This window comes from Gossypium arboreum, chromosome 6 (assembly GCF_025698485.1).
Source record: "Gossypium arboreum isolate Shixiya-1 chromosome 6, ASM2569848v2, whole genome shotgun sequence".
NCBI lineage: Eukaryota > Viridiplantae > Streptophyta > Magnoliopsida > Malvales > Malvaceae > Gossypium > Gossypium arboreum.
The window spans coordinates 107,866,701-107,938,789 of NC_069075.1; the positions used below are offsets into that span (position 1 = coordinate 107,866,701).

The window sequence follows — 72,089 nt, forward strand, 5'->3', positions numbered from 1 at the left end:
ACATTTCATATTCTACACAACAAGATATTTGAGGCATTTTCACACACTAACTCATTTCCACCACAATCATACAATTTCAATCATCACATAGATTTAAGGCTTACCAAATTCAACCCCGAGCATGAACATATTTTCTATTCGTCATGAGCTCGAGGTACTTACCCGATCCGCTGTCCGGATTAGCTCGATAATGTCACACACTCGGTGCCAATTGTAATGCAAGAGCATATAGTGAATCCGCACACTTAGTGCTATATGTATTCAACTCGCACACTTAGTGCTATATAATCAAACTCGCACACTTAGTGCTGTACAATTTTAAACCCGCACACTTAGTGCCAATCTTGTCACCGTGTCCATTTATACCCGCACACTTAGTGCCGAGACCAATACCTTATGTATTTTGCTGCCTTTATACATTCAACAATGACATCATTCCATACACATACATTTCCATTTACACACCAACTCATTTAAACACATTTGCATATATATATTGATCATTTAAATCAACACCAAATATACGCTTAATGACTTACCTTGTGTTGGGTAAAACAGTCCAAGTCGGCTACTCGATGACCTTCGTCTTTCCCTTGCTTGATTCTCCTTCTTTAACTCCTTGAGCTTAATCAATAAATCAACTAGTTTAACCCTCTTGCTAAACATTCATAATTCAATTACACATGCATATGTATGTTTGTATATTCGCAACCGTCCTCACTTATTACCCATTTGGTCAACAATCTAAGCCAAGATAAGGCTTCAATATGGTTGCCTCTAACCGAATACATGCACACCAATCTACTTCCTTTGGCCGAATATGCATGTCTATGTGGAGGCCAATTTTACACTTAATACTACACAAAAAACAGCATACATTTTCCTAATTAACGCATTACATATTGTAGTTCTATACACATCTCTCATTTATTTCATAACCAAACAACATCACAAGCAAATAGACACCTTAAAATAGTATGCATGTCATACCAATTCATCATGTGCAAACATATATTCATGTAGGTGCAATGGTCGAATTCTCAAGTGGCTTATATCCAAATATACACACATATCCAAAGCTTAAATCTTACTTACCATGCAACATGCATGAATCATACTTATGGATATAACATGGCGAATACCACAACACCATACCGCTTCAATTTGGTCATGGTTAAACAAAGAACTTAGTATCTCATTCAAAAATGCTAAAAGAAAATCTAAGAATCCCCAATCCACCATCACATGAATCATTATCAAGCTTGATATTTAGCATGCAATGGCATTAACACCATATTCACTTTGGCCGAATTTCATTCCCATGACATAACAAAGATTTGAACCATGGGCTAACAAGAACATCAAGCTAGCAACTAAAATATACATGAATCTCATGGCAAAACATTAAACTTACCTTAATCTAGGTACAAGTATGGCCAAACCTCCTCCTAAACCTCTTCCAAACCAACATGAAACAAGAATTCCTTCCTTCTTCCTTAGAATTTTCAGCCCAAAGGAAATGAAAATGATGAACAAAAATTCTTCTTTCTTTCTCCACACTCACGGCAATGGGCATGCATGAGACCATTTTTTTTTTTTTTTTTTTGTTCCCTTTCATTATTAAATTCCCATGCTCACTATTTTATTTTTTTCTTACATACACCATTGTCCCAACATGTTTTATGACATGTTTTTACCCATAATCTCTTGTCATGGCCGGCCACTAACTATTAGGGGGGGAAATTTGACATACAAGTCCTCCCCTTTGACTACATGCACTATTAGGTCCTTATAGATTAGCCTATCACTTTTCAAAAGTGTCACACAAGTCCTACTAACTGAATTCACATGCTATCGGCTAAATCGAAGCTTGAAATTTTCACACATTCATAATTACATATTCTAGACAATAAATATTACGTTCAAACATTTCGGTGACTCGGTTTAGCGGTCCCGAAACCACTTCCCGACTAGGGTCAATTTTGGGCTGTCACAACTCTCCCCCACTTAAGAAATTTTCGTCCCCGAAAATCTTACCGGTAAATAGGTTTGGGTAACGCTCTTTCATAGAGTTCTCGGGTTCCCAAGTAGCTTCTTCCATCCCGTGTTTGAGCCATAACACTTTTACTAATGGAACTCTTTTGTTTCGCAACTCCTTCACTTCACGAGCTAGGATACGAATCGGTTCTTCTTCATAACTCATATCGGCTTGAATTTCAACCTCTGATGGACTAATTACGTGACGGTCGATCTATAACGTCAAGCATCAAACATGGAAGACGCTAGAATCCTTTCAAGTTCGGGGCAAAATCAAACGATACGCGATCGACCTCAGATATTTCATATGGCCCGATGAACCTCGGGCTCAATTTTCCTTACGGCCAAATCTAAGCACCTTCTTCCAAGGTGAAACTTTGAGAAAGACCTTGTCTCCACTCGATATTCAATATCTTTTCTTTTCAAACCGATACGACTTTTGGCGATCCAAGCAGCTTTTCAAACTTTCACGAATTACTCGAACTCTTTGCTCGGCATCCTTAACCAAATCAACCTCAAGAATTTACCTTCACTAAGTTCACCCGAATAATGGGGTACGGCATTTACGATCAGTATAAAGCCTCGTAAGGCGCCATCTTAATACTTGATTGAAAGCTATTGTTGTGTTTAATTCAATCAAAGGCGATACTGCTCCCATGAACCACTAAACTCAAGGATACAACATCTCAACATATCCTCGAGTATTTGAATTATCCGCTCGGATTGACCATCGATTTGGGGGTGAAAGGCGGTCTTGAAATGCAACTTGGTACCCAAAGCTTCTTGAAATTTCTTCCAAAATCGCGAGGTAAATCTCGGATCTCTATCCGACACAATAGAAATCGGACCCGTGTAATCTCACAATCGAGAAACGCATAATTCGGCTAGTTTATCCAATGAAAATCCAGACGACGGGATAAAGTGAGCCGACTTAGTCACCTATCAACAACAACCCAAATCGCATCCTTCTTACTAGTCGACAATGGTAGCCCGGACACAAAGTCCATTGTGACTCGATCCCATTTCCACTCGGTATCGTGATCGGTGAAGCAACTCAAGGCACTTGATGTTCCGCTTTCACTTGTTGACATATTAAACATCTCAAAACAAAGTCTGAGATGTCCCGCTTCATACCATGCCACCAAAACCGACGCTTCAAATCGTTGTACATCTTCGTACTCCCGGTGGATTGCCATTCGCTACAATGGGCTTCGCTCAAAATTATTGGAATAAGTTCAATTCTTTGGGACACACAGATGACTTCAACCTCAAACAATCGTCATCATCGATTTGAAATTCGAGTCCTTGTTCGAACACACTCATCCCGCTTTGCAACCAACTCATCGTCGACTTTTCGAGCTTCACGAATTTGACGATCAATAATGGTTTGGCTTTCAATTCAGCTACTAACACATTGTCGGGTAGGATAGACAAGTGTACATTCATCGTCATAAAGCAAATAGTGATTTCCGCTTAAGGCATCCGCAACCACATTAGCCCTTCCCGGTGATAATCAATGACGAGCTCATAATCTTTTAACAACTCGAGCCACCGCCTTTGTCGCAGATTTAAGTCTCTTTGGGTCATCAAATATTTGAGACTTTTGTGATCCGAATACACATGGCACTTCTCACCAAATAAGTAATGTCGCCATATCTTTAAGGCGAATACGATGGCGACCAATTCGAGATCATGGGTCGGATAATTTTTCTCATGTGGCTTTAATTGCCTCGACGATAGGCCACAACTCGCCCTTCTTGCATCAATACGCAACCCAACCCAAGTAGGGATGCGTCACTATAAATGACAAACTCTTTGCCCGATTCGGTTGCACTAGAATTGGGGCTTCACCAAATAAGCTTTCATTGATCGAAACTTTTCGACATTTCTCCGTCCATTCAACTTAACATCCTTTTGGAGTAGCCGTCATTGGCGTGGCTATCGTCGAGAAACCTTTACAAATCGTCGGTAATAACCGCAAGCCCCAAAAGCTCCTAACGGTAACATTCCTTGGTGGTTTCCAATCGACTATGGCTGAATTTTGTTCGGGTCCACCTCGACACCGATGCGGACACCACGTGCCCCAAAAAGCTAACCTCTTTCAACCAAAATTCACATTTATGAACTTTATGATAATCGCTTATCTCGTAAGATTTGCAACACTAGCCTCGTGTGTTCAAGATGCTCGGTTTCATCTCTCGAATAGACCAAAATGTCATCGATAAATACAACTACGAACCGATCCAAGTATGGCCTGAAAATTCTATTCATTAAATCCATAAACACCGTAGGGCATTAGTGAGCCCAAACGGCATCACCAAGAATTCAGTAGTGACCGCACTCGCTCTAAAAGCGGTTTTGGTATGTCCGATTCTGACCTCAACCGATAGTACCCGACCTCAAATCTATCTTTGAAAACACCGAGGCTCCCTTTAATTGATCAAACAAATCGTCAATTCGTGGCAATGGATATTTATTCTTTATCGTCACTTTATTGAGTTGACGATAGTCGATGCACAACCTCATGGTTCCGTCCTTCTTCTTCACAAACAATACAAAGCGCCCATGGAGAAAAACTCGGTCGAGCGAAACCTCTATCCGTCAATTCTTGCAATTGAACCTTCAATTCCTTTAATTCCGTTAATGCCATACGACACGGGCTATTGAAATCGCGTAGTACCCGATACAACTTCGATGTCAATTCCACTTCTCGAACCGGTGGCAATCCCGCAACTCCTCGGGAAAAACATCCAATACTCACAAACCACTGGTACCGATTCGAGTTTCCTTTCCGTCTCTTTACTTCCAAACACATACGCAAGGTATGTTTCACACCCTTTTCACATACCTCCGAGCGGTCATAGAAGATATTATCGTCATGCCTTTTAAATCAAGAGACTCGACTCGGACTACCTCATTATTTGCACTCCTCAAATCAATGGTTTTCCTTTTGCATCCACCATCGCATCATGTACGGTCACCAATCCATACCAAGAATAACATCAATTCATTAAACGGTAGAAGCATCGATCGGCGGAAAACAGATTCTCGAATTATTAGGGGCATCTCTTGCACACTTTATCAACGAAAGCACGTATTGACCCAAAGGGTTTGACACTGAATTACGAACTCAAGAGACTCAACAGTAGAGTCTTATCGATGCTAAGGTTTCACATACATATGAGTGAGTAGAGCGGGTCAATCAATGCAATCACAATAGTATCAAAGAGAGTAAAAGTACCGGTGATAACGTCGGGGAGGATGCCTCCTCTCGTCATGCGGATGGCATATGCTCTAGCAGAGTACGGGTCTCGGATCGGACAGCCAGATTAGAGGCTCCTCTCGATTACCACCCCTACCTCCAGAGATTCTCGGGGCCTACCTCCACCGTCGCTCCACTAGGTCTTGCACCTTGCGCCTTATTCCTCTCATCTAGCTCCGTGCAATCTCTAATGAAGTGGTCCTTCGAACCGCATCCATAACAGCCCTATTAATGACTTACCCCAACATTCACCTAGGTGTCGTCTTCCACATTGGGGCATTCAGTCTCTCTTGACGATTATTGCCCACACTAGCTATCAAGTAGCTCGGAGTCCGTCAATGGTGGGGCTCTAATGGAAATTCCCGCAATCGTCCTCGACTTCATGGTGTCCTCCCCGAACCTCTTTACAGCCGAGAACGGAGCTTTACTCGTCGATCTTTTACGGTAATCTCTTGCTTCAAATTCAGCCTTCTTCTTCTCCTTCCCAAGTTCTTCCGCCTTGCGTGCTCGTTCGACTAGTGTCACGAACTCCTTTATCTCCAAAATTCCCACTAGTAACTTTAACTCTTCATTCAATCCTTCTTCAAATCTTTTGCACATCGCAACCTCATCAGCCACACACTCCCGAGCATACCGACTAAGTCTTACGAACTCATGTTCAGATTCAGACACTGATCATCCGCCTTGCTTGAGTTCCAAGAATTCCTTACGCTTCGATCGATGAACCGTTGACTATTGTATTTCTTTCAAATTGGATTGGAAGAAATCCCAAGTAACTCGCTCATTTGGGACTATGGAAATTAAAGTCCTCCACCAATAGTAAGTCGAGTCTCGAACAAGGATATAGCACACTTAAGACATTCATCGGTGTGCATGACAGTTCATCTAACACTCTAATGGTGTTATCGAGCGTAACTCGGCCTTTTCAAGCATCATCAAGAACTATGGCCTTGAACTCCTCGCCCCACGCTTCCTAATCAAGTCCACAGGTGGTTTACTCACCTCACAGATCAAGAATCGGAGGCATTGCGGGCTCTTGGGTGGAGTATTTAAATTCGGAATGGTTGGACAGCCGGGTTGGTTCGGGCATATTGCGCGACCCACTCATTCATCATGGTGAAGAAGGCTTGTTTCGCCCTTCATTTTGATTATTCGCGGATGATCGAGGCTCAACAGGCGGTGTCCCTTGCGCAGAGCAGCCGCTACACTTTCAACGTCATCCGCCAAGGGTCTCTCTACCCGGTTCCATTGCTAATCAAAACAAAATTCCAACCGTCAAGTCATCACATTATTAAGCGCTAACAATTTGGCATGTATAGCTAGACTCACACGCGCTATGGTAGTCCTAGAACCGACCAAACCATAGCTCTGATACCAATAAAATTGTAACACCCCAAACTCGAGACCGGCGCGGTGTCGGACACGAGGGTTAACGGCCAAACCTCTCAAGATACCAACCAGTTTGACATTACCAGTCAGGCTGGAAAACTGCGTCACCGTCGCCTTAAAATCATATCTCGAGTTTCAAAACTCGGAAACTGGTTTCGTAAATTTTCCCTGAATTTAGACTCATATACCCATCCATGGATTTATTTTTAGAATTTTTTGTTGGGCCAATTGGTACAGTTTATTAGTTAAAGTCACCCATGTTACAGGGACCGACTGCTCTGACCTTCGCACGTTACAACTTGAATATCTCCCTGTACAGGGCTTTAATACTGGTACCGTTTGTTTCTAATGAAACTAGACTCAAAATGGAATCTTTACATATAAGGCATGACTCCTAGTTCTTTCTGGATAATTTATGGTAAATTTTCAAAGTCGCGACAGGGGACCCAGAAACCGTTCTGGCCCTGTCTCACGAGAACCTTAATATTTCTCAGTATACCGCTCATATGGTCGTTTCGTTTCGTCCATATAAAAATAGATTCATCAAGGTTCAGTTCCATAATTTACTCACTATTTAATTCTACTTCTACTATTTTTAGTGATTTTTCAATCTCATCTCACTGCTGCTGTCCGCAACAGTTACTGCAGTAGACTATGCCAATTTCATGAATTTTTCCTTGGCCTTAATCATCCATCATACACGACACAAATTATGGCCACCTTATCAAAATTTGAGTTTCTAAGACTCGTGGCTATAGGTTCTAGCATCCCACTCGACGACCACATAGGCCATTTTCACATGGCTTAAAGTTTACAACCCACAATTCGACAAAATATAATAGCCTATACATGCCAAATGTTCTTCAACAACAAAAACAATACCACAAGATTTCAGCCGGTGTGATGACTTCAACGACGGTCCCGATCACGCAAACAATACGAGTCCGAGAGACCTAAAATGGGTGACAAGAAAACACCGAGTGAGTTTACAACTCAGTAAGTCATAAGCATTCATCAATCCACCGATAAAGTTACTACAACATGAAACAATAAACGAGGCTAGGTACTCATCCATATCGAATCTATACCAAGTCATACATCCACATTTCATATTCTACACAACAAGATATTTGAGGCATTTTCACACACTAACTCATTTCCACCACAATCATACAATTTCAATCATCACATAGATTTAAGGCTTACCAAATTCAACCCCGAGCATGAACATATTTTCTATTCGTCATGAGCTCGAGGTACTTACCCGATCCGCTGTCCGGATTAGCTCGATAATGTCGCACACTCAGTGCCAATTGTAATGCAAGAGCATATAGTGAATCCGCACACTTAGTGCTATATGTATTCAACTCGCACACTTAGTGCTATATAATCAAACTCGCACACTTAGTGCTGTACAATTTTAAACCCGCACACTTAGTGCCAATCTTGTCACCGTGTCCATTTATACCCGCACACTTAGTGCCGAGACCAATACCTTATGTATTTTGCTGCCTTTATACATTCAACAATGGCATCATTCCATACACATACATTTCCATTTACACACCAACTCATTTAAACACATTTGCATATATATATTGATCATTTAAATCAACACCAAATATACGCTTAATGACTTACCTTGTGTTGGGTAAAACAGTCCAAGTCGGCTACTCGATGACCTTCGTCTTTCCCTTGCTTGATTCTCCTTCTTTAACTCCTTGAGCTTAATCAATAAATCAACTAGTTTAACCCTCTTGCTAAACATTCATAATTCAATTACACATGCATATGTATGTTTGTATATTCGCAACCGTCCTCACTTATTACCCATTTGGTCAACAATCTAAGCCAAGATAAGGCTTCAATATGGTTGCCTCTAACCGAATACATGCACACCAATCTACTTCCTTTGGCCGAATATGCATGTCTATGTGGAGGCCAATTTTACACTTAATACTACACAAAAAACAGCATACATTTTCCTAATTAACGATTACATATTGTAGTTCTATACACATCTCTCATTTATTTCATAACCAAACAACATCACAAGCAAATAGACACCTTAAAATAGTATGCATGTCATACCAATTCATCATGTGCAAACATATATTCATGTAGGTGCAATGGTCGAATTCTCAAGTGGCTTATATCCAAATATACACACATATCCAAAGCTTAAATCTTACTTACCATGCAACATGCATGAATCATACTTATGGATATAACATGGCGAATACCACAACACCATACCGCTTCAATTTGGTCATGGTTAAACAAAGAACTTAGTATCTCATTCAAAATGCTAAAAGAAAATCTAAGAATCCCCAATCCACCATCACATGAATCATTATCAAGCTTGATATTTAGCATGCAATGGCATTAACACCATATTCACTTTGGCGAATTTCATTCCCATGACATAACAAAGATTTGAACCATGGGCTAACAAGAACATCAAGCTAGCAACTAAAATATACATGAATCTCATGGCAAAACATCAAACTTACCTTAATCTAGGTACAAGTATGGCCAAACCTCCTCCTAAACCTCTTCCAAACCAACATGAAACAAGAATTCCTTCCTTCTTCCTTAGAATTTTCAGCCCAAAGGAAATGAAAATGATGAACAAAAATTCTTCTTTCTTTCTCCACACTCACGGCAATGGGCATGCATGAGACCATTTTTTTTTTTTTTTTTGTTCCTTTCATTATTAAATTCCCATGCTCACTATTTTATTTTTTCTTACATACACCATTGTCCCAACATGTTTTATGACATGTTTTTACCCATAATCTCTTGTCATGGCCGGCCACTAACTATTAGGGGGAAATTTGACATGCAAGTCCTCCCTTGACTACATGCACTATTAGGTCCTTATAGATTAGCCTATCACTTTTCAAAAGTGTCACACAAGTCCTACTAACTGAATTCACATGCTATCGGCTAAATCGAAGCTTGAAATTTTCACACATTCATAATTACATATTCTAGACAATAAATATTACGTTCAAACATTTCGGTGACTCGGTTTAGCGGTCCCGAAACCACTTCCCGACTAGGGTCAATTTTGGGCTGTCACATCAATATTTGGTTTTAATTGAGTTCAGATTCAAGTGAAGTGAATTTGCTAAATATGCATTATGTTCATGGATACTTGGCCGAAATGGCAATTACCTAGGAATGATTTCTTGAAAATTTGAAATAATCGATCTATAAGTAAATTAATTGTTTGCATTGCTTAAAACTTACTAAGCATTGAAGCTTACTCCGTGTTCTCTTTTGCTTTCCTTATAGGTTTATCCTTTAGTTCGAGTTGGAAGAGCCGGAGATATCATCACACTATCGAGTCATTATATGAGTTGAGAAGATGGTATATCATCATGATTTAAGGCATGTATAGGATAGACTATAGGTAGAATGATATTTTGACTTTGTATACATTATAGCCATGCGAAGATGGCTCGCTTATTTTGTCTAGAGAAGCCTTATAATTGAACTAATGTGTTGAAATGTTTTAGTTATAACTTGATAGTAGTTAATTTGTTATTAGATATTCGGTTATGTTTTGATAGTTAGTCATTTTGGAAATTTATAAGAGCTCTTATGAAAAATCAATGAGACAAAGTTACATTGTTGATAATTTATGTCCGTAAATATCTTTGACCTTATAGAAGTTTTGTTCAGTCAAGTAATACCTTATAACCTTATTCCGGCAACGGATACGGGTTAGGAGTGTTACATGAGTCATTGGGTCTTCGATTCTGACAAGTTGAGGGTGGTGATACGGTGGATTTTGAACTGAATAGCGAAGGGGTGCTCTATTTTCGTAGGAGAATTTATGTTCCAAAGACACTGATTTGAGGTAGTCCATATTGCAAGAGGCGCATAGTAGCTCTTATGCTATGCATCCTAGTGGAAATAAGATGTACCACGACCATCGTGAGTTATACTGGTGGCTAGGTCTTAAACGAGAGGTTATCGAATTTGTGGCTAAGTGTTTGACATGCCAGCAAGTTAAGGCTGAGCATCAATTACCTTTGGGATTGTTGCAGCCAGTTAAGATTCCACTTTGGAAGTGGAAACGACTGTATGGACTTCTGTTTGGGTCATCGTGGATCGATTGACCAAGTCCGCCCACTTCATACCTGTTCGCACTTACTACTCTCTGCAAAAGTTGGCTATGTTGTATGTGTCTGAGATAGTGAGACTATATGGGGTATCAGTTTCAATAATATCTATTAGGGATCCTCGCTTCACGTCTCAATTCTAGAAGAAGCTACAGGAAGCTCTAGGAACAAGGTTGGACTTCAGTACTGTGTTCCATCCTCAAACAGATGGATAGCCTGAGAGGGTGATTTAGATACTAAAAGACATGTTGAGGAGTTGTGTGATTGACTTCCGAGGCAGTTGGGAGGACTATCTGCTGTTAGCCAAGTTCGCCTATAATAACAGTTTCCAGTCGAGTATACAGATGGCACCTTACGAGGCTCTGTATAGTCGTAAGTGTCGTACTCCTTTGTGTTGGATAGAACTGGGTGAGCGATGAGTGTTGGGTCCTGAGTTGATTTCTGAGATTTAGGATAAGGTTCAACTGATTAGGGACCGTCTGATGGCAGCTTCTGATAGGCAGAAGTCTTAAGCTGATCTAAAGAGGTGAAAGATTAAGTATTCTGTGGGGGACTTTGTGTTTCTGAAGGTCTCGCCTTAGACGAAGGTTCTGAGGTTTGGTCGCAAGGGTAAGCTGAGCACGAGATTTATTGGGCCTTACCGTATTCTGGGACGAGTGGGACCAGTTTCCTATCAGTTGGAGCTATCTCTAGAGTTGGATTGGATTAATGACGTATTCCACGTCTCTATGTTAAGGCGCTATCGCTCTAATCCCACAAATGTTGTTCCTCTTGAGGAGATCGAGGTTAGGCCAAATCTGACCTTTGAGGAGAAGCCAGTACAGGTATTGGACCGTGATGTTAAAGTTCTGAGAAGAAACTCCATCCCGCTGGTTAAGGTTCTTTGGCGTAATCATAGTTCTGATGAAGCCACGTGGGAGCCCGAGGATGCAATGCGACAGTAATATTCTCATCTGTTCTGATCAGGTAAAATTTCAATGCTGAAATTTTCTTTAAAGGGGTAGAGTTGTAACGCCCTAAAATCCTTTATAATTATTTTCATATGTTGTTGTTACACAAGTGTATGTCTGCTTCAATGGTTAAGTGTTCTGGGTATGTCTGAGAGGTCCCAAGTTCAAGCCTTAGCTTGGGCAATTTTTTTCTTTTAAATGAATAAACTCCTATCTCTAGTCAGTAGGCTTATATATAATGTTGATAAAATATAACAAAATGGGGCTGCTGGTCTGGTGGTTAAATAGAGTGCAGATGAGCAGGAGGTCTGGAGTTCGAGTATTTTTACTGTTGGTGTCGTGGGATTGTTGTAGTTTGACCGAAACACAAAAAAGTTTGAGTGGAATTTGAATTTGGTGGCTAAGGGAGGGGTGGATAGTTTTGGGGAGAAGATTAAGGGATTTTGGTGAGGAAATTAAGGAGTGAGAAGTTTGAGCACATTCAAACTGTATTTGCAAGTTCGGCTATCCCTCTCCCTCTTTCTTTTCTAACGTTGCTCCCTCCTCTACCATATTTATTTTCTTTGTTTTTTTTACTCTCTGCCTCTATAACAGAATTCTATCCCTTTTTCCCCCACCTCTTTTTGTTTTTTCCTTTGACTTTAATCTCCCTGTGTTGCTGCAGTACTTTCGAGTGCTTTCCCCTCTACCTACTGATTTGTTCCCTCTCCATCCTTTTCTTTTCTTTTTGTTTTAGCCGAAATTCCCCACTGCTGTTGTCTTTCTATCCAATTCTCTCTTCTAGTTGCCGAAACTTCAGGTGTTCCCCTTACCTTGCATTTTCGGTCTATCCTGCTCTTTGTCGATTTAGTGTTCCATTTCTATTCTAAGCGTTCCGCTTTTAGTCAGTGGTACTCGTTCTGGCTTAGACTGTTCTTGTAAATATTCTTTTAATAAGATTTTGGACTGGAATCGCAGGAATTAATCGAGGAGCTTGTAATCATTCTTCTGCAATGGTTTAAGTGAGTAGGGCTTTGGCTGTTCAGACAAGGTAAGTGGTTGTCGATCAACTGTATAAGTGTTGGAATAGGGACCGTTTTAAATTTGTTTGAGGTGCGATTAATTGTTTGATCATGGTTGAATGCAAGTTTCGGAGTGCTCGAGGATTTGTGTGCATATTTTTCGTAATCAGGTGTGTAAACTCTACTCTGGAATAGAAATCGGTGAAAGCCAGAAAATGTGAAAGTCAACGCCACATGGGAGTGCAGCCGCCCGTGTGGTAGGCTGTGAGATTGGACATAGGCGTGTGGTCGATGAGGCAAGCCATGTACGATTCATGGGTCAGACCGAATTGGGCCGTGTGGGCCCCACGGTTATGTGGGCCCTATATGAGCGTTTAGGATTATTGGGCCAGGCTGTGTGATCCACACGGCCAAGGCCATTTTCAGCTGTGTGGGCCACACGGGCGTGTGGACCCACATGGGCATGCAACGTGGGCCTGTGGGCCCATTTTCACTAAGTGACTGCTAAGTTTGCACGGGTCACCCAAGTCTACTGTAGACTACTGTAGGGTCGGTAAGCATACCTAGACCTCTAATTGACTGAAATGACTGTATGTTATATATGAACAAGCACGATAATGTTCCACTGATTTAACATTGTATGTCCTGATTACATGTATGATTTTCTGTTGTAGCATGCCATTTATGTATATTGCATTGTATTGGGTTGGGGGTTTAATTTATTGGAGGAAGTGTACTGATAGGCCTCGAGCCTAATTTATTGGCAGCTCAGCTGCAAACTACGGTCTAGTGCCGCATTCGATACTTGCTGGAGTGTAGGGATGGGTGGGTTGATTATATCCCCACAGGGAGTGTAGGGTTGGACGGAGATGGAGTGTAGAGGCTGGCTGTGTAACAGCCCGATTTAGACCCTATTAGGAATGGTGGTTTTAGGACCACGAATTCGAGTCAGAAATATATTTAAAAATTATTTTCTGTGTTTGTTATGTGTGAATTAATATCCGTGAAATTTTCGTGTTTTAATTTTATAGTTTGAGTGCCGATTTAATAAAAGGGCATAATCGCGTAAAATGAAAATTTGATGGTTTAATTTGTAAGGGTCAAATTGTGAATGTCTTTGTAAATTGATGTGTTTAACATGCAATTTTCCCATGATAACATTTAATGGACAGTAGTGACCTTATAATATAATGGTTTTATATTTTATTATAAAGGTTAAACTTGTAAAATGATAAATTATATATGTTATAATAGAACATAAACTAAAAGGCCATGTTAATATGTTCATACTTTTGACCGAAATAACAAAAGAAAGAAATAAAATAAAGCTTAGGGCATCCCGCATTGTTGAAGCTTGATTAAGTTATGTAACGAGCTTGGTTTTTGATAATTTTTACGTTTTTGATATCATTGCAGTGTAATGTACAAAGCCCATGCTTGAATTTCTGATTTTGATAAATATTTTGAGTTTTTCCATTGATGAATAATTGAGATTTGTGATGTTAGTTGATGAAATATGAAAGATATGTTTTGGATTAACATGTTTTGTATTGAAATTTGATGATTTTGAGTAATTAGGACTAAATTACAAAAATAATATATTGAGGGACTAAAAAGTGAAATAAATGAAACATATGGACTTGTATAAACATAAGGAAGATTCAGCCTAAGCATGGTGCGTGCAAATTTTGCATGTTTTTTGTTTTCTGCAATTTGGACTAAATTGTAAAAGTATAAAATGTTAGGGGTAAAATGGTAATTTGTCCATTTATGTGTTTTTGGAATAAATTGAGTGAAATTATGTTTGAATGAGTTTATTTGAATATCTTTAGATCAAGAACCAAAGAAACCGGATTTGGATCGGGGGGAAACCAAAGTTGTCGATTAGTCGTCCCATTTCGATTATCATTGTCTGAGGTAAGTTTATAAGAAAATAGATGTTATTTATTTAATTAAATACGAACTATATATGCTGAAATGAATAATGTGATATTATATATGTGGAAGCCGAATATGTATAAGCTTAAAATCTATGTGTACTAGTTTGATTTGATCGAGTTACGACGTCCGAAAGCCCTGTACGAACCTTAGGAATAGCTAGGATACATATGTCATGACATAGGATTTCTGATATATGTTCTCGTGTAAGACCACATCTGGGACGTTGGCATCGATATGTGATTACATGTAAGACCATGTCTGGGACATTGGCATCGTATTTGGTTCGTGTAAGACCCTGTCTAGGACAATGGCATCAATATATGATGGCACGTAAGACCACGTTTGGGACGTTGGCATTGTATGATATGTGTGATTATCCGAGTATCCTATTCAGTTTCGAATGGTTCAACGGCAATTATAAGTTATGATCGAATGAGTAAATCGAGCTAAGTGATCAGGTATGTGATAATTGGTTACCTATTTAAAAATAAGGTAAGTTGGTTATTTGGTATGTGACAAAAAATATACATGATGCTAATATGAATATATGTGTACATGTGAAGTATATTCGGCCACATGCTATGTATAAGAATGTGATATTAAAATTTGATTCATAATTATATGCATACAAGTGTTTTAATATTCGGTTATATATATATTGATAATATCACTTTGAAAGTGTATGATATTTTGATAATAGATATATGTATATTCGACCAAGGTAAAGTTCATCTATGAAATTATATGTTGTTTATGAAACTTTAAGCTTGAGATTAAATGTGATTGTGTTATTGTAAACTGGTTTAATTAAATTGAGTTGATTATTTGCTTATGACTTACTAAGCTATGATAGCTTACTATGTGTATATGTTTGCCTCTGTTTTATAGATTTGGGATCAAGTTACAAGCTCGGGGATCGTCGGCAAAGTCTATCACACTATCAACTATTTTCGGTATTCTATAAGTTTGAAACTTTGAACATATGGCATGTATAGGCTTGATATATTAGTATGTTTGGTTTTGAATTTGTATATATCTTAGCCATGCAAAAATGGCTTAATCTTGATATTAATGCTTATATGTGTATTCGGTTATGGCATAGGCTTGTTATTAAAGTATATTTCATGGCATATATATGTGTGGTATTTGACTATATGGTTCGGCTTGATTATTAGGTTAGTTGATGATTTATTAATTTGACAAGGGATAAATATATTATGGTAAGTATATTCCATGACATGTTTGAATGGTGTTTTGGTTATATGATTTAGTCGAGAATTGATATGTATGACTTATAAATTAGTCATGTTAATAAATTTAATATATGGCATGTATGTGGTAGTGTTTGATCATATGATTCGACAATGAGAAATTCTCAATATGATGCATATATATATATATATATATATATTGGCTTATTAAGTGACGTTCTGGCTTATTACAAAGTATATAAAATTTGTATGATTTTTTTGGTTAACTTTACTACCCAAATTGATAAGAAGTAAGTTGGCTTTGTGTTAAATTTTGGTATAATGCATAGTATGTGTAATTAACATGATTGGATTCGGCATTTGTACATATAAATTAGGGTGAATTGATTTGATTTCATGATTATATTATAAACATGTTGTATTGGTTATGTGACTAGTTATTAAGTGAACTAAATGATGATTATATTTGGGTGGTAATAAGTTTAGTTAATAAATTATGCCTATGAAGTCATTGGTTGTGAAATGATCAACTTTGTTTGATTAGAAAATGTTTATTTAAGCTTGTGGTTGAATGGCATATTTTGTTTTATATATATATATGATTAATCTTGGTAGCCGAATAGGTGAGAAAATGAATTGATCATGTATCTGTAATTTTGTCATGATGTTGGCATATATATTTTGGTATGTTTGATTTGATAATTATATTTTGAAATGGTTCGTAGTTTGTTTGAAAATATGTTGATTGACATAATGGTTTGATTACAAGAATTGTTAAACTGAAGTTACAAATGTATACCTTCGAATATGATTTGAGTGACTATGTGAATGTATGAATGTTGTATCTTTTTCGGTAATGCCTCTTAACCCCATTGCTACGATGGATACGAGTTAAGGATGTTACAGGCGGGGTAGGACTTGTATGCTGTATTATTTGTTACTGATACTGTAATGGGCCAAGGCCCAAATACGTGACTGTCTCTATACTAAAATGGGCTTTACTGTCACTGTTATTGAAAAGGGCTTAGGCCCAGACTGTATTTGCCTTCTATCTGTTTGATTTATAAGGGATTACACACTGAGTTTTCGTAAACTCACCCTTCTGATTTGACCATACAGTAATCCCCAGGCATAGGTAGGTCGGTGCGGCGGAGGACTCGACAGTGGCCACACAACATACTTCGTTCTATTTTAGTACTTAAATGAATTTTAATTTTATTTTGGGGTATTTTTCTGTAATAATGGCCTCTTTGGATATTTATTTTAAATTTGGGATTTTTTTTACTGGTCTGTTTTATAATTGCTAGAAGTAAGGGTAATCGAGTGTTCAAAACAATCAGGCGTTTTAACAAATTTCACATGAATACTCAAATTGATTTAAAAGCTTCCGAGACAAGTGATGTTTTGGAAATTAATAACATTTTGGAAATTTAATATCATTCTGGAAGTAAATAACTCTTGATAATGATTCATGTTGGGAAATGAACAACATGTCTTCGAAAGATAATAAAAAGAGGTTGAATAGAAAGGAGAGTTTTTAAACGACAGCTTGTTTTATGAAAAACACTTCAATGTGACATCCCCAGATTCGGCCATAACGTCCAGGCCGGGTTTTGGGTGTTACAATGTTTGATTACAAAATTTGTTATATTTAAGTAGTTGTATGTTCGGCTATGGTATTTGACTATTTAGGATTGGTTTAGAATAGCAAAGAATGTGTATAATTTAAATCTTATATGGATGTTAAATTTGATGACCAATTATAAAATAAATTGATTGGTTGTGTATACACATTTTAGGCATGACAATTAGTATGTTAATTGAGTGCACTCTAAGTTGTTACTTGTGCTCAAAATGGTCAATTTTATATTGATAAATTGATATATATATATATATATATATATATATTTATAGGTTAACTTGCTAGCTAAATAGAGGATAGGATAAATGGCAATGTGTGCACATGTTTTATGCCTGAATGGTTGGATATTTAGGTTCGGATTTTTAATGGCTTATTAGATGGTTTAAAAGGGGGATGTTTAAACAAAATTTTTAGTATGTGAACTAGGCATGATTTGTTTTATTATTAGTGTTCGAAAATGGTCTAAATTTGATGTGGTTAAATGTGCAGAAGGTTTTAATGTTTAATGAAATATATTTGATCATTTTGTGAAGTTGTTAATGCCGCATATGCTAATGGACAAACAGCCTTGTATATGATTTATTTGGTTTAATATGCGCATGTATAGAATTATGAAGTAAAATGTTTGATTTTTTTTTATTTAGTATTTGAAATACCATTAAAGTGATGAGCATATAATTCATGTTATGTATTTATAAAGCATATATTGTATGGCTTTGAGGCATGTTTATTGCTTTGAAAATATGATTATATGCATGGTATGGGTTCGGCTGAATTTTGAGTTATGATTTGTATATTCAATATGATTAACAATGTATGTTTAATATTTAATTAGCCATGTGCTTTATATATACGAATATGACTTGTGTGAATACGCGAATGTTTGAAACTATGCTTTTGTTCAGTAATGCCTCATGAGCCTAATCCGGCGATGGATACAGGTTTGGGGTGTTACACAGTATCTCCACATGTAAATAAATATCCCATTTGAGATCGACCTTTATATGGATTCGATAAATATCCAACATCAGCATAACCAACTAATAAGGATTTTGAATCATTTGAATAAAATAACCCCATATCATTGGTCCCTCTGAGATATCTAAATACATGTTTAACTCTATTCCAATGTCTACGTGTTAGAGAATAACTAAATCTTGCTAACAAGTTTACAGCAAAAGCTATATGAGGTATTGTGTTGTTTGCAAGATACATCAATGCTCCTATGGCACTTATGTAACACCCCAAACCCAGCCTATACGTTATGGCCGAATCTGACGTGCCACATTGGAGTTGAAAACCCACGTTCCATTTTAGTGTTTTAAAACCATATATTTTGTTGAGTTAACAAAGTGTATAGAAGCTGGGCACCAGGTAGGTATCCGAGACAGAGGAGGTGAGCCATGAAGGCTGCTCAAGTACCAAGCTCTTTGATTGGATCCAATCCTAGACATGCTCACAACCATAGCCACACTTTGTTATATCGAGTTTAAATTTGTTTAAGTGAATGACTTTGATAAATCGATTAATCGTGGTATTGAACTCTTTTGAAAACAAGTATCGTTTTGAAAACACGTCCTAAGTCTAGCCCATTTGAATAATTATTAACCAATTTTTAAAGTTATTAAAATTAAAATAATTCCGAAAAGAAATAAAAGGAAAGTTAAAATTGGCCTTATTACAACCCAAAAATAAATAATAATTAAAGGAAATTAAATGAAAACCAACACTTATTTAAAAGCCCGAAGATGATCACCGTGGCCACTCTGAATCCTCTCTGGCCCAAGTTCCCACATCAAGGCTCACCTGCAAGGTTAAGGAAAGTGGGGTGAGTTTGGAAACTCAGTGTGCAACAAGCCCCTTTCAGAGCCCAAAACAATAACGGCCTGTTAGGTCTAAGCCCAAATCCAATCTCAATCATGCACTGGGCCGTAGCCCTTTTCATATTTCATATTTCATAATACTGGGCCGAAGCCTTTTCATATTTCATATTACTGGGCCGATGCCTTTTCATATTTCATATATCGGGTCAAGCCTTTATCAGAAAGCAGTATGGCCCTTAGGCCCATTTCAATGTCACATATAATTTCAATGAAAGAATGCAACCCATTTGGGAGACTACTCAACCCACCATCCACTACTCTCCACCCGCACCAACCAACACACCATGTGGGATTAACTCAACCCACCCCGCCAAACTCTCCATTGGCAAAGATAGTGCTTTATCATATAACCGAGGCCTAGCCTCTTTTAATAATCGGGCAAAAGCCCTTTCAATAATCGGGGCATAAGCCCTTTTATAATCGGGCATAAGCCCTTTTGATAATCGGGCATAAGCCCTTTTGATAACTGGGGCATAAGCCCTTTTGATAATCGGGCATAAGCCCTTTTTCACTTCCTCCATCCATATAAAACCCAACCCAATGCGTTATGATTACATCATGTGCATATCATACATATCATGTGCATATCATACATGTCATGTGCATCTCATACATGCCATATTTATCAAAATCCCATGTATTAAAATCATACATAAACCCTAGGGGTATAATGGTCATTTTTACCTAGGGGCAAACGGTCATTTTCATGGTATAAGGGTAATCTCGTAATTTTACCAAAATTACGGTTTCCATGTTCATTAACGATTACTAACAATCCATGGGTGCAAACCGTGATTCGGCCCATTTTAGCGAAATCGAGTTATTGGGCCTAAAACCCCTAATGGGCCCTACTTAGCCAATTTCGTCATCTAGGCCCATTTAGCCTATATTCCATAACGGTTTTAATAGTCTTATCATGCCATATAACAGATTTCCATTTTCTACCAATTTTTACCCAAATGGGCCCAAAAGCCCAATGGGCCCCACTTCGGCCCCTCGAGGCCCAACTTACCAAGAACGCCAAAAATCACATTCTTACCGTTTCCATCGTTCTCGATCACTGTCTCTTCGATTCTAACTAACTAGTGAGCGTTCGCTTGCTCACAAGTCCTTAAAATGCCAGAATTTCGGCATTTCGGCTTTTCGGCATCTTATCGCTTTAAGCTATGAAAGGGTTCATTACACACCTGATTTGCGATATTCCTTGACGAGATCTCCTATGCGATTTCTCCTATAATCAACCACTTATAGATTAGACCAAGTTAATATTAAACCAAATCGAAAACTACCTATTATCATCACTTACACATTCGCCACCATCCCCAATGGCCCTTGGGTTCATACCTTTGCAAGTTGATGACTAGATTTAGTCACTCCGATGATCCAAGCTTTTCACACACCTCGATCGTGACCTTTAATCCTCACTAGCACCAATAAACCAAATAACACCAAAAACCCTTTTAGCCTTAGTCGATAGAGGGTTTTCGGTTTTCTTAAACCACAAGATACAAATGGAAAGAAGGTTCAATACTTACCAAGAGATCTACTCATTGAAGAACGTTCCAAATACCTTCCTACCCCATATCCGCTAGAATCCAACTTAAACGTCGAGAAAATAGATCTAAATATTAATTCCGAATCACTAAAATATGAAGCTTTGACTTTTCAAAGAAATATTAAACTAAGCTATTTAGAGGTTAGTACACACTGTTATGGGTTGAAGTTGAAACGCTTCCAAAATCAATCGCCACGATAACCACCACCATCACTCAAACTTAACTAATCCAATATCAATATATGTAAATCCTAAGCACATCAGTCATACGGAACATAAGGGCATATTCGTCATTTTACCATACAGGGGTATTACGGTCACTTTACCCTACAAGGGCTTTACGGTCACTTTACCCTACAGGGGCTTTACGGTCTTTTTACCTAATAAGGGTATTTTAGTCATTTCATCCTATAAGGGTGTTTTGGTAAATCTACAAACCAAAAGTATTTCAGTAATTTTGTAAACCAATGGTATTTCTATAATTTTTAGAAAGTCAAGGGTATTTCTGTAACTTTGTAAATCAGGGGTATTTTGGTAATTTTACAAATTGAGGGTATTTCGGTAATTTCACAAGCCAAGGGTATTTTGGTAATTTTACAAACTAGGGGTATTTTGGTAATTTTACAAACCAAGGGTATTTTAGTAATTTTGTAAATCGAGGGTAAAATAGTAATTCTGTAAATCAAGGGTAAAATAGTAATTTTATAAATCGACGGTAAAACGATAATTTTGTAAATCGAGGGTAAAAAAAGTAATTCTGTAAATCAAGGGTAAAACAGTAATTCTATAAATCAAGGGTAAAACAGTAATTTAGTAAATCGAGGGTAAAACGGTAATTCTGTAAGTCGAGGGTAAAACGATAATTATGTAAATCAGGTAAAAGCGGTAATTATGTAAATTAGGGTAAAACGGTAATTTCAGAATTGAGGGTACTTTGGTAATTTTACAAGTCGAAGGTATTTGGTAAATTTACAAATCGAGGGTATTTCAAAGATTTTTACAAACTAAGGGTATTTGGTAATTTTAGTAAACTAAAGTATTCTAAACAGGATAACAATACGAATGGGCCTAAAGCCTATTCTCTGCCCAAATGGGCCCACACGCTCGTGTGGCCCTTTTAGCCCAAATCTAGCCACAAATATGAGATTCACCTAGCCTAGCCCAATATTTACTACACAATCAAATAACTATCCAATTGGGCTCAGAGGCCCATTAGGCCCACATGACCCCTTTCGCCCATCATACCAAGTAGCCATCCTACACTAGAGTAGTAAGAAATACACACCGATAGGAGACTGGAGTTAATCCACACTCGAGCACCCTTAGCCGACGCCCAACCCAAACGAGCACGCCATACAATGAAAGGGATCACCAAGAAAGGTACATTTACTCTCTTCATGGTTCCTCTATTTAAAGCCAGCTTCACAACCACTCTTATATTAGCTTCCTGATGTGGGATCCCTCCAACATTAGAGTTTAAATTCAACACCAACTCTTGCCGCCCCCTGTTAGCAAAATAAATGCTCCTTGCTTGCCATGGGATTCGAACACATGCCTCCCCTTAAATGCTCCACAAGCTACTTGCCACTAAGCCACAAGGCTTTTGGTGTCATATTTTATCCCCAATTAATTATAAGGTCTAAAGGCCAAAGTCCAGGTTCCCTTTAAAAGACCCAAAATAAATTGCATGAGCCAAGGCTTGAACCCAGGCTCCCATACAACCTTAATGACGCCACAACCACTAGACTACAAGCTTCATTGTGTCATTTATTTACCACAATAATTTAAAAACCCTCATCCAAGCATCCAGGTTTTTTTCACTTAATACCAAAATTTTTGCTAAAGCCCAAGTTTGAACCCAAGATTTCTCTAACACTTCTCAGGGCCATTAACCACCAAAACGGACATTTAATTGTGTCATTTCATTACACAATTAAATACCTATATAAAACCTCCTTACGGACCCACACTCAAGGCCCAATACTTCTAGGCCCAAATTCGGGGTGTTACAACTTAGATATGGTACTTTAGGACCAAGAAACTCTTCATCATTCTCGTAAGGACGAAATTGATCTTTATTCACATCTAACTATCATACAACCATTAGGGTACTCAATGGATATGCTTTATCCATATAAAATTTCTTTAAGATTTTTTCGTATAAGTTGACTGATGGACATAAATTCCATCTTTTAAATTCTCAATCTGCAAGCTAAGACAAAACTTTGTTTTTCCAAGATCTTTCATCTCAAATTCTTTCTTTAAATAATTTACTGCATTTTGAAACTCTTCAAGAGTTCCAATAATATTTAGATCATCAACAAAAATAACAATTATCACAAAGTTTGATCCATACCTTTTTATAAAAATGCATGGGCAGATTGGATCATTTTTATAACCTTCTTTTAACAAATATTCATTAAGACAATTGTACCACAAACGTCTAAATTGTTTTAATCCATATAATTTTTTATTTAATCTCATTGAGCAATTTTCCCGAGAAACTCTGTATCCTTCAGGGATTTTAAATCCTTTTGGGATTTTCATATAAATTTCACTATCAAGTGTACCATACAGATAGGCTATAAAAACATTCATTAGACGCATGTCAAGTTTTTCACGGGATGTCAGACTAATAAGGTATCTAAATGTGATTGCATCCACCATAGGAGAATATGTCTCTTCATAATCAATGTTGGGCCTTTTCGAAAATCCTTATGCTACAAGTCGTGCTTTATATATTACGACTTCATTTTTCTCATTTCATTTTCATACAAATATCCATTTATATCCTACTGGCTTTACATATTTAAGTGTTTGGACTATAGGTCAAAATCCTCACGTTTAGAAAGTGAATTTAATTCTATTTAAATTGCATCTTTCCGTTTGGCCAATCTTTTCTATTTCTACATTCCTCAATAGATTTAGGCTCAGGATCCTCATTTTCTTTTGCTATTTCAATCGCAACATTATAAGCAAAATTGTTGTCGACAACTATATTTTTTCGGTTCCATCTTTTTCCTGAAGTAACATAACTTATTAAGATTTCTTCATTATCACCATTTTCAGGTACTTGAACCTCTTTTGGGGGTTTTCAATTATCTATATATTTGGCCTCTTCTTGGCACTTGCCTCCACAATATTACCATCTTAAATAATTGCTCATTTCCTTTTACGATGATTTTTATCTTTGGAGCTGATTGGCCTTCCACAATTCAAGCGTGGATTACTTTCTTTTGCACTAACAATTTGCCCTATTAGGATATCATTTTGTATTAGAGCATTTTTCGCTGGTATGTGATATTTTGTTATTCTGTAACACTCCTTACCTGAGACCGTCGCCAGATTCAAGCACGAGGCGTTACCAGACTTATCTTACCTGTTCGGGGCATAAAAAAAATTTACTTTTAAAAAAAATATTAATTCTCTTACATTCATCCAATAAAACCCTAAAAAGGGCCTTCGAGGCCCTAAAACGTGCAATTGGAATAGTTTGGGACCAAACCGGGAACATTAAAAATTTTCCGATTACTTACACAAATCAAAACAATTTATTTCACTATTCATAATAAAACTGTCCATCTGCATAATAGTCACTAAATTAATTATAACTCGAGTTACGAAACTCAAAAATTAAATTAGTAAATTTTCCCTAAAACTAGACTCATATATCTTATTACTATAATTTTTTTCATATTTTTTGGTTTGGCCAATTAGTATATTTTATTCATTAAATGTTCCCCTATTTCGCAGTTCAGCGGACCTGACCTCTCTTCACTAAAAATCAATTATCTCATTATACAGAAATTGGATAATGTTTCTGTTTGTTTCTAATGAAAATAAACTCACTAAGGAATATATAAATATAAACTTTGACTAATAATTATTTTTTAAAAATTTCTAATGATTTTCCAAAGTTGGAACAGGGGATCTCAAAGTCACTCTAAACCAGTCTCATAGAAATTTAAATATCTCAGAATATAGACTTCCTTTGCTTGCTCTGTTTCTTTCCTATGAAAATAGACTCAATAAGCTTTAATTATTTATCTCATTTACCATTTAATTCCATTTCTAAAATTTTTAGTGATTTTTCAAATCCACGTCACTGCTGCTGTTTCCTAACTGTTCCATGGCCAACTCTTACTCTTTCATAGTTTCTTTGCATCAAACCTCATTTAGGCATACATAATACCAAAACATGTTCTTATTTAGCTATATCATAAGCTAATCATTACCAAGTATTCACTGTAGACACTCAATTTTGCCCAGCCCATTTCAGTATTTAAAAAACCCAAAAAAAAACGAAGTCCAAGTTCAGTCCAGAATTACAAATATAATTTGGCCCGATCGGAATGGCCCATTACTTGAAAAGATTTAAGGTCCATCTACAAGCTTGACTCATATGGAAATATAATCTTCAATGATATGCAATCTTAGATATGATACAATCTTAGATAAGATTGCAATCTTAGATATGATATACAATCTTAGAAGATATGATTTTGTAATCTTGGATATTTAATTTGTAGATATCCTTTAATCTTAACCGTTGATGTAATTGATCTGTACCGTTGGATTTGGGGAGGCTCAACTATAAATAGAGGCCTCTCCCTTCATTGTAAAGGGGACTTGAGTTTTGGGAAGCAATAAGAATTCTTGAGAGCATTCACTCAAATTTCTCTCCCTCTTGCGTTCTTAATCTCTCTGGTTTGTTCTTATTTTATTCTTCGTCTATCTTAGTTTTTCAACCTTTTTAATTTCACCCTTTTTATATACTTTTAAACTTATTTTTAATTTATTATATATATTATTTATTATATTATTTATATTTTCAAAATTTGTAAATTATTATTATATATTATATTTTAACTTATATATCTTATATATTTATTTATTTATATTATACATTATTTTAAAACTTACATTTTTATATTATATATTATAAATTATTTCATTTATTATTATTTTTATATTCTATCATATATTATCTATTTTAAAATTTACTATTAAATATTATATTTTTATGTATTATTAAATGTTTATATTATTTGATATAATACAATATCATATTTTTTATTATTTTATCTTAAAATTAAAGTTTATCTATAATATATTATTATCACCCATTTCTAAATTGTATTTTAATTATATACACATATATCCAAATTACTCACTTTATTTTATTAAACCTTTTTATATTTTTATATTATAAATTGTCCATGTATTAAATGCTATTTTCATGATTTTATAAAGTGGTGATTGCTTGATAACATATGTTACTATATTATTATTATTATTATTTTATATATTATTGTATTTGTTTGTCTTGTTTTGTTTTTATACAATCATACATCATGCATCATTTTCTCGTTTATTAATATGTTTAAATATATGTTGAATTACATGTTTATATATTTTATCTATTCTTCTTTAATATATGTTGTTTTTTATGTATATTTTACTCATTTAAAATTTGTCATATTTTATATTTCTTATATATATATATATATATATATATTAATTAATGTATGACATTTATGTTATTGTTATTATGCTTTTATTTACCTATTTCTATAATATGTTATCTTGTATGTTATGTTTTATTACGTTAATGTGCTCCTTCATGCATCGCTTTTAAAAACGAGACTTCAAAGTTTTCAAAAATAAAAAGGCAATGCTAGGTGTTTGGAAGCTTCGAAAAAGTAGTGCCCTAACTTATTGGGTTGCAACTTTTCTCGTTGAGTTCGAATAGTCAAGTACCCTTCTAATTTTTTTTTAAGGTTTTCAAAATACGAGCAACTGTCTTGGAATTTCAAAGAGTTGTGTCCTAACTTATTGGATGTGGCATTTTGTCGTTTCTAGATAGGGATTTCAAAAAGGGGGGCTAACTTAGTGTCAATATTTTGATACGAGTGAATCTCAATTTTCAAAATCAAAATATTCTAAAGAGGATTGCATCTTAAAATTTTTGAATTTCCGACATTAAAGACACTTGATAATCAATTAGGTACCAATTTTTGGGTGTTACGAGGGTGCTAACCCTTCCTCGTACGTAACCGGCTCCCAAACCCATTTTCTGATTTCATAGACCAAAACTAATGATTTTAAAACAAAACATTTTATAAGGTGATCCAATCACACCTAAAAAGATTGGTGGCGACTCCCGTTTTCATTTTTCTTAAAGTCGATTCCCATTTTCCAAAACTCGATTTGAAAATGGTTTCGACATTCACATGCCATTCTTTAATCATATCATAAGGATATACACACAAAATAGCCAAGTCCTTATACATGCCATAACTTAAAGTATTTCTAGTCACAAAATACCGAGATAACTCGTTGATAGTCTGAGGCGATCTCCGACGTCCTTACGATTTTCCGAATTGGCTTTGCTATACTATAAAAAAGGGAGAAAAGAAAGGGAGTAAGTATAAAGCTTAGTAAGTTTGCATGTAAATGAATAACAACATTCTAAATGAGTTATCAAGATAACCTGAAACTTTCGAACATGGACTTATCTTACCTTCCCTTTGGCACACTCTTTGAATTTTTCCGTTGAACCATTTGGAATACTAAGGATACACGGGTACCTTTGCTTTTTAAACTTACCATTGTCATGTCTTGACATGGTCTTACGTGGTATCATTGCCTTATGAACTCACCATTGCCATGCCTTGGCATGGTCTTACATGGGATCTTTGCCTTATAGTAGTTTATCAATGCCATGTCTTGACATGGTCTTACATGATTTCCTTGCCTTGTAGAACTTACCAATGCCATGCCTTGGCATGGTCTTACTTGGTATCATTAAACCCTAATGTCATGACATTTGTATCCTACACATTCCTAAGGTTCAACCGGGACTTTTAAGTATCATTTCTCCGTCAATTCTTGCTTGAATCATCTAGGAATAAATTTACAAAATAAATATATAGATGCTGAAAAATAACATCATTAATTATAAATAATAAAACATTGCATTTATTTACCGCAAACTTACCTCGATACAAAATACGATCAAATATTTTGATTTAGTCCTCAACCTTTTTCTTTCCTCGGTCTAACCCCGAATTTCATTCTTCTTGATCTATAATAGCAAATTTAACTTATTTAATATTCAAATTTATCAAAACAGTCCTTAACTCTAACTTTGGAAAATTTATGATTTTGTCCCTAAACTTTTGCATATTTACACTTTTGCCCTAAGGCTAGGAAATAAAACTTTATCCCTAATTCTTATTTTTTATGACATGCTGATCATTTATCTACCTACGGCAACATCAAATTCCCACTCTAATATGTACTTATGACCATTAGGTATTTTTACCGATTATGTTGTTTTACTCGTTTTCGCTTAAAATCGCTTAGCTCAAGTCGTTTAACATAATTCCAAGCTTCATATTCTATCATAAAACATCAGAATAAACACATTTCCCCTACGGGTATTTTTCCAAATATGACCCCTAGGTTAAATTATTGCTAGGATAAGCTAAATCAAGTTACCGAGACTTGAAAAACATAAAGAACATTAAAAACGGGGCTTGGAATCACTTACTGTGAAGCTTGAAAGCTTGAAAAAACCGTAGCTATGAAGAACCCTTGAAATTTGGGCCTAATGGAGAAGATGGGCACATTTTGCCATCTTTTTCCCTTTTTTAATCTTTTAATTACCAAATGACTAAAATACCCTACATTAAAACTTTAGTTATTTTTATTTATGTATGTCCATTTTTGTCCATGAAAACTTAATGGTCTAATTACCATTTAAGGAGCTCTACTTCAATTATACTCTTCACTTTAATCCTTTAGCATCTAAAACTCATATTTATCAACTTTTTCAATTAAGCCCTAGTAGGCAAATTAAGCATGCTATCTATAAAATTTTCCATCGATACTCTAACACATTCATCTAATCACTCGGTAAATTATAAAAATTAATCGGAATAAACTTTTATATCTCGAATTCATGGTTTCGCAACCACTGTTCTGTTTAGCCCCTATTTTGGGATGTTACAAATTCTCTTTAGGTCAGTAAATGAATCTGGCAGTTGATTGGTGCTGTTTTGCAAATGTATGATCCTTTGAACTTCTTGTTCACATTGACTTATGCAAAGATATCATTGAGACAATGATGATCCATTCGATGTAATTTCTTTTACTAGTTGCATTTTCTTTCCCCCCTAATGTTGGGAATATTGTTTCATCAAAATGACAATCAATAAATCGTGCAGTAAATAAATCTCCAATTAATGTTTCAACATATTTAATTATAGAAGGAGATTCATAACCAACATAAATTCCCAACATAAAATGGTTTCGACAGCTTGGCGACTCCACTAGGGACTAATAAGAGAGTCAAGCCGTGTAATTGATTATCTCTTGCCTTAATGTCGAAAATTAAAAATTTTAAAATTTAATCTTCTTTGCATTACATGTGTTTGTGTTATTGCATGTGTTGCTATATTCTAATACGCATTGCATTTGCATGACCGTTGTGGTCACACCCTTAAGTGGGAGTGAGAAGCTACATCTTCGTGAGGTTTTCGCCTCCGTGCAGGGTAGTGGATCACTTTCAGGATACATCCGTACCTATGGTTTCGTGAGATTTTCATCTCCGTGTAGCCATAGGGAAATGTGTCCCCCTAAACTGAACTCGATTCAAATGAGCCTATAATGGTTGAGGATCGAGGAATCTGCTGGTTCAGGTACCTCAACTTTAGAACTAAACCACATATAGAAGGACCGTAAGAGCTCAACCTAGATAGAATTATACCATAATTATTACCCTTGCAGGTTATCTTTGAGTTTATTGTTATCATGTGATACTAACTATCTCCTTTCTTTTGTTGCATATCATTTCGCATTTAAAAGGTATCGATTTTCGATCGGTTTCTAAGTTAGAGAGTTTTATTATGGAGACAGACTTCTTGATAGAGTGGAAGACAACGCTAACGTCCATATATGGTCGAGCAAACTCGCTTAGTAAAAGAAAATAGTCTAGCCATGGGATATGTGTCGAGTGTCGGACTACATTCAGATCACAGGATAATCAGCATGAGTTAAAGGAAATATGGAATCAATGGGGTAGTGAAGCCAAGCAGTTGTTCTACAACAACCATGGGGACTTGTAGTACTTGCTTGACTTGGGAATAGACGAGAATTTGTTTCGGGCCATCACTCAGTATTGGAATCTTGTATACAGTTGCTTTACATTTGGAAAAGCCTATATGGTACCCGTGGTGGAGGAATATTCAATTTTGTGGCGTTGTCCTATGACTCAAGTTGATAAAGTTTACTCAAGGGCTAACTGTATTCCAACTTTTGTGAGGAAGCTGATGAATGTCATAGGGAGAGGGAGTGAGCTAAAATGGAAAGAACAGAAGGAAAATGGGCGATCTTGGAATTCTCGCTCTTCCGCCACTAGTGCGTCTTAATGTTGTTTCCAATCAAAGCGAATTGGATCGAAGAAGATTGTTCGACACTCTATGGCAAGGCGTCTGCAGGGCAAAAGGTAATGTACTCACCAATCATTTTAAGGTGAACAAGAAGAGTATGGATGGACATTTCCACCATTACAACATTTCTCTTTCATAGGAAGATGGTCTATGGTAAGAGTGTTGGAAGAAAAGTGATTGACAGAATGCATGGACCTACAAAGGTGAGTTGGATGGAAAGAATTGTGCCTATGATGGTAAAAGGCTTATTTATTATAGGACCAAACAACAAGCATGAGTTCACTATGTTGCACTTATCAGAGATAATGGAAATGCAAGCCCTGATGATCTGTCAAAATGGACGCAAAAGAATGAGATTAAAGAAGTCCATATCATTTAAAAGACCTTTAAAGTAGAGATTAACTATACTGGAAAGATACCCATCTAAGCATTTCAAAACGCTTTGCGTGGACAAGAATCTGAAAGCTCTCAAGAAACCCTAAAGGTGTTGGATATCATTTTAAGGTAGCATGTTAAGCAGGAATGCCCACTTGTTTGCCAATCTTTCTTTCAAGATAATCAGAACAACTTCACAAACATTGGAAGAGGTATCCATAGATGTAGGGATTATCTTATGGGTGAAGTCATAGCTCAAATTCGGGATGGTAGTAGATCATTTACGGACCATGAAGGTACAACCTGATACATTGAGCACAGTCAGATCATTGTCAAGAGTTAGCTTTGTTAAGTTAAAACTTTGGGCCATGGGATATTTGTAATCCATTCATATGTAAAGATATTCTTTTTCTAAATAAAGTTTTCTAAATGAAATTAAGTCGAGATCGATACCTTTTTGCATTCATGCATTTGTATTACATCACATCGTATTATATGCATTTAAATTATAAAAAGACCATAATTAGTTAAAGTTATTAAAAAAGAAAGAAAAAGAGAGAGAGAGAGAAGAGGGTCACGGCTAAGTGAAAAAGAGACGTTCCCTTACATATCCCTGACTTTTGTGTCAAGAGGGATAGCTTACCCGAAGAAGGGGGTGTTTGGAAATGAAAATAATCCCATCAATGTCATACATGAGGAAGGGACTGAACAAAGAAACCTTGAGGGCATTCGCCTTTACGAACCAGGAAGTTCTTTAAACAATTGGACTGCAGAAGAACTTCCTGTAATCTTTAGGAATTTTACGGAGTAATATTCAGAACACTCTTGTTGCTCTAAAGCCTAGGAGTAATGAGATTTCTTTTGAGAAGTGGGCTCATGTTCAGACATTTTTATTTTCAATAAAACATACTTTTATTATTTATCCGAGTAAATATTCTTTCATTTTGATTCTTTTGACCTTTGACATTCTTTATAAATTTTCATTTCATGTAAATAGTCATTTTTGAATTCATTTATTCCTTTTATATTCTTTTGTGTGCCTATCATAGATCCCTAGATATCAATGACACGGGCAACGATACTACAGATTCAGAGTTCCTTTTGAGTGCGATATGTGTTTAGAGGAATCTCAGTACTTTGAAGGTGACAGAAATTGTGACTTGTTTCTGAATTTGTTGAAAATGGTTTTACCCCATGAAGTGGTGGTAAGAAATATGGCCTTAGAGGAAGGAAAGATTGCAAAATTGGAATTAGCTGAGGAGACAAAACAAGACCTTGTTGAGACTATTATGGGAATTCAAAAATATGGTCCAAAGACGCATGCAGGAGGATTTACAATTGCCAGGATAAACATGAGGTTTTGGGGCACTATTGGTCCACCATGGAAAGGGATCGCATCAGTTGTACAATGAATGCCAAATTTAAAGGAGTAAAGACTTATGGGGCATGTATGTTATGGGCCCGAGCTCATCAAAAGTTTCAAGCTGACAATGACTCATCTTTGTAGACGTCAACTACTCCATTAAGAGGGGGAGATAGCTTCATATGCCAATATTACAAAGTCAAAAGTCATCTATTTCAAAAAAAAAAGATTATATATAACCGCACAATGCCAAAAGTTTGCGGTCTTTTCAAAGATAATGCGCCATACCACAAGACAACAAAGGTTGCCAAAAGAAAAGAAAAGAAGAAAAAACAAATTACAAAAGATGACCGAGACGGTAAAATTGGCATAAGAAACAACCGCCTACTCTCTATGCTTACTGGGCAAACACCTTCAACTCCAGTTGTTTCAAAGGTTCCAACCATCATCCTTGGAATTGGTGCATTGTTTGGCTTTCCGAAAGCGATCGATGTGCCGTCAATAATCTGCGATGGTTAGCTCAGCGGTGGCCATTGATTTTCACTATGGGGCATCAGCCGCATACGATCTCTGAAGCTTAAAATGATAGATTCTTTCTTCAAAACCAGTTTCGACAAAGTTGATGGCGGTATCATGAAGAAAGCTCTCTTAGACTTCTATACAAGTTCGAGAAGAGAAACCTGATCAAATCATTATTTTCAGGGAGAGGGTTAGCGAGTCTCAATTCAATCAAGTTTTGATCAAGTTATTGAGGCTTGCAAGTTCCTTGGCGAGAAGTGGAACCCTAAAGATTGTGGTTATTATTGTACGAAAAACCATCATACCAAATTTTTTTTTCAGCAGGGATCTCCTGACAATGTGCTACATGGTACTGTCATTGACAACAAATTATGCCATCCAAAGAACAACTATTTTTACCTTGGTACCCATGCTGGAATGATTGGAATCACGAGGCAGACCCACTATCATGTTCTCTTAGACCAGGCTGGGTTTTCGGCTGATGATCTGCAAGAGTTTGTTCATTCTCTATCCTACATGTATCAAATGAGCACTACAGCCATATTTGTTGTGCCTCCTATTTGCTACGCTCATTTGGCAGCTTCACAGTTGGGGGCAATTTATAAAGATTAGGGATGCTTTAGAAACATCATCAAGTCATGGTGGGATGTATGCTCCAGGAGTAATCTCTGTACCTCAGCTTTCCAGGTTGAAGGATAAAGTTAGCAATTTCATTCTTGTCTGTTGAGAATCATTGAACCATCTTTTTGTAGGGTTTGACAAACAACAGCTAGGACGGTTGCTGGGGTAATCCCTTTCTCATGGGTTTATGAATCAAGATTTTTCCTCCAAGCTTTGATGGAGTCAAGAATTGAATACCTCTAGTAAACTTAACTTGAAAGTATTCATCCTAAGCAAATGTACCAAGAATGGATGACACAGACTTATGACAAAGAAGGTTCATCTAAAAGAATCTCATAAAGGAAACCTTGCAAAAGGATGCCGAATTGGGAAGGGCCATATGTTATGAAGAGGGCTTTCTGTAGAGGTGCATTGATTTTGACAAGAAATGGATAGGAAGAATTTATCTGATCCAGTGAATTCGGACTCAGTCAAAGAGTACTTTGTCTGAAGGAGAAGGGAAGCCAAGGTGAAAACCCGCAAAGGGCACTTTGGGACTTCTATTTCAAAAAAAAAAAGAGAAAAAAAGAAAAGAAAAAGAGAAAAAAATAAAGAGAAAAAAGAAAAAAATGGAGAGGCCAAGGTGAAAACTCGCAAAGGGTGCCTTGAGACCAAAGGGGTTTTGAGTTGAAAACCCGAAAGGGCAGCTCAAATTTGGAAAGTCATGCAGTGACCTTGCTATACCGGATTCGACGAGAAGTGAAGTATGTTACATATCGAGGCATCAACGAATTACTTTGGATCTTTTAAACACGTGTTGAACTCAAGAAAGTCTTCATGGAGCTGGTGTATAGACACTCAAGCGGTGATATCTGGGGCATCTGATTTTTTGTCATGTTTACTATCTTTGGATTCTTTTTCTTCTCAAAGATAGATTCTTAAATTAACCTCCTTTGTCTTTTTGATAAATCATTATCCTCAAGATCAATTTATTCGTCCCATTATTCATAAAGTGTGTTGCATAGAAATAATGATTGATGAACTAAATGTCTTTACAAACGAAGTTTTGCATATTACTCTGGAAATTTCTAGATAATACAAGAAACTGAAACAAGACAATTGTTTAAAGAATTTCCATATTTGAGGGTCGGATGTACTCGGGGAAATTTCTTCTTCAGTCCAAAATGTGGTTGGACATTTTAAATTGATCTTAAGAAAGGATCATTTCATAAACATCTCCAGCAGGTCACAACATTTGGAGAATGGCACAATAGGACTAAGTAGATTCAAAGCATACAAGTAGAGTATGATTGATACATCAAGAAGTATAAAGTTAAAACTTCAATGAGGGAATGAGTGATGACGCCCGAAATAAGGGTCATATTCATAACATTTTGCATTATAACATGTCTAATTAGGAGAATTTGACTCACTTGATCATAGGCATGAACTCATACGCATTCTCTGAGTTATGTCTTTTATGGGACAATGTAGATCAAAGAAACAAGATTTGGCATCCCTATGTTTATAGGGAACAGATCGAAGATAGTAGATCTAACACTCCTGTGCTCTCTGCGAAGCAGATTGAAGATTTTAGCATGGCATCCCTGTGTTTTTAGGGAACAAGTTGAAGATAGTAGATTTGGCATCCCTGTGTTTATAGGGAATAGATCAAAGATAGCAGATCTAACCTTCAGATGTTTATACTGAAGCAGATCCAAGATGATTTGGCATTCTTGTGTTTACAAGGAACAAATCGAGGACATAGCAGATTTGACTCTCAGACGTTCTCAAAGATAGCAGATCTAACCTTCAGATGTTTATACTGAAGCAAATCCAAGATGATTTGGCATTCTTGTGTTTACAAGGAACAAATCGAGGACATAGCAGATTTGACTCTTAGACGTTCTCAAATATAGCAGATCTAACCTTCAGATGTTTATACTGAAGCAGAACAAAATGATTTGCTATTCTTGTGTTTACAAGGAACAAATCGAGGACATAGCAGATTTGACTCTCAGACGTTCTCAAATATAACAGATCTAACCTTCAGATGTTTATACTGAAGCAGATCCAAGATGATTTGGTATTCTTGTGTTTACAAGAAACAAATCGAGGACATAGCAGATTTGACTCTCAGACGTTCTCAAATATAGCAGATCTAACCTTCAGATGTTTATACTGAAGCAGATCCAAGATGGTTTGGCATCCTTGTGCTTACAAGGAATAAATCGAGGACATTGTAGATATGACTCTCAAATGTTCTCAAACAGACTCAAGATGGTTTGGCATCCTTGTGCTTACAAGGAACAAATCGAGGACATTGCAGATATGACTCTCAAATGTTCTCAAACAGATTCAAGATGGTTTGGCATCCTTGTGCTTACAAGGAACAAATCGAGGACATTGCAGATATGACTCTCAAATGTTCTCAAACAGACTCGGGATGGTTTTGCATCCTTGTGCTTACAAGGAACAAATCGAGGACCTTGCAGACATGATTCTCAAATGTTCTCAAACTGACTCAAGATGGTTTAGGCATCCTTGTGCTTACAAGGAACAAGTCGAGGACCTTGCAGATATGATTCTCAAATGTTCTCAAACAGACTCAAGATGATTTGACATCCTTACAAATCGAAGAAGCAGACTCAGTGTCTCTGTGTTCGGCAGAAAATAGATCAAAGATATAAACATAGCATTCTTGAGGTCGTAGGGAGCAGGTAGAAGACCATTCGAGGAAAAGATCGCAAAGATTGGGCTACGCCGGGCAAATTTGGTCCTTTAGGGTCTTTGCTCAAATCCTATTACATAGCAGTGAGCAAAGAGGGGCAGCTGTAGACACTCAATTTTTCCCGGCCCATTTCAGTATTTAAAAAAACCCCAAAAAAAACGAAGTCCAAGTTCAGTCCAGAATTACAAATATAATTTGGCCCGATCGGAATGGCCCATTACTTGAAAAGATTTAAGGTCCATCTACAAGCTTGACTCATATGGAAATATAATCTTCAATGATATGCAATCTTAGATATGATATACAATCTTAGAAGATATGATTTTGTAATCTTGGATATTTAATTTGTAGATATCCTTTAATCTTAACCGTTGATGTAATTGATCTGCATCTGTTGGATTTGGGGAGGCTCAACTATAAATAGAGGCCTCTCCCTTCATTGTAAAGGGGACTTGAGTTTTGGGAAGCAATAAGAATTCTTGAGAGCATTCACTCAAATTTCTCTCCCTCTTGCGTTCTTAATCTCTCCGGTTTGTTCTTATTTTATTCTTCGTCTATCTTAGTTTTCAACCTTTTTAATTTCACCCTTTTTATATACTTTTAAACTTATTTTTAATTTATTATATATATTATTTATTATATTATTTATATTTTCAAAATTTGTAAATTATTATTATATATTATATTTTAACTTATATATCTTATATATTTATTTATTTATATTATACATTATTTTAAAACTTACATTTTTATATTATATATTATAAATTATTTCATTTATTATTATTTTATATTCTATCATATATTATCTATTTTAAAATTCACTATTAAATATTATATTTTTATGTATTATTAAATGTTTATATTATTTGATATAATACAATATCATATTTTTTATTATTTTATCTTAAAATTAAAGTTTATCTATAATATATTATTATCACCCATTTCTAAATTGTATTTTAATTATATACACATATATCCAAATTACTCACTTTATTTTATTAAACCTTTTATATTTTTTATATTATAAATTGTCCATGTATTAAATGCTATTTTCATGATTTTATAAAGTGTTGATTGCTTGATAACATATGTTGCTATATTATTATTATTATTATTTTATATATTATTGTATTTGTTTGTCTTGTTTTGTTTTTATACAATCATACATCATGCATCATTTTCTCGTTTATTAATATGTTTAAATATATGTTGAATTACATGTTTATATATTTTATCTATTCTTCTTTAATATATGTTGTTTTTTATGTATATTTTACTCATTTAAAATTTGTCATATTTTATATTTCTTATATATATATATATATATATATATATATATTAATTAATGTATGACATTTATGTTATTGTTATTATGCTTTTATTTACCTATTTCTATAATATGTTATCTTGTATGTTATGTTTTATCATGTTAATGTGCTCCTTCATGCATCAGTTTTAAAAACGAGACTTCAAAGTTTTCAAAAATAAAAAGGCAATGCTAAGTGTTTGGAAGCTTCGAAAAAGTAGTGCCCTAACTTATTGGGTTGCAACTTTTCTCGTTGAGTTCGAATAGTCAAGTACCCTTCTAATTTTTTTTTAAGGTTTTCAAAATACGAGCAACTGTCTTGGAATTTCAAAGCGTTGTGTCCTAACTTATTGGATGTGGCATTTTGTCGTTTCTAGATAAGGATTTCAAAAAGGGGGGCTAACTTAGTGTCAATATTTTGATACGAGTGAATCTCAATTTTCAAAATCAAAATATTCTAAAGAGGATTGCATCTTAAAATTTTTGAATTTCCGACATTAAAGACACTTGATAATCAATTAGGCACCAATTTTTGGGCGTTACGAGGTGCTAACCCTTCCTCAGACGTCTTAGGCTCCGAACCCATTTTCTCGATTTAGTAGACCAAGACTAATGATTTTAAAACAAAACATTTTATAAGGTGATCCAATCACACCTAAAAAGATTGGTGGCGACTCCCGTTTTCATTTTTCTTAAAGTCGATTCCCATTTTCCAAAACTCGATTTGAAAATGGTTTCGACATTCACATGCCATTCTTTAATCATATCATAAGGATATACACACAAAATAGCCAAGTCCCTATACATGCCATAACTTAAAGTATTTCTAGTCACAAAATACCGAGATAACTCGTTGATAGTCTCGAGGCGATCTCCAGCGTCCTTACGATTTTCGAATTGGCTTTGCTATACTATAAAAAGGGAGAAAAGAAAGGAGTAAGTATAAAGCTTAGTAAGTTTGCATGTAAATGAATAACAACATTCTAAATGAGTTATCAAGATAACCTGAAACTTTCGAACATGGACTTATCTTACCTTCCCTTTGGCACACTCTCTGAATTTTTCCGTTGAACCATTTGGAATACTAAGGATACACGGGTACCTTTGCTTTTTAAACTTACCATTGCCATGTCTTGACATGGTCTTACGTGGTATCATTGCCTTATGAACTCACCATTGCCATGCCTTGGCATGGTCTTACATGGGATCTTTGCCTTATAGTAGTTTATCAATGCCATGTCTTGACATGGTCTTACATGATTTCCTTGCCTTGTAGAACTTACCAATGCCATGCCTTGGCATGGTTTTACTTGGTATCATTAAACCCTAATGTCATGACATTTGTATCCTACACATTCCTAAGTTTCAACCGGGACTTTTAAGTATCATTTCTCCGTCAATTCTTGCTTGAATCATCTAGGAATAAATTTACAAAATAAATATATAGATGCTGAAAAATAACATCATTAATTATAAATAATAAAACATTGCATTTATTTACCATAAACTTACCTCGATACAAAATACGATCAAATATTTTGATTTAGTCCTCAACCTTTTCTTTCCTCGGTCTAACCCGAATTTCATTCTTCTTGATCTATAATAGCAAATTTAACTTATTTAATATTCAAATTTATCAAAACAGTCCTTAACTCTAACTTTGGAAAATTTATGATTTTGTCCCTAAACTTTTGCATATTTACACTTTTTCCCTAAGGCTAGGAAATAAAACTTTATCCCTAATTCTTATGTTTTATGACATGCTGATCATTTATCTACCTACGGCAACATCAAATTCCCACTCTAATATGTACTTATGACCATTAGGTATTTTTACCGATTATGTTGTTTTACTCGTTTTCGCTTAAAATCGCTTAGCTCAAGTCGTTTAACATAATTCCAAGCTTCATATTCTATCATAAAACATCAGAATAAACACATTTCTCTTACGGGTATTTTTCCAAATATGAACCCTAGGTTAAATTATTGCTAGGATAAGCTAAATCAAGTTACCGAGACTTAAAAAACGTAAAGAACATTAAAAACGGGGCTTGGAATCACTTACTGTGAAGCTTGAAAGCTTGAAAAAACCGTAGCTATGAAGAACCCTTGAAATTTGGGCCTAATGGAGAAGATGGGCACATTTTGCCATCTTTTTCCCTTTTTTAATCTTTTAATTACCAAATGACTAAAATACCCTACATTAAAACCTTAGTTATTTTTATTTATGTATGTCCATTTTTGTCCATGAAAACTTAATGGTCTAATTACCATTTAAGGAGCTCTACTTCAATTATACTCTTCACTTTAATCCTTTAGCATCTAAAACTCATATTTATCAACTTTTCAATTAAGCCCTAGTAGGCAAATTAAGCATGCTATCTATAAAATTTTCCATCGATACTCTAACACATTCATCTAATCACTCGGTAAATTATAAAAATTAATCGGAATAAACTTTTATATCTCGAATTCATGGTTTCGCAACCACTGTTCCGTTTAGCCCCTATTTTGGGATGTTACAAATTCTCTTTAGGTCAGTAAATGAATCTGGCAGTTGATTGGTGCTGTTTTGCAAATGTATGATCCTTTGAACTTCTTGTTCACATTGACTTGTGCAAAGATCTCATTGAGACAATGATGATCCATTCCATGTAATTTCTTTTACCAGTTGCATTTCCTTTCCCCCCTAATGTTGGGAATATTGTTTCATCAAAATGACAATCAATAAATCGTGCAGTAAATAAATCTCCAATTAATGTTTCAACATATTTAATTATAGAAGGAGATTCATAACCAACATAAATTCCCAACCTCTTTTGTGGACCTATAACGCCCCTAACCCGTATCCGTCGCCTGAGTAGGGTTAAAAGGTATTACTAATTAATACACATCATTTAACATACATAATTCATACATTTATGCATTCATAATCAAATACCATTTAATCACAAACACATTGTCCCTTATAAGGGCCAACGAGGCCTTAAATATGCTTTAGACGTGGTTCAGAACAAAACCAATATCATATGAAAATTTTTAGAAACTTAAAAAAAATTTCAACCATAAAGGGGTCACACGCCCGTGTGAACAGGCCGTGTGCCTCACACGGCTCCAGACATGCCCTTGTCTCAAGTCGTATGAAAACAAGGCATACATACTGACTTGTATCACATGGCCGAGGACATACCCGTGTGCCAGGCTATGAGAAAACTGAAGGGTATACTGACTTGGCCACACGACCAACTACAAGCCCGTGTGTCCAAGCCGTGTAACTCACTGACTTGATTTCTAAGCATCATCAGGGGACACAGGACCTTATACCATGACTGTGTATCACACTCGGCTGAGCCACACGCCCGTGTCTTTGCCCGTGTGGATAAAAATAGGCCATTTGTAAGGCCAATTTGCCAACCCAATTTCAATGTACCTACACAAGGCAAAATGTACAATTTCCATACACAAAGGGAAACCAAAATCAATCCCAATTCATGCATAATTCATGCTATAAATACAACCATCTCACTTACTCAAATATATTCCAAAACAACATGATCTTTACCCGTAATTCATACAATATGTATATATATACCAACTTAATATTCACAACCGAAAACCATACTCAACTCAATCAATTCATTCACTATATTACATACTCTTTAACTACCAATTTGACATATAAATTCATGCCACAATAAGACCTTTCTCAAGCTTTCATCCACCATAATTGAAATAACCATTTTAACTTTCATAATGTCTTGGTTACAACCAAGCCAAAACAAACCATCTCACAAGGCATTATAAACATCTTACAAAAATCATTAGCAACCATTAGCCAAACACACATCAATATTAACATCATTTACAAGCCAAATCTCTTGGCTATAATCACAACCAAAATACCATATCTAGCCTATACATGTCATATACCATAAATGTATAATTCAAAAGTACCAACTTAGATGTTTGATAGTGCGATGATGTTCCCGATGACTCCCGGATTCGAGCTAGCCTTGATTCATTATAAAACATAGAAAAATAACACGAAGTAAGCTTCATAGCTTATTAAGCTCGTATGTGAATAAGTTAATTCATCGAATAAATGAAAATCAACCAATTACACATGATAAAACTATATACATGTTAACTACAAACCTTTGTCATGTCTCAAAACATGATCAAATACAAATTCATCGAACTTTCACTATTTAATACTCAAATAGGCTCTATACATACCTGTATCGCCTCATACTAAGCTCTTTCTCAACCAGATCATTCATTTACCCATTGAACCATTCGGAATATAATTCGAATACTCAGGAGTCTCGTATGATAAGTACCTATACCATGGCCCATAGCCAAATCAAGGTAACTTATCCGAAAAACTATTATCATGGCTCAAAGCCAAATCATCCGATATGCATGGCTCGAAGCCAAATCGGTTTAATATACACCCGAAATGCTAATATCATGGCCCGAAGCCAACTCAACGTATCACTTACTAACATGTCAATAGTATCCAAAACTATTCTTAAGGTTCAACCGGGCTTTCACACTTTTCGTTTCTATCATCGAATGCATTCGTAGAGTCGTTTTCACAATTCATACATTATCCTTCATCCCGTTTTAACAATTTATGTAATATTAAAGCATTTTAATATACATTTATAATGTAATCATCACATATAACTTACCTCATATTCGAAATTTACGGATCGGGTCGACTACTCGATAACCTTATTTTTTCCCGATCTAAATTTGAATTCTCTGTTTCTTGATCTATATGAATTCAAAATTAACTTATTTATTCATCTACTCATTCAATTAATCCAAAAACACACATTTGGGAATTTTTACACATTATTCCCTAAACTTTCGCATTTAATCAATTTAGTCCCTATTTCACAAATACACAAAATTCACACAATTCAACAAAACTCATGCTTTGCCGAATTATATATATGTCCCCAGAAACCCAAAACTTTCATTTATTTCACATTTCAACTACACAATTTGCACATTTCACAATTAAATCTCTATTATGCATTTTCATCAAAAATCACTTAACAAAACATGTAAAACTATCATCAAGCTTTCATATTTCAACATTAAGCATCAAAGAACACATAGATTCAACAATGGCAACTCTCAAAATCTTTAACAATTTCAAAATTAAAGGTACGGGCTTGCTAGATTGAGCTGCAACCATTACAAAAACATAGAAATCATTAAAAACTGAGCTAAAATAGTACCTTAATCAAGCTACGAGTGTACTGAACCTTAGAAAGCTTCAAAACCTTTTCTTTTTTTCTATTTTTGGTTGCTAAAAAGATTAATGAAGTGAATCTTGGCTTTGTTTTATTAAATTATAACTTAATTACTAATTTACCATAATAACCTTTGTTATAAACATATAAAAACATATAATGGATGGCCATAATTGTCCACTTACACTAATCATGGACTAATAACATTATAAGGACCTTTGATTTATTAAATCATAGTAATTAAACACCTTTAACAAGTAGAATGCAACTTTACGCTATTTAATCCTTTTTATCAAATTAACCAACCAATCGATAAAATTAGCTCATGAAATTTTCACACATATCAAAAACATGCTGTAAATACCCAAAATAATATTAAAATAATTTTTCGACATCAGATTTGTAGTTTCAAAACCACTCTTCTGATTTAGCTCAAATCGGGCTCTTACAACTCTCCTCCCTATAGGGATTTTCGTCCCCGAAAATCTTACCAATGAATAGGTTTGGGTATTGTTTTCTCATAGCATCTTCGGGATCCCATGTAGCTTCTTCAACCCCGTGTCAATGCCATAATACTTTCACTAATGCGATTCTCTTATTTCTTAGCTCTTTGAACTCACGAGCTAATATTCGAATCGGATCTTTAGCATATGACATATTAGACTGAATTTCAACCTTGGTCGGGGAAATGACATGTGAAGGGTCAGATCGGTATCGTCGAAGCATCGACACATGAAACACATTATGTATTTTCTCTAACTCAGAAGGTAAAGATAGTTGATATGCCACTGGCATAACTCACTCAGTAATCTCATATGGTCTAATGAATCGCGGACTCAATTTCCCTTTGCGTGCGGCTTCACCTGTCTCGAGGCATAAGCTACAACTTTGCCTTCATGCATCAAACACAACCCAGACCATTTAACAATACATCACTGAAAACTACGAATTCTTTACCCGACTCAGGTTGAACTAACACCGGTGTCTCTGTCAACAATGCTTTCAACTGCTCGAAGCTCTGCTGACACTTTTTTGACCACTCAAATTTAAAACGGAGCCGCAATCATTAAGAAGCCTTTAACAAATTGTCTATAATAACCGGCTAGTCCTGAAAACTACAGACTTCGGATACATTTCTCGGAGGCTTCCAATCTATAATCACAGAAATTTTGCTCAGGTCAACTCGGATACCCGCGGCTGAAACTATATGTCCCAGAAAACTAATCTCTAGTAACCAAAACTCACATTTGCTGAACTTTACAAACAACTGTTTATCTCTCAAAGTTAGTAACACGATTCTCAAATGCTCAACATGCTTAGATTCATCACGAGGGTAAATGAAAATGTCATCAATAAACACAACTACGAATCGGTCTAAGTATGGCCTAAAAATCCAGTTCATCAAGTCCATAAAAATAGCAGGTGCATTTGTTAGTTGAAAGGCATAACAAGAAACTCGTAGTGTTTGTACGTTGTTCTAAATGCAGTCTTTGGCACATCTGAGTCTTTAACTAACAACTGGTAATAATCCAATCTCAAATCAATTTTTGAAAACACTATTGTCCCTTTTGACTGATCAAACAAATCATCTATTCGTGGCAAAGGGTATTTATTCTTGATCATCACTTTGTTGAGCTTTCGATAGTCTATACACATTCTCATCGTGCCATCTTTCTTTTTCACAAATAACACTGGTGCACCCCAGGGAGAGAAACTCGGTCTAGCAAAACCTCTATCTGTCAACTCTTGCAACTGAACTTTCAATTCTTTTAACTCAGTCGGGGCCATTCTGTACGGAGCTATTGATAATGGCATTTTTCCCGGTACTAATTCAATACCAAACTCAACCTCTCTGATAGGTGGTAAACCTGGTAACTTTCAAAAAATACATCTAGATACTCGCACACAACTAGTACTAATTCAATCTTTGTTTGTAACTTTCGTATCAATTACAAAAGTAAGATAAGCTTCACACCCCTTTTTCACAAATCTCTGAGCTAACATAGACGAGATCACAACTGGCAAACTATTCAGATCATCAGATTCAATTCTAATAGTCTCATTATTCTGACATTTTAGTTCAATTGTCTTTCGTCTACAATTCATTATAGCATCATGCATCGTTATCCAATCTATACCCAAAATCACATCAAATTCATCGAATGGAAACAACATCAGATTAGTTAAAAAATAGAAATCTCGATTCATTAACGGACAACTCTTGCAGACTTTGTCAACCAAAACACATTTGCTTAAGGGGTTCAATACTCTAATCACAAATTCAATAGACTCTACAAGCAAAGTCTTACTAGATACTAAATTCATACATATATAAGAATGAGTTGATCCTAAATCTATCAATGCAATCAAATTAGTATCATAGAGAGTGAAAGTACTGGTGATAACATCTGGAGATAAAGCTTCTTCAGAGCGCGAATAGCATAGGCTCTACCAGGTGCTCTGGCCTCGGATCTCACAGTTGCATCCTTTGTCGCCCCTCTACTACCACTTACATTTCCAAAAATTCTAGGTGGTCTACCTCTGTTTGACATGTTTCTTAGTCTCACATTCTAAACTTTATCTTTCTCATCCAGCTCAGGGCAATCTCGGATAAAGTGATCTAGTGAACCACATTTGTAACAAGCTTTGTTACTTTTATTCCAGCATTCTCCAAAATGTCGTCTCCCTCAATGCTGACACTCGGGTTTGTTATCTCTCACACTGCCAACACTCAATATTGATGTAGCTTGAGCTTTAGAACCTAAGTATTGTTTTCTACGATCTCTAATCGAATATTCGTTTGAAGCATTTGGGTGAGCGTACGAATCTCTAGATTTCTTTGATGAAGATTGATACGGCTTACTCATCGATCTTTTTCTCGAGTCTCTAGCTTCTAAATCTGTTTTTCTCCTTTCTTACAAGCCCTTTCAACCAGAATGACAAATTATTTCAATTCTAGAATTCTGACTAGTAGTTTTATATCTTCATTCAACCCGTCGACGAACCGCTTACACATAATCTCTTTGGTAGAAACATATTCCCTGCCATACTTACTCAACCGTACAAATTCTCTTTCATACTCGGTTACAGTCATTCGACCTTGTTTTAATTCTAGAAACTCTTTGTGCTTTTGATCGAGAAATCTTTGACTGATGTATTTCTTTCAGAATTTGGATTGAAGGAACTCCCAAGTAACCCGTTGTTTTGGAACCACAAATATCAACGTGTTCCACCATTGATACACAGTGTCTCTCAGCAAAGATACAGCATATTTAATACATTCATCAGGAGTACAAGACAATTCATTAAATACTCGAATCATATTTTCAAGCCAGAACCTTCCCTCAGCATCATCATCAGTAGTAGCCTGGAACTCTTCAACCCCATATTTATGAATCTCATCTACTAGCGGCTTGTTCAACCGTATCGGATCTATAACTTAAGGAACAACAAGGATTTGTTGAAGAATAGGTGGGATGAAGGTTGTTGAACAGCCGGATTTGCTCGAATGAACTCCATGAACCACCCATTCATTATTTGGAAAAGGCTTGTTTAGCCTCTCCCTCGTGGCTACTCGTTACAGGCCTAGAATCAGATGGCATAACTCTCTACATCATCAACTACAGCTCGTTCGGGATCCATTATAATACGAAAAAACAATTTAAGTTGTCAGGAATCATCACACTATCACAGAGTATATATGGCATGTATAGCTAGACTCTCACACACACTATGTTAGTCCTAGAATCGACTAAATTGTAGCTCTGATACCAATAAAATGTAATGCCCCTAACCCGTATCCATCACCGAAGTAGGGTTACGAGGTATTACCAATCAATACACATCATTTAACATACATAACTCATACATTTATGCATTCATACTCAAATACCATTTAATCACAAACATATTGTCCCTTATAAGGGCCTACGAAGCCTTAAATATGCTTTAGAAGTGGTTCGGGACTAAACCGATAACATATAAAAAATTTTGAAAACTTGAAAAAAATTCAACCATACAAGGGTCACACGCCTGTGTGAACAGGCCATGTGCCGACACGGCTTCAAACACGCCCGTGTCACAGGCCGTGTGGAAACAGGGCATACATACTGACTTGAATCACAAGGCCGAGAACACACCTGTGTGCCAGGCCGTGTGAAAACTGAAGGGTGTACTGACTTGGCCACACGGCCGACTACATGCCCGTGTGTCTAAGTTGTGTAACTCATTGACTTGATTTCTATGCATCATCAAGGAGCACACGTCTGTATACCATGACCGTGTGTCGCACACAACTGAGACACACACCCGTGTCTTTGCTTTTGTGGACAAAAAAAGGTCATTTGCAAGGCCAATTTTCTACCCCAACTTTAATGTACCTACACAAGGAAAAATGTACAATTTCCATACACAAAGGGCAGCCAAAATAAATCCCAATTCATGCACAATTCATGCTATACAAATACAACCATTTCACTTACTCAAATATATACCAAAACAACATGATTTTTAACCATAATTCATACAATATGTATATATATACCAACTTAATATTCACAATCAAAAACCATCCTCAACTCAATCAATTCATTCGCTATATTACATACTCTTTAACTACCAATTTGACATATAAATTCATGCCACAATAAGACCTTTCTCAAGCTTTCATCCACTATAATTCAAATAACCATTTTAACTTCCATAATGTCTTGGTTACAACTATGCCAAAACAAATCATCTCACAAGGCAATATAAACATCTTACAAAAGTCATTAACAACCATTTCTAATAGCCAAACACACATTAATATTAACATCATTTACAAGCCAAATCTCATGGCTATAATCACAATCAAAATACCATATCTAGCCTATACATGCCATATACCATAAATGTGTAATTCAAAAGTACCAACTTAAATGTTTGATAGTGCGATGATGTTCCCGATGACTCCTGGATCTGAGCTAGCCTTGAGTCACTATAAAACATAGAAAAATAGCACGAAGTAAGCTTCATAGCTGAGTAAGCTCGTATGTGAATAACTTAATTCATCGAATAAATGAAAATCAACCAATTACACATGACAAAACCTTATACACATTAACTACAAACCTTTCTCATGTCTCAAAACATGATCAAATACAAACTCATCGAACTTTCACTATTTAATACTTAAATAGGTTCTACACATATCTGTATCACCTCGTACTAACCTTTTTCTCAACCATATCATTCATTTACCCGTTGAACCATTCAGAATAGAAATTGGATACCCAGGAGTCTCGTACGATAAGTACATATACCATGACCCATAGCCAAATCAAGGTAACTTATCCGAAGAACTATTATCATGGCCCGAAGCCAACTTAACATATCACTTACTGACATGTTAATAGTATTCAAAACTATTCTTAAGGTTCAACTGGGCTTTCACACTTTTCATTTCTATCATCGAATGCATTCGTAGAGTCGTTTTCACAATTCATACATTATCCTTCATCCCGTTTTAACAATTTATGTAATATTAAAGCATTTTAATATACATTTATAATGTAATCATCACATACGAACTTACCTCATATTCAGAATTAACGGATCGGGTCGAGTACTTGATAACCTTGTTTTTTCCCCAATCTAAATTCGAATTCTCTCTTTCTTGATCTATATGAATTCAAAATTAACTTATTTATTTGTAACACCCCGAATTTGGGCCTAGAAGTATTGGGCCTTGAGTGTGGGTCCGTAAGGAGGTTTTATATAGGTATTTAATTGTGTAATGAAATGAGACAATTAAATGTCCGCTTTGGTGGTTAATGGCCCGAGAAGTGTTAGAGAAATCTTGGGTTCAAACTTGGGCTTTAGCAAAATTTTGGTATTAAGTGAAAAAAACGGATGCTTGGATGAGGGTTTTAAATTATTGTGGTAAATAAATGACACAATGAAGCTTGTAGTCTAGTGGTTGTGGCATCATTAAGGTTGTATGGGAGCCTGGGTTCAAGCCTTGGCTCTTGCAATTTATTTTGTTTTTTTTTAAAGGAAACCTGGACTTTGGCCTTTAGACCTTATAATTAATTGGGGATAAAATATAACACAAAAAGCCTTGTGGCTTAGTGGCAAGTAGCGTGTGGAGCATCTGAGGGGAGGCATGGGTTCAAATCCCATGGCAAGCAAAGAGCATTTATTTTGCTAAAAGGGGGCGGCAAGAGTTGGTGTTGAATTTAAACTCTGATGTTGGAGGGATCCCACATCGGAAGCTAACATAAGAGTGGATACAAAGTCGCCTTTAAATAGAGGAACCATGAGTAGAGTAAAGGCACCTTTCTTGGTCGATCCTTCATTTGTATGGCGTGCTCGTTTGGGTTGGGCGTCGGCTAAGAGTGCTCGGAGCGTGGATTAACTCCAGTCTCCTATCAGGTGTGTATTTCTTACTATTCTAGCTGTAGGATGGCTACTCCGGGCCGCGATGGGCCGAAAAGGGTCATGTGGGCCTAATGGGCCTACAGGCCCAATTGGATAAGTTGTTTGATTGTGTAGTAAATATTGGGCTAGGCTAGGTGAATCTAATATTTGTGGCTAGATTTGGGCTAAACGGGCCACACGAGCGTGTGGGCCCATTTGGACCGAGAATGGGCTTTAGAGCCATTAGTATTGTTATCCATGTTTAGAATACTTTAGTTTACAAAAATTACCGAAATACCCTTAGTTTGTAAAAATACTGAAATACCCTCGATTTGTAAAATTACTGAAACACCTTCGACTTGTAAAATTACCAAAGTACCCTTGATTTACAGAATTACCATTTTACCCCCAATTTACATAATTACCGTTTTACCCCTGATTTACATAATTATCGTTTTACCCTCGACTTACATAATTACCGTTTTACCTCGATTCTGTAATTACCGTTTTACCCTCGATTTATAGAATTACTATTTTACCCTTGATTTCTGAATTCTTTGTTTTACCTCGATTTACAAAATTACTAAAATACCCTTAGTTTGTAAAATTACCAAAATACCCTAGTTTGTAAAATTATCAAAATACCCTTGGTTTGTGAAATTACCAAAATACCCTCAATTTGTAAAATTACCAAAATACCCCGATTTACAAAGTTACAAAATACCCTTGACTTTCTAAAATTATAGAAATACCATTGGTTTACAAAATTCTTGAAATACCCTTGGTTTGTAGATTTACCAAAACACCCTTGTAGGATGAAATGACTAAAATACCCTATTAGGTAAAAACCGTAAAGCCCTGTAGGGTAAAGTGACCGTAAAGCCCTGAAGGTAAAGTGACCGTAATACCCTCGTATGGTAAAATGACAAATATGCCCTTATGTTCAGTATGGTGATGTGCTTAGGATTTACATATATTGATATTGGAATAGTTGAGTTTGAGTGGCGGTGGTGGTTATTGTAGGTGATTGATTATGGAAAAGTTTCAACTTCAACCCGTAATGTGTGTACTAACCCTCGTAATAGCTTAGATTAATATTTCTTTGAAAAGCCAAAGCTTCATATTTTAGTGATTCGGAATTAATATTTAGATCTATTTTCACGCACGTTTAAGTTGGATTCAGCGGATATGGGGTAGGAAGGTATTTGGAACGTTCTTCAACGAGTAGATCTCTTGGTAAGTATTGAACCTTCTTTCCATTTGTATCTTGTGGTGTAAAAAAGCTAAAAACCCTCTCATCGACTAAGGCTAAAAGGGTTTTAGTGTTATTTGGTTTGTTGGTGCTAGTGAGGATTAAAGGCTACCGATCGAGGAGTGTGAAAAGCTTGGATCATCGGAGTGACTAAATCTAGTCATCAACTTGGCAAAGGTATGAACCCAAGGGCCATTGGGGATGGTGGCGAATGTGTAAGTGATGATAATAGGTAGTTTTCGATTTGGTTTAATATTAACATGGTCTAATCTATAAGTGGTTGATTATAGGAGAAATCGCATAGGAGATCTCGTCAAGGAATATCGCAAATCGTGTGTAACGAACCCTTTTCATAGCTTAAAGTGATAAATGCGAAATGCCGAAATTCGGCATTTCGAGGACTTGTGAGCAGCGAATGCTCACTAGTTAGTTAGAATCGATGAGATGATGATCGGGAACAATGGAAAGCAGTAAGGACGTGTTTTTGGCGTTCACGGTAAGTTGGGCCTCGAGGGTGAAATAGGGCCCAATAGGCTTTCGAGCCCATTTGGGTAAAATTGGTAGAAAAGCGAAATCTGTTAAATTGCTGTTAAGACTATTAATACTATTATGGATATAGGCTAAATGGGCCTAGATGACAAAATCGGCTAAGTAGGGCCCATTAGGGTTTTAGGCCCAATAACTCGGTTTAGTTAAAGTGGGCTAGAAACGCGGTTTAAACAAATGAATAGTTAGTAACTGATGATGGACATGGAAAAATCCCTAATTTTTGGTAAAATTACGATATTACCCTTATAATATGAAAATGACCATTATACCCCTAGGGTTTATATATGAACTTAATGCATGGGATTTTGATAAACATGATATGTATGATATGCACATGACATGTATGATATGCACATGATATGTATGATATGCACATGAGATGTTCATAAATGCATTGGGTTGGGTTTTTATATGGATGGAGGAAGTGCAAAAGGGCTTATGCCCCAGTTATTAAAGGGCTTATGCCCCAGTTATTAAAGGGCTTATACCCCAGTTATGATAAAGGGCTTATGCCCCAGTTATGATAAAGGGCTTATGCCCCAGTTATTAAAGGGCTTATGCCCCAGTTATGATAAAGGGCTTATGCCTTAGTTATGATGAAGGGCTTATGCCCCAGTTGTGATAAAGGGCTTATGCCCCAGTTATAAAAAGGGCTTTTGCCCCAGTTACTAAAAGAGGCTAGGCCTCCAGTTATATGATAAAGCAGCTATGCTGCCAATGGAGAGTTATGGCGGGGTGGGTCGAGTTAATCCCCACATGGTGTGTTGGTTGGTACGGGTGGAGAGTAGCGGATGGTGGGTTGAGTAGTCTCCCCAATTGGGCTTGCATTCTTTCATTGACATTATATGTGATATTGAAATGGGCCTATGGGCCATCTGATTTACCATAAAGGCTTGACCCGATAATATGAAATTTGAAAAGGCTTGCCCCGGTGTTATGAAATATGAAATATGAAAAGGGCTATGGCCCAATACATGTTTGAGATTGGATTTGGGCTTAGACCCAACAGTCATTATTGTTTTGGGCTCGAAAAGGGCTTGTTGCACATGAGTTTCCAAACTCACCCCTTTCCTTAACCTTCTGGTGAGCCTTGATGTGGGGACTTGGGTAGGAGGGATTTGAGTGGCCACGGTGATTGTCTTTGGACTTTTAAATAAGCGTAGGTTTTCTTTAAATTTCCTTTAAATATTATTTATTTTTGGGTTGTAATAAGGCCATTTTAACTTTCCTTTTATTTCTTTTCGGGATTACTTTAATTTTAATAACTTTAAACACGGTTGATAATTATTCAAATGGGCTAGACTTAGGACGTGTTTTCAAAATGATAATTATTTTCAAAATATCTCAACACCACGATTAATCGATTTATCAAAGACGTCCACTTAAACAAATTTAAACTCGATATGACAAAGTGTGGCTATGGTTGTGGGCATGTCTAGGATTGGATCCAATTAAAGAGCTTGGTACTTAAGCAGCCTTCATGGCTCACCTCCTCTATCTCGGATACCTACCTGGTGCCCAGCTTCCATACACTTTGTTAACTCAACAAAATATATGGTTTTAAAACACTAAAAACGGAACGTGGGTTTTCAACTCTAATGTGGCACGTCAGATTCGGCCATAACGTCTGGGCCGGGTTTGGGGTGTTACATTATTCATCTACTCATTCAATTAATCCAAAAACACACATTTGCAAATTTTTACACATTATCCCTTAAACTTTCGCATTTAATCAATTTAGTCCCTATTTCACAAATACACAAAATTTACACAATTCAACAAAACTCATGCTTGGCTGAATTATATATGTCCCCAGAAACCCAAAACTTTCATTTATTTCACATTTCAACTACACAATTTGCACATTTCACAATTAAATCTCTATTATGCATTTTCATCAAAAATCACTTAACAAAACATGTAAAACTATCATCAAGCTTTCATATTTCAACATTAAGCATCAAAGATCACATAGATTCAACAATGGCAACTTTCAAAATCTTTAACAATTTCAAAATTAAAGGTACGAGCTAGCTAGATTGAGCTGCAACGATTACAAAAACGTAGAAATCATTAAAAACTGAGCTAAAACCCTACCTTAATCAAGCTAGGAGTGTACCGAACCTTAGAAAGCTTCAAACCCTTTGTTTTTCTTTTTTTGGTTGCTAAAAAGATTAATGAAATGAATTTTGGCTTTGTTTTATTCAATTATAACTTAATTACTAATTTACCATAATAACCTTTGTTATAAACATATAAAAACATATAATGGATGGCCATAATTGTCCACTTACACTAATCATGGACTAATAACATTACAAGGACCTTTGATTTATTAAATCATAGCAATTAAACACCTTTAACAAGTAGAATGTAACTTTTTCATTTTATGCGATTTAATCATTTTTTATCAAATTAACTAACCAATCGATAAAATTAGCTCGCGAAATTTTCATACATATCAAATAACATGCTGTAAATACCCAAAATAATATTAAAATAATTTTCTGACATTGTATTTGTTGCTTCAAAACTACTGTTCTGATTTAGCTAAAATCAGGCTATTACATGACCCATCTTTGTGGGTTGTGGTGGAGCAATTGGAACATATATTGCACATCCAAAAAATCTAAGACGGAAAATATTTGGCTTCTGACCAAAAGCCAATTGTAATGGGGAGTACTTATTATAACTTATTGGCCTTAAGCGCACAAGTGCTACTGCATGCAAAATAGCATATCCCCAAGCTGTGACAGGAAGTTCTGTTCTCATAAGCAATGGTCGAGCTATTAGTTAGAGGCATTTGATAAACGATTCAGCTAAACCATTTTGTGTGTGAACATAAGCTACAAGATGTTCAGCTTTATCCTAATTGGCATACAATAATCATTAAAAGCTTGGGATGTAAACTCACCAGTATTATCAAGACGAATAGTTTTGATTGCATAATCTGGAAATTGTGCTCTTAATCGACTTATTTGAGCAAGTAGTCTCAGAAATGCCAGGTTGTGAGTCGATAATAAACACACATGTGACCACTTACTAGATGTATTTATTAATACCATAAAATATCTTAATGGTCCACATGGTGGATGAATGGGCCCACATAATCACCTTGAATATGTTCCAGAAATGCGGGAGATTCAATCCCAACTTTAGCTGATGATGGTCTAATAATCAATTTTCCTTAAGAACAAGCAATACAAGATAAATCCTTGAATTCAAGAATCTTTTGGTTCTTTAATGGATGTCCAATTGAATTCTCGATGATTCTTCACATCATAATAGATCCGAGATGGCCTAGTCGGTCATGCCAAATAGTAAAAGTATGTGGTTCTACAAACTTCTACTTTGTAGTAACATGTGACTCAATTCCAATAATATGTATATAATATAAACCTGATGAAAAAACAGATAGCCTTTCCAAAACATATTTATTTCCACTTTCAACATTTGTAATATATAAATATTCAATATTTTTCTCATTCATAGTCTCAATATGATTTCCATTAAGACAATATCTTTAAAACTCAATAAATTTCTTTGAGACCTAGTGGAATATAAAGCATCATCAATGACAAATTTTGTACCTTTAGGTAATAATATAATAGCTCTTCTAGAGCCTTCAATAAGTTTTGAACTACCCGATATTGTATTAACATGGGCATTACTCATTGTCAAATGAGAAAAATATTTTTTTATCTTTGAGTATCGTATGTGTTGTAGTATTATCTGCAAGACACATGTCTCCATTGATTTTGGGTCCATCAAAATTTTGTTTAATATTCATATTCTTCATAAAACCAAACAAAATATAATATGAGAAACATTGCAAATATTTATTAAATACATAAATTATTCTTTATTCAAGAAAATATAACATACTTAAAACGACATAAAAATGTCAAAATAACATCAATTTTTCTAACGATTCTCAAAGAAATCTGCCACATCTAGGTGAGTTATATTATTAAGGTCATTAAATTTATCACCCTCATAAGCATGGTTAGTTTTAGTATTATAGTGAATATCTTCATCTTTTGCCTCAATTTCATCATTTTGGGATATAAAATTTGTCTCCATATGCTTTACCTTCTTTTTAATGAAAGCTTGATAAAGTTTCACTAAATGCTCAGATGTAGGACAGCACGTGATCAATGCCCCTTCATACCACATCAGTAGCATATATTCTCAACAATCTTTGAAGGATTATTTTGACCACTCCTTTCATGTCTTTCATTGTTATTCTTTTTCTGGTGGTTAGAAGTATCATTGTAATGACCACCATGATAATGATTACTAGTACATCTTCGACCACGTCCCCTACTATGTCCACAACTGCGGCCACGACCTCTATTTTATCTATTTTCATAATTATTGTGTACTGCTACCTTCACTTCAGAGAATGGTGCAGAACCAGTGCGACGAATTCAATGATTTTTCATCAACAGCTCATTATTTTGTTTAACCACCAAAAGGCATGAAATCAATTTAGAATACCTTTTAAAACCTTTTTCACGGTATTGCTACTGCTGGAGTACATTAGTACCATAAAAGGTTGAAAATGTTTTCTCTAACAAGCCCTCAGCAGTTATGTTTTCTCCACATTATTTTAGTTGAAAACTAATTTTGAAAAGTTCTGAATTGTATTCACTTACAGTCATAAAATCTTGCAACCGTAACTACATCCAATTATAACGAGCTTTAGGGAGTATCACAGTTTTCTGATGGTCAAATCGTTCTTTCAAATTTTTCCACAACTCAAGAGGGTCTTTCACAGTGAGATATTCCACTTTTAATCCTTCATATAGATGATGACGGATGAAAATTATTACTTTTGCCTTGTCTTGATTAGATGCTTCTTTATCTGCTAATATAGTATTTCCTAAACCTTTAGCATCTAGGCGAATTTCAACATCTAACACCCATGACAAATAATTCTTGCTTGAGATGTCTAAGGCCGCAAATTCAAGATTTGCAAGATTTGACATTATAATCACTTGAATCAAAATAAAAAAAATATTAGTAAAATAATAAGCATTGTCAATCATAAAATAATTCAATTATATATACCAAATTTGCTAAATAATAATATATATGTCAAATATTGGCATAGAGAGGAATAGTCATAATAATAACTTAACACAAATTACATTAATTGATATTTCTTTTAATAAAAAAACATGTATATATAATTATCATTATTAGATCTAAGTTGTAAAAATAAATGTGCAAATATTTCATCTAAAAATAAAATAAAATAATTATGAAATACGATACCGTATATAGTTTAATGAGAGTTATACGAGCAATTTATATAAAGTGAAATGACGTGAACTTCACTATAAACTCGTGGAAGCTCGTGCTGATAACGTGTTATAAAATAATTATATAAAAGAACACTTAAAATAAATAGAAAATTCTCTAGTTTCCTCTTTTCATTTATAAAAGAGCTATATATAAGCCATTGGCATTCAATGTAATACAAATGAATGAAGCTTATTTAACTGCTTCATTAACACGCACATTAAAAACTTTTTTTAATAATAAATGGAGGGTTTTAACTCATTACTTTCATAAATGTTCAAACATTATATACATGTATTTACAGCAAAAGAAAAGATTTTTGTCTTTCTTTTGAGTAAAAATACATATAGCACAAGACGAAATTGTCGGTGTTTCCAATTAGAGTCTAATTCTCATGTCAAGATTTGGGTCCCGCATGACCCGGTTTGCTTAAATATTAAATTTTATTAATTAAAAATAATAAATATTAAAAATATAATTTTATATTATTATTTATATATTTTATAATTAAATGTAAATAAAATATTAATATTTAATTTTGTCTTTGTTTAAGCTTAAACCAAACTAGACAAGTCACTTGACCTGTGAAGAGGTCTATTCCCTAATAGCCTAATTTGGCAAACACAAGCTGCAAAATGATAAAAACATAAGCCTCCTTTTAAGACTTTTAGGTTCGTTTTGACCTACCTTTAAAGTATAGATAGATTATGAGGCTTGGCACAGTAAACGTTGGCTAATAGCTTCGCGCAACCACCATGAAAGACTACGACATTGATAGGGTTGCTAGCTAGCTTTTGAATCCTTGAGATCATTTCTTCATTTCATGACCATGAAAGGAATTGCTTTCTTCTAGATTAAATGTTAACTCAATGTACTAAGAAAATTCATCATGTGTTACAATTTATTCCAAAAAAGATGCATTAAAATTTATTTTTAAATTAATTAGTATAATTAGTTTAAATTAATATATAGTAAGTAATAAAGATTATCTTATCTCTAATTAATATAATTAATATGAAATAAATATTTAAAAGAGATAATATTTGTGGACCACTTATTTTAAGTAACCATATTATTTCTTAAAATAATAAAATCATATTAAGCATGTGACACCGTAAAAAAGTCACTTCAATATGTTGACAAGTTTAAAAATATAAAATTTACAAGTCAAATGGAGAAGATTTTGATCTAAGTGGTCCCCAAAATTTAAAGAAATCTTGAAAAGAACTCAAAAAACTTTAGGAGGTTGCTGCAATAGTTTTGAAGAACTTTCAAAAGTTATTATTTCATCTTATTCACCGGTAAAAAGGAGACTAGTTTGTGACTAGAGCATCTTATGTATTGGATCAAGCTCATGCAAGGTATTTAGACCAATTCTTTAAGTTTGTGTTTAGCTCAACAAAAAAAATAGGTTTCTTTTTTTGCCCAAGCTCGACCTAACTTAAGAATGGTATACTTGGGTCCAACCCGGTCTGCACATATTTGATTTGTTAGATTAATTTTTATTTAAAAATAAATTTTAATAAAATATAATACATTAAATGCACTAAAAATACTAAACTAAAGGTATTCTAATACATTAAAAAGTATTTATATTAAAAACACTATCATAAATATAATAAATATTTTATTATATTAAAAATAATAAATATAATAAATATTTTATTGTATAAAATATAATTGTTAAAAATTTTATATTTTGGGTTGAGTTACTTAGTTGGGTAAGTTTTTTTGTTAGGTTTTGGGAACTGGGTTTTGGGTTTAATTGCTATTGAGTTAATGATTTAATATAAATATAAATATATAATTACTTTTTACATATATAATTAATATAATATTTTATAAAATAAAATATTTGGTACTGGCTCATATAGAAAACAGACCTTAAATTTTATCCAAACCTATTTTTCGGGCCTCGTATTTTTTGTCCAAACCCTTCCATTTTTCGACCAAGCCTTCGGACCTAAACAGGTGACGCGGTCGGCCCATGAAAAGGTCTATTTGTGACTATGGCTTGATTCTGACGCTAAATTATTCTAGTCATCTTACCGTTGCTTGGTTTTGAGGCTGATTTGTTAAGTTATGTGCCAATGATAGGTGTTGATACTTGCAATCATGACTTGAGGATAATCAAGTGGTTTGGGAGTATGAAGATTGTCTTATTTATGGGTTAGTGTTTCTTTAGTTCATTGTTGAGGGATATCTAAGAAGATGATGGTGTTATTGTGACACCTAAAACCCGGCCTAGAAGTTATGACTAAATTTGGAGAAATTACATCAACTTATTTGGAAAATTGATCTCAGTAATATTTAACAAACACAACTATAGCTTACAATCATTAAAAGCTACTTGTTCGCTTTTAAAAAATACTTCAGAAGTTACTTAATCTGGAGCAAAAACCTTTTCCGGAGTTTTAGTTTTGAAAACTAAAATCCATTTTGTCGACATAAGTGATTTTGCAACCTCATGTTAGAAGATATCAATTACTGATGAATTAAGCATAAACCTAAAACAAGTTCATAAATTTATTACAAACCCTAAATGATTAAAAATAATAATTACAAAATTCACTATATTTACATTAAGTGCAAAATCAATTTGAGCTCTTACACACCGTTCGGTCCTAAGTCAAAGGTTTACCTGAACAGACAAAGATAAAACAAAAGGCTGAGTCATAAAGCTCAGTGTATAACTAAACTCAAATAGAGATCAAATAAAACATAATATACAAATCAGAGTGGCGCAGAGAATTTCATAATGATCATATAACCAGAATGAAACAAATCAGCGTATTATAGAGATTTTCACAACGAACGTATAATAGAACAAGGGATGTATGGTTCATCACTAAATCGAGACTAGTTATATGATCATTATAAACATAATATAAAACAACCATTCACATACATATCGTGTAACGCCCCGATTTTTGGGCCTGAAAGTATTGGGCCTTGAGTCTGGGTTCTGGTAGAAGACGGCCCGAATAATTTTGGATATTATTATTATTATTATTATTATTATTATTATTATTATTATTATTATTATTTCGTATGTTTAGCTTAGTAATTAAATAAATTACGAAGGGTTTATGGTGTGGGAAAAAGTCTCGGGCTTGGCCAATAGCTTTAGCAAAATTCTTAAATTTTGCCTCTCAAGGGAATCTAGGCAGTAGGCCTTATTAATAATTTGAGCTGAGTTTTAGGATAAACAAGCACCTGGCCCAGTGGCTAAACACACTAGGAGGGCGTGGGAGGTGCCTCGGTTCAAGGCACAGTGCGCACAAATGGTTGTTTTTTTTCAGTATTCAGGTTGCGGTTAAAATAGGGGTTAACAGGAGTTACGAACATAATCCAACACAAGGAGTGCCGTGGCACAGTGGCAGCAGAATGCTGGGCACGTAGAGAGGGCGCAAGTTCGAGTCCTTGCGCGGGAAAATTCTATTTTATTTTTAAAGCGGGCCAGAACTGAAGCAAGTAAGGATTATAAATTAATTGTGAGAAGATTATGTCATGAAAGGAACTTCGGTCCAATGGCAAGCAGCGTATGTGTGGTTAGCAGGTTGCAGGTTCGAGATGTATAGCAGGCAAAATTTCCTTTTTATTTCTCAAGTAACCGAGGCTGTAGCAGGAATAGATTAAGATTGATTGTGACCCTGTATTAGTAAAGAAAGAAGTGTGGTGCAGTGGCTAGCAGCACGGGCGAAGGCACAAGGGCGGACGGAGGTCTGGGGTTCGAGCCTCACTTTACGCACAGAAGGTTTGGGTTTTTGCTGCACGCGTGGGGAAGGAGTTGGGGTCTGATTAGGACTCTTGGCAGCATGCTGAAGCGGTGCAAGGATGTGGATAAGGATGCTGCTGATCGGTTAGGAGTTTGAATGAAATTCAAACATTGAATTTCGCCAAGAATCAAGGAGCAATTCATGGAATTGTAATTTAGGAAGAATTTTTATGCCGAAATGCACTCATTCAGCCATAGCAAATAAGTGTCATTTATTTCTGGCCTCTATGATGCATTTTTTTTCTTTTTTGGCTAGTTGGGGTATTTTAATGTGGCCGATCTTGCTTCCCTTTCAATTGGTTCTTGTTTTGTTTTATTTCAAATTTATATTTTTGTTCTTTGTGCTCATTTTCTCTTCTTCTCTTCATTTGTTTCCCTCACATCTAGGAGGCCGAATCTTGCTATAACCGAACCCCTTTTTCCTTTTTTTTTCTTTTAAAAGCCGAAACCTTCATACCTGTGGTTTAGGAAGCCGAATCTTTGGCTACTTGAACCTGTTTCTTCTAACTAGGTAGATCGGGATTAATATCATAGATAGGAACACTCTTTTGGGCAGAACAATGATTGGTAAGTATTCGAACAACTTTCGCTAGTTCTTATGCTTTAAGGTAAAAGCCAAAACCCCTTAAGGGTGGCTAACGTTGGGACTAAGGGCATTTTTGCCTCTTTCTTTTGGTTTTGTATGCGCTAGCGTGGACAAGGGGGCGTACAGCAAAGGGCTTGAAGGCTAACTCGGTTGGACATCGAGATCTAGTCCATATTTCGATAAAAAGGTAAGAACTTTAGGGTCTAAAGCAATGTTGGCCGAATATGGTAAGGGGACTAGTACGTAGTTTATTTTTGATATGTAGACTAACGTGTTAGTAACTCAATTGTAGGCAACTCGTGTGTGGATCTCACCAACGTATCGTTATAGATCAGGTGTGTAAAACGACACCCACTCATAGACTAGATCGGTAAAAGCCGAAAACCGAAATGTCGAAGAGCCGGCATTTTGTGGATTTGTGAGCGTGCGAGCGCTCATGAGATGGTTTGTTTGTTAGTCCTAATAATCTCAAGTGGTAAGATTGCAGAGTCTGCAATTTCGTGCACTTCGGTATATTTGGGCTTAATGGGCTGAAAACGGGTTAATGGGCCAACGGGCCCAATTCGGTAAAAACACTCGGTAAGTGTTTTTGTTAATACGTTAATAACTGTAATGAGCATGAAACCCTAAAAAGATTGATAAAATTACTGAAATACCTCTATAAGGTAGAATTATCGTAATACCCTTAAAGGGGTAAGTTTACGATTACGCCCCTCGAGGGTAAATAACTGTTCTTACGCTATAATCTGATTTTCTTTCTAAAGCATGCCTGTTAATTATATATATATTCTGCATACATGTCATACTGCATGGGGTTGGGTTTTGTTATGGAGGAAGAACCCATTCTGGTAGCTGTGCCACATATTCTGATATAAGAAGCTTTGCTGCGAATTATAGTTAGTGTCGCAACCGGTGCTAACACTGTAAGTGTAGGGATGGCGTGGGTGATTTATTCCCCACAAGAAGTGTAGGGATGGACGGAGGCAAGTGCAGGGTCGGATGGGGTTTTTGTTATGGGCCACTTGTATTGAAATGGGCCCAACTATGTTAATATGGGCAAGGCCCAATATATCTCGACTTGTAATAGGGCTACGGCCCAGATTGATACTGATATGGGCTAGGCCCAGTATACTCTGATATTGTAAGGGGCTATGGCCCAGATTAATATTGATATGGGTTAAGGCCCAATTAACTCTAATTTCTGAATAGGGCTTAGGCCCAGTAAACCTTGAACTGATTTGGGCTCTGGTTGGGATACTTTACACACTGAGTTTTCCAAACTCACCCTCTTTTTCCCATCTTTGTAGGTGAGCCTTTGATCGGTGGACTTAGAGCTGGAGGGATTCAGAGTGGCCATGTGGACTGTTTAAAATAAGTGTTTATACCTTCACTTTTATTTTAGATTATTTCCTTTATGTTTTTGAGTTTTTTATTTGTAATAAGGCTGCTTTAATTATTTTTAATTATTTTTAGTATGTTTTGTTAGCTTAGATATGATATTGTTTTAATGGTTTGAAATTGAATAGCTTCAAAATATTGTGTTAACAAAGCAAAGCTTCCGCAACAAAAATATTTTCAAAATTAATAACCTTTCCAAATGGTTTTAAACGAATTGGTTTTCCCTGAACAATCACTCAGTTAAAGTGTGGCAATGGTTGTGTGCAAGTCTAGGATTGGATCCGTGTAGAGCTGCGTACTTAAGCAGTCTAATTGACTCAACTCCTCTTTTCTGGCATCCTACCTGGTGCACAGCTCCCATTCACTTTAATCTATAACGAAGATATTCTTTAATCACTAAGAAAGACTTTAGATAAAACATGACTTTTCTAGTAACGCTTCAATGTGACACGCCGGATTCAGTCATAACGTCTAGGCTGAGTTTGGGGTGTTACATTTAGTGGTATCAGAGTTTAGGTTGTAGCAACTCGGCTGTGGATCGGGTCCGAAAAACTTTTTGAAAAAAAATTGCTAAACTTAGGCCCAAGAAGGGTATGTCAGAAACTGTTTTGGAAAGATCGTTTCAAAAATATTTTACAAGGTATACATGTTTTAAGGTTCAATCTTAAAATGATTTAAGTTTTTCTAGGTTCTTGAAATTTGATAACCGAAGAAGTGGCACACTGAATCCCCGGCACCAAGTCTGTAAGTATTTCTGTTACTCATACTACACTGTATTAAGATATTATTGTAGATGGAACTGAGACCATATCATGACATTATAACTAGGGCAATACTAAAAACCCTAGAATACTGAGACTTTAGCTGTGCTATGATTCTGTGAAAATAGAAACTTTAAGATACTATCTCTGCATAAAACATATGAATAAGTACTGAAATTTTTGAATCAATATCTTGGTAGTTATTGTTATGCATGCTGATAATGTAGAGTGTTGATATGGATTCTGAGGGTAAGCAAAGTCTGCCAACTACGGGTAGCGGTAACTCGGAGCTTGGGATTGAGGCACTGGCCAAGTTAGTAAGGAAAATGGTAGAAGAGGTATTGGAGACCAAGGTTAAGGAAATTAGGGAAATGCTTCAAGTAGGGTGTTTGGAATGTAAGAAGAGGAAGGATTCTAGTTCTTAGAAGATCGAGCCTTGTTCTGTGAAACATGTTAAGACACGACCATACTTTCTAACCTGTAAAAACTGCAACGGGCGTCATCCTGGTGAATGCCATAGGAAGACAGGAGCATGCTTTAGATGTGGGTCCAAGAAGCATCAAGCTCAGGATTGCCAAGTTTATTCGATTTAAGTATGTGTTACGAGTTGTATGCGTGCTTGATAAATGTTCCTTTACTTTGGTAATTAGATGTTCTGGGTCATACTAAGAATTATTTTTAATCAGAGTGCGCAGCAGAAGCATAGTGGTTTGACTTGAGTAATACGGTTAGTTGGTAGTTTGAAATTTCGAGGACGAAATTTCTGTAAGGGCAGTAGAGTTGTAACGCCCCAATTTTTGGGCCTGAAAGAATTAGGCCTTCAATCTGGGTTCGGGTAGAAGACGGCCCAAATAATTTTGGATATTATTATTATTATTATTATTTCATATGTTTAGCTTAGTAATTAAATAAATTACGAAGGGTTTATGGTGTGGGAAAAAGTCCGGGGCTTGGCCCATAGCTTTAGCAAAATTCTTAAATTTTGCTCTTAAGGGAATCTGGGCAGTAGGCCTTATTAATAATTTGGGCTGAGTTTTAGCACAAAAAAGCACCTAGCCCAGTAGCTAAGCACGTCAGGAGGGCGTGGGAGGTGCCTGGGTTCAAGGCACGGTGCACGTAAATAGTTGTTTTTTTTTAGTATTCAGGTTGCGGTTAAAATAGGGGTTAAGAGGTGTTGCGAACATAATCCAACACAAGGAGTGCTGTGGCGCAGTGGAAGCAGCGTGCTGGGCACGTGGAGAGGGCGTAGGTTCGAGTCCTTACGCAGGCAAATTCTGTTTTATTTTTAAAGTGGGCCAGAACTGAAGCAGGTAAGGATTATAAATTAATTGTGAGAAGATTATGTCATGAAAGGAACTTCGGTCCAGTGGCAAGCAGCGTATGTGTGGTTAGCAAGTCGCAGGTTCGAGATGTATAGCAAGCGAAATTTCCTTTTTATTTCACAAGTAACCGAGGCTTCAGCAGGAATAGATTAAGATTAATTGTGACCCTATATTAGTAAAGAAAGAAGCGTGGTGTAGTGGCTAGCAGCACGGGCGAAGGCACAATGGTAAACGGAGGTCTGGGGTTCGAGCCTCACCTCGCGCACGAAAGGTTTAGGTTTTTGCTGCACGCGTGGGGAAGGAGTTGGGGTCTGATCAGGACTCTTGGCAGCGTGCTGAAGTGGAGCAAGGATGTGGATAAGGACGCTACTGATCGGTTAGGAGTTTGAATGAAATTTAAACATTGAATTTCGCCAAGAATCAAGGAGCAATTCATGGAATTGGAATTTAGGAAGAATTTTTATGCCGAAATGCACTCATTCAGCCATAGCAAATAAGTAATGTTTATTTCTGGCCTCTATGATGCACTTTTTTTTCTTTTTGGGTTAGTTGGGGTATTTTAATGTGGCCGATCTTGCTTCCCTTTCAATCGGTTCTTGTTTTGTTTTATTTCAAATTTATATTTTTGTTCTTTGTGCTCATTTTCTCTTCTTCTCTTCATTTGTTTCCTTCACATCTAGGAGGCCGATTCTTGCTATAGCCGAACCCCTTTTCCTTTTTTTTTCTTTTAAAAGCCGAAACCTTCATACCTGTGGTTTAGGAAGTCGAATATTTGGCTATTTGAACCTGTTCCTTCTAACTACGGTAGATCGGGATTAATATCATAGATAGGAACACTCTTTTGGGAAGAACAACGATTGGTAATTATTCGAACAACTTTCGCTAGTTACTTATGCTTGAAGGTAAAAGCCGAAACCCCTCAAGGGTGGCTAACGTTGGGACTAAAGGCATTTTTGCCTCTTTCTTTTGGTTTTGTATGCACTAGCATGGAAAAGGGGACATATAGCGAAGGGATTGAAGGCTAACTCGGTTGGACATCAAGATCTAGTCCATATTTTGGCAGAAAGGTAAGAACTTTAGGGTCTAAGGCAATGTTGGCCGAATATGGTAAGGGGACTAATACGTAGTTTGTTTTTGATATGTAGACTGACGTGTTAGTAACTCAATTGTAGGCAACTCGTGTGTGGATCTCACCAACGTATCGTTACAAATTAGGTGTGTAAAACGACACCCACTCATAGACTAGATCGGCAAAAGCGGAAAACCAAAATGCCGAAGAGCCGGCATTTTGTGGATTTGCGAACATGTGAGCGCTCGTGAGATGGTTTGTTTGTTAGTCTTAGTAATCTCAAGTGGTAAGACTGCAGAGTGAGCAATTTCGTGCACTTCGGTATATTTGGGCTTAATGGGCCAAAAACGGGTTAATGGGCCAACGGGCCCAATTCAGTAAAAACGCTCGATAATTGTTTCTGTTAATACGTTAATAACTGTAATGAGCATGAAACCCTAAAAAGACTGATAAAATTATTGAAATACCTCTGTAAGGTAGAATTACCGTAATACCCCTAAAAGGGTAAGTTTACGATTACGCCCCTCGAGGGTAAATAATTGTTCTTACGCTATAATCTGACTGTCTTTCTGAAGCATGCCTTGTTAATTATATATATATTCTGCATATATGTCATACTGCATGGGGTTAGGTTTTGTTATGGAGGAAGAACCCGTTCTGGTGGCTGTGCCACATATTCTGATATAAACAGCTTTGCTGCGGATTATAGTTAGTGCCACAACCAGTGCTAATACTGTAAGTGTAGGGATGGCGTGGGTGATTTATTCCCCACAGGAAGTGTAGGGATGGACGGAGGTAAGTGTAGAGTTGGATGGGGTTATCATGCATTAACCATATGAGACTGTTTAATTATGGGCCAACTGTATTGAAATGGGCCCAACTGTGTTAATATGGGCAAGGCCCAATATATCTCGACTTGTAATAGGGCTACAGCCCAAATTGATACTGATATGGGCTAGGCCCAGTATACTCTGATATTGCAAGGGGCTATGGCCCAGATTAATATTGATATGGGTAAGGCCCAATTAACTCTGATTTCTGAATAGGGCTTAAGCCCAGTAAAGCTTGAACTGATTTGGGCTCTGGTTGGGATACTTTACACTCTGAGTTTTCCAAACTCACCCTCTTTTTCCCATCTTTGCAGGTGAGCCTTAGATCGGTGGACTTGGAGCTGGAGGGATTCAGAGTGGCCATGTGGACTGTTTAAAATAAGTGTTTATACCTTCACTTTTATTTTAGATTATTTCCTTTATGTTTTCGGGTTTTTAATTTGTAATAAGGCCGCTTTAATTATTTTTAATTATTTTTAGTATGTTTTGTTAGCTTAGATATGATATTGTTTTAATGGTTTGAAATTGAATAGCTCTAGGGCGCGTTTTAAAAAGGTTACTTGATTTCAAAATATCGCGTTAACAAAGCAAAGCTTCCGCAACGAAAACGTTTTCAAAATTAATAACCTTTCCAAATGGTTTTAAACGAATTGGTTTTCCCTGAACAATCACTCAGTTAAACTATGGCAATGGTTGTGTGCATGTCTAGGATTGGATCCGTGGAGAGTTGGGTACTTAAGCAGTCTAATTGACTCACCTCCTCTTTTCTGGCATCCTACCTGGTGCACAGCTCCCATTCACTTTAATCTATAACGAAGATATTCTTTAAACACTAAGAAAGACTTTAGATAAAACATGACTTTTCTAGTAACGCTTCAATGTGACACGCTGAATTCGGTCATAACGTCTGGGTCGAGTTTGGGTTGTTACATATCTTCCCTAAATCGAGCGTTTGAAGCCCTAAAATCACCTTAGAAACAGTTCAGGACCAATTTGGAAACATTTGAGAAGTGTATGAAAAAGTTACAAAAATTTAATACAGGGGTCACAAGGCTGTACACGGTTGAGACACACGTCTGTGTCTCAGGCCGTGTAACCTTCGAGCTAGGGAAAAATGACCGTGTCCCAGCCCGTGTCTTTACCTATGTAACTCCCTGAGTAGGGTACACGGCCGTGTCACACACCCGTGTGCCAGGCTGTGTAACTCTCGAAATAGCCCTACATGTTGTAACAGCCTAGTTTAGACCATAGTCAGAACAGTGGTTTCGGGACCCCAAATTCAAGTCAGAAAAATATTTTAATATTATTTTCCATGTTTACAGTATGTAGTTAAGCATGTGTGAAAGTTTCGTATGAAAATTTGATCGTTTGTGTGCTCAATTTGATAAAAGGACGTAATCGTATAAAATGTAAAAGTGGCTTGCTATTTGTTAAAAGTACCTATGTCTTATTAAAAGAGAGGTCTTTATGATGCAATTAGACCATTAATGAGGTTAATGGACATTAATGACCATCCATTAAGTGTTTTTATATGTTTAAAATAAAGGTTAACATTGGTATTTGATAATTAACGTTTTATTAAATAAAACAAACATAAAATTTAGACCATTATCATCATTTGTTGCCGAAAATTTGAAAGAAAAAGAAGAGAAAAGAATTCCTAGGGTTCGGCTAAGAAAATTGATGATTAAGGTATGGTTTTTGATCCGTTTTTATAATTTCTACGTTTTTGTGATCGTTGCTTAGTAATCTTTCAAGCCCATGCCTCAATTTCTGAATTTGATTATGATTTTAAGATGTACAATTATTGATAATCTGAGTTTTATGAAGTTTGATGATAGAAAATGAAAGATATGTGTTAGATTACTATGTTTTATCTTGGGATTTTTTATGAATTTGAGTATTTTGGACTAAATTCTGAAAATGAGAAATTGAGGGGATAAAATGTAAAATAAATGAAATATGTGGGCTTATATGAGCTAAAGGAAAATTCAGTTAGGCATGTGTGAAAAGAAATTATGTGTATTTTGTGATTTTATAAATTAGGGACTAAAATGTTAAAATGTGAAGGCTAATTTGTAAAATGCCCTAAATATGTGTATCTGGATTGATTTGAATGAATGTGAGATTGAATAAGTCAAATATGAATTTATATAGATCAAGAACCAAAGAAAACGTAATTAGATCGAGCAAAGTCAAAAGTCATTGAATAGCCATTCGTTTCCGTTCATTTTCGTACGAGGTAAGTTGATATACAAATAAATGTGTTTGAATTGAATTATTATTGCTTATATGTTAATGATTAGTGATGAATGGCTAGTTGAGTTGAATATGAGAAATTCGCGAAAGTTTCGATAATGTGACGACGTCCGAAAAGTCCCGTACGAACCATAGGAATAGTTAGGATACATATGTCATGAGATAGGATTTCGATATGTGATTTTGTGTAATACTACGTCTGGGAAGTTGGCATCGATTTGAGATTTACGTGTAAGACCATGTTTGGGACATTGGCATCGTATTTGATTTCGTGTAAGACCCTGTCTGGGACTGTGGCATCGATATTTGATTACATGTAAGACCACGTCTGGGACGTTAGCATTGTACAAGCTTTTCAAGCTTTCCGTGTATCCTATTTAATTTCGTACGGTTCAACGGGCATTTTGAGAAATACGTGATTGAATGAATGAATAACTGATTTAGGTACGTAGAGATGTGTTCAACATTTGTTAATGAGAAGTAAGTATATGTGCAAGTGATGATATGTGATATAAGTATGAGAAAATATGCTATATGTGCAATTGAATTGGGAATATGTGAAATGTATATGAACTATGTGGTTTGTGATAGTATTTGGCTATGGAGTATATGTATTTTATGATGCTTATATGCTTAAAATGATAAGTTTATTTTTATATGGCTTACTAAGCTTTTGAAAGCTTACTTTGTGTGTGTTTTCAATTATTTTATAGACTATCGAAGTTACCAGAAGCTCGGGGATTGTCAAGGATCATCATCACACTATAAAATATTATTTTGGTACCTTTTGAAAATGTATATATCAAAGTATGGCATGTATAGGCTAGAATTTATGTGATATGTTTTGAGATGGGTATATCATGCCATGAGATATAGCTTGATTATGGTTGAACTTATGGTTTGATTTTGGTATATGATGTGTGATGCAAAAATGGTAAATTTGGTGTATATATATGACCTAATGAAATGGTCTTTTGGTAAGTTAGTTTTGTGGTTGAAATGGTTATAAATGTGATATGAATCATGTGTTCATGGTATGAATTAGTTACATGGAATTAGTATGTTTGAGTTGGAATTATGTATGGAAATGATTAAAGATGTTGAAGTATGAGTGATGTTTGTTTTGGAAATGTTTTGGTTGCATATTGGGTTATGAAATGTGGTCTTAAAAGCCTATGTATATGGGGTGGCAAAAAAAAGGGCTTTTCAAGTAGCCTATTTTGTCCACACGGGTTGAGACACGGGCGTGTGTCTCAGCCGTGTGCGACACATGGTCATGTTACATGGCCAAGTGTCCCCTGGGGTAGTCCTACAATTTAAAGTCAGTCTCGAGCATGGCCTAGACACATGGGCTAGTCTGGTGGCCGTATGAGGCACACAGCCTTGGCACATGGGCATATGTAGACATTTCGAAAGGTACACGGGCTATACACACGGGCGTATAGTTATCCGTGTGACCCAAGTCAATTTTGACCACGTCCAAGGCATACAGGCATGTCTCTGGTCATGTGGTACAAGTCAGTATGTATGCCCTGTTTCGCCACAGCCTAAACACATGGGCGTGTCTAATGCCGTGTGAGGCACACGGCCTGTTCACATAGGCGTGTGACCTTTATAACTTTGAAAAATTATTTAGTTTCGAGAAATTTTGTATGTGCTCGGATTAGTCCCAACCCCTTCCTAATGCACGTTTAAGGTCTCGTTGACCTAAGATAGGGACTTTGTGATGATGTTTGACTATGATGCAATGTTGTGTGGAAAATAATTGTGAATTGACTATAAAATGTTTCGATAAGTCCATTAATGCCTCTTAACCTATTCTGGTGATGGTTACAGGTTAAGGGCGTTACACATGCCCATGTGCCAGGTCATGTGCTAGGCCGTGTAACTAACTAACTTGCATACAAAGGAACCTACAAGAGACAGATGGACGTGTCGCCAGGCGGTGTGTCACACACGACTGAGTCACACACCCATGTCTCAGGTCGTGTAGACATAAATTTGCCTAAAATCAAGTCATTTCCAATGCTAAATCATGCATACACCTATAGGCCTTTTGAGCACATAACCAAGACATCAAAAACCTTACCAAAACTTACATATAATGACCAATTCAAGAGTCCTATATCAACCAACCAATATGCCATCCAAGGCACCTCAAACACATTCATCCAAAACTTACCTAAACATGTATATGTTACCATATTTCAATCATCCACATAATCTTGCTCAATATTTTTCCAAAACATACTATATCTTGACCATATTCAAACCAATTCAACACATACCATTTGAGTCATTCAAACATGCAATATAATGTAGCCATATTGACACAAACTAGCAAGGCATCAAATGAACCAAACCAAAATAACTTAGACTTACCAAATCATTAACTAAACATCATTATAAGTCCACCTATATATGCCATTATAACATTGGCCAAAACATTCAAAAACTGTCGATATTATGTTGGATAGTGTGATAAATCTCTGATGAGCTTCCAAACCAATCAAACTTCCAATTATCTAAAAACATAAGAAAGTAACTATGTAAGCACATAATGCTTAGTAAGTTCGTAGAAAATGAAATACAACTTACCATTTCATTGATAACAATAACGAATAACATAATGTAATCCAAACCACAAGCTTGGCACAAGCCTAAACATCACCGTCAATACACAAGTTAGTGCATTTATACATAACTCTTTTGGATTAACCACATGATAAGCCATTTTCATAAGAAAATACATCATTGATTCATACATCATTTTCATGAGCATATGCATTATTCCATTTGGAAACTTACCTTTTCAATTCTTTTTCATGCCCGTTGAATCATCTAGAATATCATCGGATACTCAGGAAAGCTCACACAAAGTGTGCTTAAACATATAACAGTAACATTTCCTTTACATCGTTGCTCACACAAGCTGTGAAATGGGCCTGCTCACATGAGCTGTAGGTCAGGATGTAAGCTGCATGATGCTGCTCAAATGAGTCGTGGAGTATCCGCAACAAATTCAGGACCTCAGCCTTCGGTAGGACATTAGTACCAGCACCCGAAACATGAAATCCCTAACGACATGTCATTTGTATCCTACGAATTCCTAAGGTTCAATCGGGACTCAACAACCGTTATAGCATTGCCTTGGATATACATTGTTCAATAGCATTATAAATACATAATAACATGAACTTGAATAACATGAGTATAGTAAATCGTACATACGAACTTACCTCATCAAATAGGAAGTAGAAACGAAACCGAGCTAACCCAAAGCTTTAGCTTTTCCCCGATCTAAATAGTACATGGTCTATCTTGATCTAAATAGACAAATTCAATCCATTTAATATCTCTAGTATTCAATTTACTCCACATTTCATATTTATGAAAAATTATTATTTTGCTCCTAACATTTTAACTTTCACAATTTAATCCTTAAGCTCATAAATTGAAATTTAAGCATTTTAATCCTCCTCTCAAGCTAGAAAAATTATCTAGGGACTTAAGCCAACCCATACCAATCACCATTTCATAAATTTAACATGAACTTTTACTATTTTTACAAACAAGTCTCTAAATGCAATTTTCATCAAAAATCACTTCACAAAACTTGTTTATTTATCAACAATGAGTCATAATATATCATCAAACATCAAGAATCATACAAAAGCATTCATGGCATAACCCTCAATCTTTAACAGCTTTGCAATTTGATCCTCGGGCTAGCTAGATTAAGCTAAAACGGCCTTAAAAACATAAAAATCATTAAAAATAGGCTTAAAAATCATACCATGCAAGTGAAATTCAAAACAAAGTTTTCTCCCCCCTCCCTAAATGGTGTATTTGGCCAAGAAAGAAGAATAAATGAAAAGATGACAACATTAATTCATCTTTTCTTTACTTAATTTTCTTTTAATTCCCAAATTACCATTTTAGCCTTATTACTT

The 72,089-nt window shown here is 35.8% G+C and overlaps 1 protein-coding gene and 1 long non-coding RNA gene across 2 annotated transcripts; one reads left to right on the top strand and one right to left on the bottom strand.

The window, feature by feature from the left end:
• The first annotated feature begins 10,783 nt into the window (after nucleotides 1-10,783).
• Nucleotides 10,784-11,765, top strand: LOC108484844 (uncharacterized). Its single transcript, XM_017788737.1, has 2 exons — nucleotides 10,784-10,879; nucleotides 11,403-11,765. The coding sequence occupies exons 1-2, from the start codon at nucleotides 10,784-10,786 to the stop codon at nucleotides 11,763-11,765; spliced, it is 459 nt and encodes a 152-aa protein (XP_017644226.1).
• A 7,422-nt stretch (nucleotides 11,766-19,187) lies between these two features.
• LOC128294037 (uncharacterized) lies at nucleotides 19,188-20,685 on the bottom strand. The gene is made up of 2 exons (XR_008284211.1): nucleotides 20,637-20,685; nucleotides 19,188-19,372 (listed from the first exon to the last, which is right to left on the bottom strand). It is a non-coding gene; the product is annotated as an uncharacterized LOC128294037 (long non-coding RNA).
• Between the last annotated feature and the right edge of the window lie 51,404 nt (nucleotides 20,686-72,089).

Coding starts and splice junctions, on each gene's coding strand:
- LOC108484844 (XM_017788737.1), top strand. CDS start 10,784: ATGGACTTCTGTTTGGGTCATCGTGGATCGATTGACCAAGTCCGCCCA. Junction 10,880..11,402: donor CTGCAAAAGTTGGCTATGTT/GTATGTGTCTGA, acceptor GTCTCGCCTTAG/ACGAAGGTTCTGAGGTTTGG.